Source organism: Zingiber officinale, chromosome 7A, assembly GCF_018446385.1.
Source record: "Zingiber officinale cultivar Zhangliang chromosome 7A, Zo_v1.1, whole genome shotgun sequence".
Lineage (NCBI taxonomy): Eukaryota > Viridiplantae > Streptophyta > Magnoliopsida > Zingiberales > Zingiberaceae > Zingiber > Zingiber officinale.
The window spans coordinates 85860230-85932318 of NC_055998.1; the positions used below are offsets into that span (position 1 = coordinate 85860230).

The 72089-nt window shown below is 39.3% G+C and overlaps 4 protein-coding genes and 1 non-coding gene across 7 annotated transcripts; 3 read left to right on the forward strand and 2 right to left on the reverse strand.

Annotated features, from left to right (window-relative positions):
- The first annotated feature begins 2825 nt into the window (after positions 1 to 2825).
- Positions 2826 to 5858, forward strand: LOC122001679 (phospho-2-dehydro-3-deoxyheptonate aldolase 1, chloroplastic-like). The gene is made up of 5 exons (XM_042556562.1): positions 2826 to 3325; positions 3609 to 3886; positions 4093 to 4369; positions 5045 to 5290; positions 5382 to 5858. Exons 1-5 carry the CDS (start codon positions 2891 to 2893, stop codon positions 5664 to 5666), a joined length of 1521 nt encoding a protein of 506 aa, XP_042412496.1. The 5' UTR covers positions 2826 to 2890; the 3' UTR covers positions 5667 to 5858.
- A 2819-nt stretch (positions 5859 to 8677) lies between these two features.
- Positions 8678 to 14195, forward strand: LOC122001680. Of its 2 annotated transcripts, XM_042556563.1 has the most exons (5): positions 8678 to 9169; positions 9855 to 10274; positions 11955 to 12047; positions 13063 to 13202; positions 13521 to 14195. In XM_042556563.1, exons 1-5 carry the CDS (start codon positions 8783 to 8785, stop codon positions 13942 to 13944), a joined length of 1464 nt encoding a protein of 487 aa, XP_042412497.1. In that variant the 5' UTR covers positions 8678 to 8782; the 3' UTR covers positions 13945 to 14195. The 2 variants fall into 2 exon arrangements, with proteins under 2 accessions (XP_042412497.1, XP_042412498.1); XM_042556564.1 differs by lacking the exon at positions 11955 to 12047.
- Positions 14196 to 14839: 644 nt separating this feature from the next.
- On the forward strand, positions 14840 to 34213 carry LOC122000230 (COP9 signalosome complex subunit 7-like). 2 transcript variants are annotated; one of them, XM_042554702.1, is made up of 9 exons: positions 14840 to 15034; positions 15118 to 15193; positions 15925 to 16013; positions 32312 to 32401; positions 32612 to 32656; positions 32770 to 32840; positions 33196 to 33328; positions 33509 to 33573; positions 33949 to 34213. In XM_042554702.1, exons 1-9 carry the CDS (start codon positions 14873 to 14875, stop codon positions 33971 to 33973), a joined length of 756 nt encoding a protein of 251 aa, XP_042410636.1. In that variant the 5' UTR covers positions 14840 to 14872; the 3' UTR covers positions 33974 to 34213. The 2 variants fall into 2 exon arrangements, with proteins under 2 accessions (XP_042410636.1, XP_042410637.1); XM_042554703.1 differs by having other exon boundaries at positions 32776 to 32840.
- A 5672-nt stretch (positions 34214 to 39885) lies between these two features.
- Positions 39886 to 39959, reverse strand: TRNAN-GUU. The gene has a single exon. It is a non-coding gene; the product is annotated as a tRNA-Asn (tRNA).
- Positions 39960 to 52136: 12177 nt separating this feature from the next.
- LOC122001682 (probable disease resistance protein At1g58602) lies at positions 52137 to 56322 on the reverse strand. The gene is made up of 5 exons (XM_042556565.1): positions 56182 to 56322; positions 53204 to 56089; positions 52941 to 53083; positions 52492 to 52849; positions 52137 to 52418 (listed from the first exon to the last, which is right to left on the reverse strand). Exons 2-3 carry the CDS (start codon positions 56080 to 56082, stop codon positions 53005 to 53007), a joined length of 2958 nt encoding a protein of 985 aa, XP_042412499.1. The 5' UTR covers positions 56083 to 56089; positions 56182 to 56322; the 3' UTR covers positions 52137 to 52418; positions 52492 to 52849; positions 52941 to 53004.
- Positions 56323 to 72089: the final 15767 nt, after the last annotated feature.

Genomic DNA, 72089 nt, shown 5'->3' on the forward strand with positions numbered 1-72089 from the left:
AGCGGACGGTCTAGGCCGCTCTCTAGACATCCGGGGATTGTCTTCACGCCTCGGAGTATGATGTCGCTCGGGAGTCTGTCTTTGCCGCCTGTCGGGTATCGTCCGATCGGCTTCACGAGGTTTCTGTCGCCTGTCGGATGATGGCGATTGACGACCGCCACTCCGGGGAACAGGGTGGGCGATTAGAGGGAGACTCCGGCAATCTCTGGTGTTATGCGTGTCCGTCTGGTGGAATGAGCAGAACATTGGGGGTCCATTTCTTCTTTGGCTTGGGCCGCTCGGCAGCTACCTCTTGCACATGGGACCTAGCATGGGGGGACCGGACTGCTTCGACCCTCGGTCCTCTGTGCGGGTGATGAGCAGTGTGAGGCTTCCGCTCGGCAGGGGGAGCCCGCTCGGTTGGAGTTTCCTTTCTTCGGGCCGCTTGGGTTTCCTCCACATTGATGTATTCATTGGCCCGGTGTAGCATATGATCGTAGTCTCGGGGCGACTTCCGAACGAGCGAGAAGAAGAAGTCCCCGTCCACGAGGCCTTGCGTAAATGCGTTCATCATTGTCTCGGAGGTGGACGTGGGAATGTCCATGGCCACCCGGTTGAATCGCTGGATATAAGCTCTGAGAGGCTCTCTGGGCTCTTACTTGATGGCGAATAAGCTCACGCTAGTCTTCTGGTAGCGCCGACTGCTTGCAAAATGGTGGAGGAAGGCCGTGCGGAAGTCTTTGAAACTTGAGATAGATCCGTCCGGCAGTCTCCGAAACCACCGTTGAGCCGATTCCGAGAGGGTGGTTAGAAAAACCCGACACTTCACCCCATCTGTGTATTGATGAAGGGTAGCCGTGTTGTCGACCTACCCAAATGATCATCCGGGTCGGTGGTTCCATTGTATTCACCGATCGCCGGGGGCACATAGTGCTTTGGCAGAGGGTCTCGTAGAATGGCCTCCGAGAATTGCAGATTGATCCGCTCGGGGGGGCCTTGCCTTTTCTGTTGTCCCGTATTGGTATTTCATCTGACGAAGATCCTCGATCACGATTCACTGCTGCGGCTTCAGGAGGCGTGCGGAATAAGGCCCGATGAAATGGAACCTTGGCATGAGGTGCTTCCGCTCGGCCCCCTATTACTGAGGTTGCTTGCTGTTCAATCCGCTCGGCTTGCGACTTTTGTCTCTGTTCCACAAGCTTAGCGGCTCTTGTCTCGATCAAAGCGTCGAGCTCCTCTGTGGAGAGCATCACCGAGTGCGGTCGTCCAGCCTCGTCCATTGCTTCCGGTTGGATGCAGGAGCGTTCCCACAGACGGCGCCAAATTGATCCTGTCCGAACGTTGAATCAACGGACGCTGGGCACGTGGCGCTCTCCGAGTTGCTGACGTAGATCCCCGACTGGCCGTACGGACCTCGGGCGAACCTGCAAGGAAGTCGGGCCGGGAAGGGGTTCCCGGCGACAACCCTTCGACGCTCAAGTCAAGTAAGCAGACAATAAAGAAGTGACTCTCAATATCGTAGAATGCATATCTCCGGCGAAGTGTGAGGCTCCTTATATAGAGCTGGGAAGGGGCTCACGCACACACACCGAGGCTAATACGTGTCCTCAGCCCATACCTCAGTATGGGCTTGTCCGAAAATCTTACCTGACCCCATACTGCTACAGTCCGAGCACGTCTCTGATGGGACAACGGAACCCTCTATCATAAGATCCTGCGTATGGCCTGCTCGTCGAACATACCCGCTGTCAGAAGATGTTCCCCTGTCCCCTTCTCCTTACTCCATGCCTAGTGTCCGGCCGGTCGGCAATCCCCTTTCGTCCGGCCGGTCATATGTACTGGTCCACTTGGGAGATTCCCGGTAGTGTGCTCGGTGGAGACTGTTCGCAGTATTGCTACTTTATGCCTTCGGCCGAGTGGGCTACCCGCTCGGCCGTACAATCCTGTTCAACGAGCGTCGGAACCCTGACTCCTCGCCGGGTGCCTTTGACTCCGATGAGACCCCGTTCGGCCGACCGATCTCCTCTTCTCCGGTCGGTCGTCTAACCCTTTGACCTCCACGTGGCGTTGACTTCTTGGAACGGGGGTCCCCTGTTCTTACCGCCGGATCATATATATATATATATATATATATATATATATAATTTTTTAAACACAAATTAATCTAACTAAATGTATTAACTGTGACAAATATATATATATATATAAAATTTTTTAAACACAAATTAATCTAACTAAATGTATTAACTGTGACAAATGCCATATTAATTTATTGTCAAATTCTTGATCAATTTTTTTCCCGAATCACTCTGATGTGATGTTGGTCATCTATTAGATTCATTTCTACTTTTTTTTTAGATTTATTTTAGTCTGATAAAAAAAATTTATAGGGTCGGTTTGAAAAAAAGTTAAATATCTGAATTAATATAAAAAACAATATATCTTGATTTGAAGCAAAATATAATAATATTCATTCCAAATAATTTAGTATCATCAATTCCCTAGCTAAATAAAGATAGCTAAATTATTGGGGATATTTTTACCCTAATAACGGGATGTTTATGGAAGGTAAATTATACACAACAATGCTGATTAACGTAGTTGATAATCTAATTTTAAATGCCATTTAAAATAATTCCAAATATATTAAGTGAAATGAAATCTTGATCAGATATGCTCTCCCGCTGAGAATGTGATTGCTCGCATTATATATTTATTATGTGGGGACGGTTAACGAACTTACCATCATTCCCGCCCGCTTCGTTCTCCCGTTGCATCTCGTTCTCCTCCTACTTCGGTCACCGTCTCACGGTCGGTGACCACATCTCACTCCACGTAATTATCAACCAATCGCCGCCTGACCATTGCCGCCTCTGTCGAATTCGTAGCCCTAACTCGCCTCGCTCCAGCGATGACCGCGCTCGCCCACGCGTCCTCCTTCCTCCCCACAGCGGTCGACGCCGCATCCGCCAAGAAACGCCGATCCTCATCCTCCTGGATCGTCGGCTTCTCCCGGAGTCCGATAGTCTATGCTTCCTCGAGTTGGGCGCCGGATAGTTGGAGATCCAGGCGGGCGCTTCAGATTCCAACGTACCCGAACCAGGAGGAGCTGGAGTCGGTGCTCCGGAGCCTGGCGACGTACCCTCCGTTGGTGTTCGCCGGAGAGGCGAGGAAACTAGAGGACAAACTCGCGGACGCTGCCGTCGGGAAGGCGTTTTTGCTTCAGGGAGGTGACTGTGCCGAGAGCTTCAAGGAGTTCAACGCCATCAACATAAGGGATACCTTCCGCGTTCTGCTGCAGATGGCGGTGGTTTTGGCGTTCGGCGGCCAGATGCCTATCATCAAGGTCAGATTTTCGCTTCTAATTTCAGAATATATTCCGTTCGACTCCAAACTTTTAGGTTTTCAATCCCTATTCAATTTCTTCCGTTTTTCTTTTTGTTATTTGATTTGGTGATACATCTTATGTTCATTTGTATTTGAAGTGGACTTACTACTCTTTTTTATTCTTTTTTTTTTTTGAGCACAATCAAAGCTTTGAATCAATAAGTGAATTAGAGGTCTGATTCCAGTTCATACACTTGATTATCTCTTGTGTTTGATGGATGATTTATTTCCATCTGCAACAGGTTGGCCGTTTGGCTGGTCAATTTTCGAAGCCCAGATCTGAACCATTTGAAACGAAAGATGGCGTAAAACTTCAGAGTTATCAGGGTGACAACATAAACAGTGATAGTTTTAATGAGAAAGCTCGAGCACCTGATCCCCAAAGGTTGCTCCAAGCTTATAGCCAATCAGCAGGGACACTAAATCTTATAAGAGCATTTGCTCATGGTGGTTATGCTTCAATCCAGAGAGTTACTCAGTGGAATCTTGACTTTGTTCAACACAGTGAACAAGGAGACAGGTTGTCGACCTTCTCTATCTGCTGTTAGTTGATTCAATTGTTTTCAAGCATAATAATCTATTCGGTTATACAAATGCATGAATATGATACTACCTGTTTTGATTGGAAGGTTTAGTAAGAATAAAAGTCTTTGATTATGTAATGTTTTAATAGCATTTCGATTTATTGTGAAATTAAATTCCTTCCTGATGGTTTTATTTGAGCAGATACATGGAGCTTGCTCAGAGAGTTGACGATGCCATTGGATTTATGGTTGCTGCCGGACTGACTGCCGACCATCCAATCATGACCACGACTGAGTTCTGGACATCCCATGAGTGCCTTCACTTACCATATGAGCAAGCATTAACAAGGGAAGACTCAACATCCGGTCATTACTACGATTGTTCAGCTCACATGCTTTGGGTTGGAGAAAGGACTCGCCAGTTAGATGGGGCACATGTCGAATTCCTCCGTGGGCTGGCCAATCCTCTGGGCATAAAGGTATAACCATTTTCTTATCGTCAAAAATTTGGTTTCTGAATGCATAGAGTATCTATGACTCATTTTTCAAGCTAACGATGATTCTTTCAAATGGTAATCTTATAGGGAGCAACTAATGTGCTGGTGTTCTTGAATGTATCTATTGCTTCATTTTTCAAATGGTAATCTTATACGGGAACAACTAATGTGATGGTGTTCTTGAATGTGCAAGTAGATCTGTTAACTAAATGGAAGTAGGCTGCCCAATTCTAGATAGGTGTACTTCATAAATCATAAAGAAACTAATTGCCTTCTTTCAACTGTATCAATTACCATCCTGACCCAAGTCTTTTGTGGTGTTAAGTCTCAAACATCATTATTATCTTTATTACAAAGAAATTGAACTAGGAAAAACCAACTGCATAGTAAACTAAATTGTTTGGTTGCATCTTTCTATATCGTCTTAATTCTTTCGTTTTCTAATTTCAAATTAAGCAGATAATCTTATTAGTGTCTCAGATCTGAATAGTTTGGATCAGGAAAATCTGCTCTTCTATGTTTGTTCTTTGTCTAGGAGTATCTATGACATTCTTTTCTTTTCTACAAATCAGATGAAATCATATTTGCTGCTTTGATAAGATGCCAACTATGATGAAATTCTTTTTCCCCCGACATCTTACGAATTTGTTTATGTAGGTAAGTGATAAAATGGATCCATCTGAGCTTGTAAAACTTTGTGAGATTTTGAACCCTCACAACAAGGCCGGAAGGCTAACCATCATCACAAGAATGGGAGCCGAGAACATGCGCGTCAAGTTTCCCCATCTAATCAGAGCCGTAAGGCAAGCTGGCCTAATAGTTACCTGGGTGAGCGATCCGATGCACGGTAACACAATGAAAGCTCCATGTGGTTTGAAGACCCGTTCATTCGACGCAATCAGAGTAAGTTTTTACGTGTATATTATACACACGAACAAACATTGCTTTTCAATTTTGCACAATATATCAGAGCATACGATCCTTTTGCTGGCAGTCTGAGCTTAGGGCTTTCTTCGATGTTCACGAGCAAGAAGGGAGCCACCCAGGCGGAGTGCATTTGGAGATGACAGGGCAGAATGTCACAGAGTGCATCGGTGGATCAAAGGCGGTTACTTTCGATGACTTGAATTCTCGGTACCACACTCACTGTGATCCCAGGCTCAATGCATCGCAGTCCCTAGAGTTGGCCTTTGCTATCGCTGAAAGGCTGAGGAAGAGAAGGACTCGCTCGTGGAACAAGCGCGTCGTCGACCAGCCATCCCAAGCAGTGGCTGCCTAAACTGCCCGTAGAACTACTGAGCTCGATCATTTTTGCTAGTCACTTCCAAGGAGGTGGATCCATTCTACTACCCTTGTTCATTCTAAGTATCGAAGTCCTTTTGTGAAGGGCGACCTTTTGCTGAATAAGTTGCTTCAATTATAAATGTATGATTTTGTGAAACAATGGACTGTTAAATTTTCGTTCATCCTATTTTTTTTTTTAAATAGTTAAAATTATTTAAAACACTTTCATAATTCGTTTACAATTTCGCTCACTGATTTTTTTTAAAAAATAATGCGTTAATTAAATAAGTGATTTTTGTATCAGTGTGTCTTGTTCAAGTGAATTTTCAAAGTTTAGTGAGAAAAGATCGACTTAAAGTTCAAGTATCTCACAATATTGGTGGTATTTCAACAAGAACAAAATATTAGGGAGTATTTTGGAAAAAATAAATTGGGCAATCGTCAAAATGGATTGATTTCTTTTTATCAATCGTCAAAATATTAGGGAGTATTGGGTTTATGATAGAGTTTCAAGAGAAATTTTAGAAAAGAGAAGTGTTAGCGTAATATATATTGAACTAATTAAGAATATGTATGAGGATGTAACGATCGGAGTAAAGATTTCAGGTGGAGTAACTGAAGCATTTTCAATAAAGAAATGGTTACATCAAGGATCAGTCATAAGTCCATATCTTTTTACACTAATTATGGATGAACTCACTGCACACATTCAAGACACAGTACCGTGGTGCATATTGTTTGCAGATGATATTATTTTGGTAGATGAGACACGTGAAGGAGTAAATGCTAAACTAGAATCTTGGAGGGAAACACTAGAAGGAAAAGATTTTAAGCTTAGTAGATTAAAGACATAATATGGAATTTAAGTTTAGCAATATTAGAAGTAATGAAACAATTGTTATGATAGGAAAGGACGAGTTACCCGGAATCGAGAAATTTAAATATTTAGAGTCATTTTTACAAATGATGGAGGGATTGAGAAAGATGTCTTACATAGAATACAAGCAGGATAAGTGAAATGGAGAAGAGCGTCGAGTGTTTTATGTGATCGTAAAGTACCACTTAAACTTAAAGATAAGTTCTATAAAACTGCAATTAGACCTGCTATGTTATATGAAGCTGAATGTTGGGCTATGACTCGAGCACATGAGTATAAGATGAGAGTTGCAGAGATGAGGATGTTAAAGTGGATGTGTGGACATACGAAAATGGACAAAATAAAGAATGAGAGCCTTAGAGAGAAAGTCGGAGTTGCATCTATTGAGGACAAACTCCGAGAGACACGTTTAAAATGGTACGGACATGTACTTAGACGACTAATAAATGCTCCAGTTAGGCAATGTGAAACTATGATAAACATGCATATCAAACGAGGAAGAGGAAAATCAAAAAAGACTTGGTTAACAACAATAAAATAAGATAAAATTTATTTAAATATAGATGATGATATAATAGGAGATAGAGTTCAATGACGTAAAAGGATTCATACAGCCGACCCCACCTAATGGGAAAAGGCTTGGTTGTTGTTGTTGTTGTACTATCTCCGGTAATTGTTCTTCTTGTTAATATCATGTCTCGTGTCTATATCTCGTCTAGATGGAATGTAGTGTAGTAGTTAATTATAGTTGTAATATAACTGTAGCAACTATAAAATTATAGTTGCTCCAACATATAATTTTTTTAAAGATTAAAATTGTCTGACACATCTTAAAATATTTTAATTAATATTTTTTAATCTTGAAATTGGGTCATTATGGGTTTGATCGAATAATTAGTTGTAGATCTTTGAACGAGTTTTGATTTGATATATTATGTGTTATATCATTCAACCCGAGTCAGACGTTATGATCTTCTCAAGTTTAGAATTTAACATTCACATTATAAATGCATGACAATTTAATTGTAGTTGTTAGTTGCTACATGTATGTTAAATCTTAAATCTTGAGATGTCGTAACTTTTAATTCTGATTAAATTACGGGACATACAATATATCAAATCGAATCTCGAAGTAACATGATAACTCAATTGTAGTTGTTATGAAATCGTAGTTACTACTAAATGTTAAATTCTAAAATTTGAGATGTAATAATTTTTAACTTGGGTTGAGCTACGAGACACATAGTATACCAAATAAAACTCATTTAAAAATATACAACGGATTACAAGATGAAACGCGTAATGACTAGATTTTAAATTAAAAATATCATTTAAATCTTTTATGGAGGTTTAGAATAATTTTAAGTTTTTTTAAAATTTATAAGAGCTACGGAATTATAACTATTATAATTATATAATAATTACAATATAGATGAGAGAGGATAATAATGAGAATAATATTAAAAAATATTTATATTATTTTATAGGAGAGTGGAATATCCTTTAATAAAAAATTGAATCGCGCAACGTAGGACGTTTGTAAAACTAGGAGTGTAAATGAACTAAGTCGCTCGTGAGACATTCGAATCTCGATTCGATAAAAACTCATTTGAGCTCTTTTAATGAAGCTCATTAAGATAAACAAACCAAGCTTAAATTTTGTAATATTTGGCTCGTTAGTTTGTGGACACGTTCATTAAGCTCATGAATTAACTTTTAAATAAAAAATAATAGTTTTGACATTGAATTTATAGATTTTACATTCTACTTATTAAAAAATATAAATAAATATATTAAATTTATTTATTAGAATAAAAGTTAAATTTTAATAAGAATATTATAATTTTTTTTAAATATATAATTTAATTTTTAATAAATATTTAAATTTATAATTTATATTTATTAAGCTTATTTAGGTTCGATAAAAACTCGAATAAGCTTGTAAACCGTAAATATATTCGTTAAATAAAATTCAATCTCGACTCGATTATAAATCAGTCAAGTTTCAATATTCAAGAGTTAGACTAAGTGCCCTCTTAAAACAATTACATCCTCTTAAAACAAAGTGCCCTTTCATTTTTACCCAAAAAGATTTAAGTTAAGCTGCATTTTGTAAATTATCAGTTTCCCAACAATGCATTTTGGAAATTATCATTTCCCCATTCTCTCTCCCCGGCAAAATCCCTCCCCTATCCGCCTCCCGCTTCCACCTCTGCCTTCGTTCTCTTCGAGCCATGCACTCGCTCTTCCTCGATGCCTGCGGCAACCTCTCCCTCCAGCGGTTGCTTTTCCCGAGGCCTCGCCTCAGCCGCCGGTTCTGGAACCCCCTCCGGCTGTGCCCCCCTGATGACGCCAGGGAGCTCTCCATCTCCCTCGATGTCTCCTGCGATTCCCGGAGATCGAGGAGCGGAAGGGGGGAGCTGTTCGGGGGCAGGAAGAAGGAAAACGTGTGGAGCATCGACAATGATCTCGCCGCCGCCAGGGCTTCCCAGGAGAAGACGCGTAAGTATCGGAAACGACGGGGGAGGCAGGTGAGATCATCTGGGAGGAGGAAGTCCAGCGATAAGGTTATGGTGTCCGGCTCTATGCTCATGGAGGTCGAGACGGTTCTTCAGACCCAGGTAAGGGGAAATAAATCATGTCTCTTTCGTTTCAGAATTTTATTAAAAATGTAGTTTTGATAAGTTTTTGTTCCTTTTGCTAACAAACTTTAAAATTTCTCTCATGTTTCTGCAATGGAGAATGTTAGAGAGATACTGACATGAACTAGGGTTCTTATCTTGGGAAATTAAAGGACATATGTTTTTTTTTCTGGTTCTCTGCTTGATTTCTTGAAATTTTGAATTGTAAAAAGCAACAAAGCAGTCGGCCGCCATTTAGAACACTGAGTGTAAGAGGAGTAGGAGTATAGAAATGGAGGGTGAATGGGAGGTGACGAGATGTGTGTCAAATTATGCATCAAAGCTTAATCTTTATGTACAAAATTTAAAATTTTCAGTTAAAATTTGTGGGATAATTTTTTTGCTCATTTACTTGGTAAGGATACAGCTCAAAACCTGGATGGCATTTGATAATTTTTTCTTATGCTAGGTTCTATTTTTTTAATAATTTCCTTTTGAAATATTACTTTGGTGATATTACTGATCTCTTTCTTCTGGCCTTATGCTTAAAAATGTAATTAGAATCATCTTCTCTTTCTTCTGGCCTTATGCTTAAAAATGTAATTAGAATAATCTATCTTCATATTAGGGCTATTGTATGTCTTCATGAAGGATTACAATCTAATCAATGTATGATTATGACTAGGAACCTGTTATCAAACCAGCATGGGATACTTTTGCTAGTAGTGTTAGTGGTATATGGAAGGGTGTTGGAGCAGTATTTTCTCCAATTACAGCCGAAATGGAGCCAATTGGAATTGGAAAGAAAAATGATAGTCTTTATGATTGTTACACACGTTCAATAATTGAGAAGGTGCCTGAAGGTGGTCTTCCGTCTCAAATTAGGAGAAGAACAAATTGGGCAGTTTTAAATCCTTTTGGAGAGACAAGAAAGCATAGAGCTGGGGATCAAATTGATGCTAAAGATGACTCCTATGAGAAAGGAACTTTCGATGTCGCTGATAAAATGTTTGATTTGCCTAGTTATGACTCCTTTAACTTGTCAAATGGTGAAGTTTTGGAGGAAGATGTAATGGGTATGGAGCCTGGTCTTGTTTTCTTTGAGGTTAGTTTCTCTGATTTTTAACTCTAAAACATATGAAATAGATAGAGACATTATCTGAAGGCCGTCTACTTGATTGAGGTTACACCTTTTTTTCTGTAATTGTGGTCCATAACCTTGAAATATTCCTCTGATGTTAATGTGCCAAGTTCTTAAGAAATCAATAATGCTGAATTTACTATTTTACATGTATGTTATCTCCTGGGTTTTACTGTGGGAGCGAGTAACTTGAAATTTGTGCTAAGTGAGTTTCTCCATTTATTTCTGGTTTTATGATCTAAATTAGTAAATTTTGACATGTGATATGTTAGGGTGAGCAATTTCAGAGATTTGAATGTTTGCTATCGAAGTGAATTTACTTGCTTACATCCCAGTGAGAATTGAGCTGCTGAATTTCGGTATCTCTTTTCTCATCCAGGTAAGTTTTGCTGTTGAGTATAATATGCTAAACATTATTGAGGATTAGCAAATGGCAGCTAGCAAAGAACATTTATTATTCATGAAATGTGACTTGACTTATAGGCTACAGTTTAAGCAAACCAGTAATTTCATTATGGATTATTACAGGACTTGGTAGATTTCTTTACCCTCCTAAACTACCAGAAATAGAAGTGGCAGCATCAATATCTAGAATACAAACATGTTCTGAGTGTCAGTCTAAATTTTGTGTGCATTCTGCAACACAAAGAACAAATACTCTATTTGGCTTGGTCTGAGTCTGAACATGGGGTAATTGAGGTTTTAGTTTTTGTATAAATTAACTGAATAAGCAGACTAGTAAGTTGATTAGGATATTGGCGATTGATCAAAATAGTAGAATGTTCAAATATTAGTGTCATACTGATCCAATAATGGGTTGGATTCCTTGGGTTTCTCATATGGTTGCTCCAGTAACCTGTATCACTCAGTGTCAGTGAAAGATTAGTGTCAATAAAACATTACTGATAGGCATTTGGTTATATATTCTAGATTCAGGCCTCTTTGGCACCCAGTTGCTAATATCTTTTCAACCCAAAATTCTCTCTTCTTTTTTTGAAAAAAAATCATAATATATTAGTCAATTTATTGTTCTACTCTTTATTGTTTTTTTTTTGTTCTCTGTTGCTACACATTGTTTAATTGTTCAAATTGAAAAAATTAATTGTTGAGTTTCACATGAAATCAATTATACATGTTTCAATGATATTATAAATACAATGCAATGCATAGGGTTTGAAGGACCCATGCCCCTGCTTTATGTAGTTTTCGAAATGCCTTCCTTTTTCAACAATAAATGTAAACCCAAAATTGTTGCAAGTAAAGCCCCCTCTTAAAAACGTATGAAAGTAAACCCAAAATATAACTAATTTCCTCGCGTCTGACCATCCTTTACCTATTACAAAATGACAACTCTTGTATAAAAAGAAAACAAGTATAACAACTGTACAAATAAAATGGAAAAGATCTTTAAATTCAGTCAGCATCGAGGTATAGTATTTCAGTATATCAACTTCTTCCATATTCAACCAACCTCATATCAAAAATAAAAAGCAAATCAGATATCCAGTTCAGCACATAAGCACCTGTCCCATAGTTGATATCAAAACTTGATGATCTAAAATGCCTTCTTGTTTCATTCTACTGTTGATGGCATTGAAAATTCATATTTCAAATCTACTGACTCGTTCAGTTAGCACTTGGCAGGATGGTTCGTATTCTAAAGGCCCAATTGATATACCAGTTGGTGATTATGATGAATCCAAATACTTTCTTTCTCCAACTTTTAAGTTTGAACAAGTAAGACGGCATATCCTTGAGCCTTTATTCCTGAACTTCATTACATTTATATTTTGTGCTTTGCGTCTTTTTTTTCTATCTTATGCTATATGCATCAAACACTAGAAAAAATATAGAATTATAGAATATAGATTATGCTTCTTCCGATTAGCTTAAGCTTTTAGGCTAGTGTCATTCAATCAAGCTGAACAATAAATGAGTTCAAGTTTGTTAATACACAGTTATTGCTCTTTATCGACACCCTTACAGTTAATTTACCCTGGCAATGCCTATCAAATTGACTGATGTATCATCAGATACATAGGTATAAATGCTGGAACAAATAACATTTTTGTCTTTAATCTCAATTACTTTGGACCATTCTGCCTTATAGCACTATACTAACCACACCCAGACTATTGACTTGATGGGATACAACTGCAACTCATATTGTTGAAATTCCTTGCACTAAACTCATTTACAGTCGCTACCTTATAACTCTCCCTGTGTTCTGCATATGTTTCTCTTTTGTTGAGTATAGAAGCCACAGGTGCTGAATTTGTACTCTACAAACTTTGATTTGTTCTAATTCTAGTATGTAAATAAATTGCAAATATAATCCAAGTAATAAATGCCCAAGTTTCCTTAGGATCCCAACTTATATATATTTATATTGGTATATTGGTCTCCTTCCTAACAACTCGAGTTTATACGATATATGGTAAACCAATCAAGTTCAGTGTCATCCTTATTAAAAAGCCTACCATGCAAATAATCTGTAAGAGGAAATTGCAAAATACATTCCATACAATGGAAAAGAATAAATAACTATCACCTCATACATAGCGAATTCCAATTCAACCTCTTTGTGGTTACTTTAGTTTGCAACATAAATCACTTACCCGTGCTGATTTTAGTGCACCCTTACTAAGTTTTTGCATTAATACTCTGTTGCTTACTCTTATATCTAGCAATTCAATTGTCTAATTTTTTTCAATGATCTAGTTAAGGCATCTCTGCAAACTTTGTTGTTCAGTGTCTAGTAAAAGGATGCCACAAGAGACTGCGCATTGTGCACACCATTGAGTTTAACGAGGGCGGATCCAACATACAAATAATGAGGATTTCTGTGTATGAGGAAGAGTGGGTCAGCCCGGCAAATCTCAACGTTGAAAAGTAAGTCTCGACTTCAGGTTATGAATTGATACTTTGTCTGAAACTGGAGAGGATGTTTCTTTTTTATGTTGTCTTAAAGTTTGTTGGCTATGTTATAGTATAGAATAGTTGAAACATGTCGTCCATAAGGTTCCCCGACTTCTAAATCATGTTGCTATACTCGATGTGCTTCAAAATTACTAATTAGAAACAATGTTCTGAAACCTCCAATAGCTGCATTGAAGAAATTGTCGTCTCAGATGTGACAACATTCAATTGTTTTCTCTTTGATCATTGATAAAGGGCTTCTTAGTAACTCCCATCTACTACCTGCTTCAGCGACTTGCAGTTCAACTCCGAACCATTCTCCCAGCGAAAAAGAACACAACCTTCAGACCTGACTGGTTCCTGGAAGGTATTTGAGGTGAGTGCCATACCAATTTTCACCGAAGAACCAGGATCCGACCCAGAAGCTGGGCTGCCCTTTGTCAACCTCTGCACTGAGACATTGAAGAGGCGGCGGCTGCCAGAGAGCTCCGTCTCCTTTGGCGAAGAAGAGGTACTGGACATGCAAGATGCGACCGTTCTGTGGCTCCCTGGTGGTGTCACCGCCTACGTCGATGTAAACAAAGATGGCACCCTCACTATTGGTGGCGGTTGGTACTCACAAGAAGGCATCAACCTTGTTATGGAGAGAGATTATGGAACTGATGGGATGCTGAAAGAGGTGAGATGCAAGTCTGAGGTCAAGAGAAGATGGTAAGAAGTTTACAAACAGTTCTAATCAATGTACTGTGATGAGCATTTATAAATCACAATTGCTAAAGTAAACTGAATCAAGTCGACTGGAACAAAAAACTGGTTGGTTTGTCAAGTTGGTGAAGTACTTCAATGCTCGACTCTGATGAAGTCGAACAAGTAGAAAGAATAGTGTAATTCTAAAGGGTGAATTATAAGACTGTAAATGTGCAAGCTAAACTTTTAATTCAATTATGAACATTTTTGTTCTTGTAATTTGCGTTAAATGTTATCTACTTGTAAAATTTATAGTGATAATTATGAATACTTAAGTTAAAAGGAACGCAAACAAAAAAAAATGGAAAAAATATGCTAAATAACTTTATTTATAAATTATTGACGAATGAAATATTCGTTTTACAATTGCATCAACATAAATAAATTTTATTAAATTAAATATCAATCCAATTCATTTATCTTCCAGAATTACAATGGATTGTATAAAAGTCGCAATTTTCTTAGTAATCGTTTTTTTTTTTTGATAGGAAGTAAGAAGAAAATAAAATTTCATTTTTTTTTCAAAATTTTCTAGCTTAAATTTAAATTTAACCTTTAAAAATTTATTTATGTTTTTTATATTTTCAACAATAAAAATTTAACTATATCTCTCTCTCCTTTCATTTACAAAAGCGATTGAATGAAAAATACAATTTTCATATTATTCTTTTTACAAATTTTTTCTAATTGATTTCTTTCTTGGGAGAAAATTAAATCAGAACTTTAATTTGTGAGGGTCATCTTGTATTTGTCATAATATTTGGAGTCTCGTCGGTTATGCTGTGCTAATATGTTTCAAAAAATTGCGCCTATATTTTGAAGAAAATTGTCTGATAAAATCCCTAATAAACCCACCACTCGTCTTCGCCCTCGCGCGCTCGCTGGGGAAAGCGACTATGGACATCGAACGGAGGCAGTCGGCGTTCATCGATCGCTTCGTGAGGCAAGCGGCGGAGCTCAGCGCAGCTGAATCCGTCGCCAATCTTGTCCTCGAGGCTACCTCCCATCCCTCTCTTTTCGCCTTCGCCGAGATCCTCGCCATCCCCAACCTCTCGAAGGTTCCCTTGCCGGCCGCCGCCTCCTCTGTTCCTTTCATGTTCGCTAATCATAACCTTCATACTGCTTCTATTCCCTACTTCAGCTTCTGGCATCGCAGTATTCGTCGTATTTGGATGTGCTTCTTTTGTTTGCCTGCGGCACATGGAAAATTTACCAACGTAAGCGTTCCTTTTTTCCCAAGTTTGTTGTAGCTTCTGATTTCTGAGATTCTTCTCAGCGACTTAGTTATTTTCTGTGTATGAGTGCGCATTTGATGGACATAGTTGATTTGCTCCAAAATGTTTAAGATTCATAAATCTGATTTCTTTTTTCTTCTTCTTCTTCTTCTTCTTCTTCTTATTTTGGGAGAAAGACAGTGGAAAAGTTAAATCATTCTATTTGTGTATATCTGATAGCATGCTGTTGAATGAAAGGTGAAGTTGCCTTGGACATATTAGTTCTGTGCTTATCTTTTCAATGATAGCATTGTTAAAAATGTATACAATCTTGGCAAACATGTATGGCTTTGATTATTTGCACATTAATTTCTTTTCTCACTATAACTGACAACATAATAAAGTTCTCTTTTATCATATTAATAAAAATTAGAATCTTTTTTCAGCTGTCAACCAACTTATACCAACCATGCTTCTTCTCACATTCTTATCCAAGTGAGATCCATAATTGGTGCTTGTTTTTAGCTTATTGGTTCTTTAGCAATGTTATGTAACACTTGATATCTTTTACAGTAAACAATGCTTCCTTTCTGAAGTTTGATAGGTTCTTGAATAATTCTGCTAGTTTTCATTCGTCCTAAGCAATAAGAAATGCTGATGGTGATCATACAAATTATTTTTGCATAATTCGTTTCAATTCCTTTCTAAGTTAGCAATATCTACTCCCATTTTAGGTCATGCTCATAGCCTTCCAGTTCTGTTGCCTGATCAAGTTCGTAAGCTGAAGCAGATTAGTGTATTAGCACTCATTGAAAATGAAAAGGTATATATGAGTATGTGATTTACCGTTTAGTAGTCTGTACTTTCACTACAATTGTATGAACTTATTATACTTGTTTTAAAACCTTAAAAGCTGGTTTAGGGATCAAAAATTTCACATTGTGATGGTTGTATTGTTATTTATGTATTGTTTCTTCACTATACTGTCAATATCACTCTCTTCTGCAATTACTCTAGGTATATATTGATTGATAAACCCTAGTTGATTATTCGCTCCTGTCTATACATATATGTGTTGAATTTTACATGTTATATGTAGTATATACACACATGCCAAAGGAGTATAGAGTATTTCATTTGGTGAACTAAGGGGCAATATAATGTAAAAGGATAAATTAAATATGCTTATTGTACTTTTCTTTAATTTTTTTGTTCCAAATGATTCAGAAATTGCCTTTTTTGTTTTTCTGGATGACCTGGGCTATGCATTCAGATTGTGTAAATGTGTTAGCTTTTGATAGAGAATCATTATTCCACATATCACTGTTCTATTGGGACACACTTTACCTAGCAATTTTACAGAGGTGTTTTCTTGCATGCATACTTCTTTGCTTGTTGGATGGTCAGTATTTGTTATACTTGGCAAAGTGGGACTAGACATATCATCACTTGTTGGCAGACAAAGTTTATATTTAGGAAGGCAACTTCATTACACGTGTGTTAGGATGGACTATGGACCTAAAGTTATAGGTGGCCAAGGTTTTAACAGATATATGCAACTGAATATGGCTACTTGTAGGGTGACCACATCATGCATATAAGTTCTGTGCCCACATGTGAGGATGTACATGTGATCATTTTCAATACTAATGCATTTTAGTTAGAAAATAAGTTGATTAGTGATAAGGAGATCAATCAAATTGAAATAGTTTATGTTTGGCACAAATAATAATTGAAAGAACGTGCCTAATATTCAAGTTAACAAAACTTAGCAATCTAAAATACAATGCTTATTACTTCTTGATCTAGATCATCTGACAATTATTCCTTTACACCTATTGCATCTATTTTAATCAAAAGATTGTTTCCTTTTGATTTGATTAATTTTTTGTCATGATTAAATTTAATTGATCATATTAAGTAGATTCAAGCAGTAAACTCTCCTTGATGTCAGTAGTCATTAATGACTGAAGTTGTAAGTGACCGCATGTAGACATATTCGGCGTAAGTAAATGTAATCTTCTTCTCCTTTTGCTTGCTCTGATAAGGAACTACTACTAGAACTCTACCTTAGTTATAAATACTATTTTGAGTGAGCAATGATGAATAACTGATTGTTTGAGTGAATGTCAAAGTCTGCCTTATTATATAAATAAGTGTATGTTTTAGCTAATTACTGTGTTCCCTTAGCTGATTTTCCTCTCCTTATGAAATTTGCGAACAAGACATAACATATTCTGATGCAGATTTAGATCTGTTTCATTCAATTGATAAGTCGATGCGTGAATTATGAGCAAGGGATGAGTTGATGAATGAATACCTTTCCATTGTTTCCTTGAACGAATAAAGAGAAAGATGGATATTTGAAGGGATGAATTTGTGCGGTTATCAACTCAAAACTAGATAGAACATTAATTAAAAGTTGAGTATAAAAATTGTTCATCCTCTCCATATAAATTCCTCCAAGAAAAAACTCAGAACAATTTCTTTCTTGATACGAACCCCACCAATAAATGTGATGGAACCCGAAACAAAGGTGGATAGAACCCCAAGAACTAAACGACAAGAGTGTGAGCCTTGACCCGTAACCAAGAATTGGCACGAACCAAGCCTACGAAGGAAAGAAACGCCACACCTAGGGGTGATAAGTTTCGATGGGTTGAACGCCACGAGAGTAGACTCGATAAGTTCAGCAAGTTCTTTCAAGAACTAAGAGAGCACACAATCTCACCAAAAACTAAGTTGCTTCATACTAAGATGTCCCTCCCTTATATAATGGGAGTGAACAAGGAAAATACAAGATAAGTACATGCACAATTAGAGTCCCAATGTTGCATGCCTCATGCAAACTATCTAGAAACCCAAAACAAAATAAATGCATGCACAATTAGAGTCCCAAGTTGCATGCTTCATTAAACAATCTAAAATACTTAAGTCTTCATGCATGAACGAATTCCCATGCTTTGCATGCTTATTAGCGTTCTTCCGTTAAGCGCGGCCAGTCATGGATGGTTGTGCCCGATTACGTGGATTAGGCCACGACTAGCAGTTGCGATTATCTTGGTTTCTCCTTGCTCATAGTCCTCCCAATGTTTTTTGATTAGCCCATTTAGTGCTTCCTTGAAACGCTTTGCCCGTAGTCTTGTAATTGGGCCTTCCGAAAGTGATAACTGATCTCTCCTATCTTCAGCCCTTGAGCATACATCATTCTCCCCTTCTTGAAAAGGATTTGTCCTCAAATCATCACCTGCATCAAGCGGGGATAAGTCAGCAACATTAAAAGTAGAATGTACGCCATACTCACCTGGTAGTTCAAGTTTGTAGGCATTATCATTGATGCGCTCTAATACTTGAAATGGGCCATCCCCTCGAGGTAGAAGTTTAGAACGACGTTTGTCCGGAAATCGCTCCTTTCGGAGGTGTAACCAAACCCATTCTCCTGGTTCAAACACAATTTTCTTGCGCCCCTTGTTAGCTTGTTGCATGTATTGCTGAGTTCTTTTCTCAATATTCAGTCGCGCTTGTTCATGAATCTTCTTTACGAATTCGGCCTTCTGCTTACCATCTAAGTTTATATGCTCACTTACAGCTAAAGGAATCAAATCTAATGGTGACAAGGGATTGAAACCATAAATAATTTCAAATGGAGAAAATTTAGTCGCAGAATGTATGCTCCTATTGTAAGCAAATTCAACATGAGGTAGACAATCTTCCCATATTCTCAAATTCTTGTTAATGACCGCACGAAGTAAAAAGGACAAGGTTCGATTGACCACTTCAATTTGCCCATCATTTGGGGTGACAAGTAGTAGAGAACAACAATTTAGTTCCTAATTTCCCACAAAGTCTTCCAAAAATAACTCAAAAATTTTGCATCTCTATCAGAGACAATGGTCCTAGGCATGCCATGCAACCTAATAACCTCTTTAAAGAACAATTCAGCTATATGCGATGCATCATCGGTTTTATGACATGGAATGAAATGCGCCATTTTAGAGAATCTGTCTACCACAACAAAAATTGAATCTCTCCCTCTCTTGGTCCGGGGTAATCCCAAAACAAAGTCCATTGAAATATCAGTCCAAGGTTCACTAGGTATAGGCAAAGGAGTATACAAGCCATGGGGTTTCAATTTAGATTTAGCTTGTTTGCAAGTGATACACTTCTCACAAATTCTTTCCACGTCGCGTTTCATATGAGGCCAAAAGAAATGATCCTGTAAAACCCCTAAAGTCTTAGTAACGCCAAAATGACCCATCAATCCACCACTATGGGCTTCCCTAGTGAATAATTCACGTAACGAACACATAGTCACACACAATCTATTTTCACGAAATAAAAACCCATCATGCCTGTAAAACTTACCAAATGCAACCTTATCGCATGCTTTGAACACCTCAAAAAAATCAGTATCGTTAGTATATAAATCCTTGATATATTCAAATCCAAGTAACTTCGTATCTAAAGTGGACAGTAAAGCATACCTTCGAGATAGTGCATCAGCAACTACGTTCTCCTTTCCTTGCTTGTATTTGATCACATAAGGAAATGTCTCAATGAATTCTACCCATTTAGCATGGCGTCAGTTCAACTTATGTTGACTCTTCAAATGCTTTAGAGATTGATGATTTGTGTGAATCACGAATTCTTTTGGCCATAGGTAATGTTGTCATGTCTCCAATGCTCTCACCAATGCATACATTTCCTTGTCATATGTGGGATAGTTGAGAGTGGCTCCACTCAACTTCTCACTGAAATAAGCAATGGGTCTCATTTCCTGCATAAGCACAACACCTATACCAACACCAGAAGCATCACATTCGATTTCAAATGTTTTAGAAAAATCTGGTAGGATTAGTAAAGGAGCAGAACTTAGCTTTTCTTTCAAAGTGTTGAAGGCCCTCTCTTGCTCCTCTCCCCACTTGAATGACTCATTTTTCTTGATGACTTTAGTAAGAGGAGCTGCAATATTGCTAAAATCACGAACAAACCGTCGATAGAAGCTGGCCAAACCATGGAAACTCCTCACTTGGCTAATTGTTGTCGGTGTTGGCCACTCTTGGATTGCTTTCACCTTTTCCTCATCCATCTCAACGCCTTTAGTACTAACAACAAAACCAAGAAACACAACTTTCTCCGTACAAAAGGTGCATTTATCGAGGTTAGCAAAAAGCTTTTCTTCTTTTAGCACACTCAAAACTCACCTTAAATGTGTAACATGCTCTTCTAAGCTTCTGCTAAAAATCAAAATATCATCAAAATACACAACTACAAATTTCCCTAAGAAAGCACGTAAAACATGGTTCATCAAACGCATAAAAGTGCTAGGAGCATTAGTTAAGCCAAAAGGCATTACTAACCATTCATATAAGCCATGCTTAGTTTTAAAACCAGTTTTCCATTCATCACCTTCCTTCATCCTAATCTAATGATATCCACTCCTAAGATCAATTTTTGTGAACACACAAGAACCATGCAATTCATCAAGTATATCATCAATCCTAGGAATTGGATGGCGATACTTTACCGTGATGTTGTTGATGGCTCGACAATCCACACACATCCTCTATGTTCCGTCCTTCTTGGGAACTAGTAACACAGGCACGGCGCAAGGACTCATGCTTTCTCGAACATACCCCTTTTCTAATAATTCATTAACTTGCCTCTGAAGTTCCTTTGCTTCCTCCGAATTGCTTCTATAGGCAAGTCGATTCGGAATGGAGGCACCAGGTATGAAGTCAATTTGGTGCTCAATTCCTCTAATGGGAGGTAAATCATGCGGAACCTCTTCAAGAAAGACCTCCTTGAATTCTTGTAAGAGAGAAACAATAACACTAGGCAAAGAATTGTTAAGGTCGTTAGTGCTCAAGAGTGCCTCCTTATACAAAAGGATAAGGGGCAGCTGATTTGAAAACAAAGCTCGCTTAATCTCACTTTTTTTGCATAAAAAATATTTTTCTTTCTCTCTCCTTTTTTTTTCCTTGGCCACTCCTTTTGTCTCTTTCCTCTCATTTTTCTTTCCCTCTTCTTCTTTTTTCTCAATTTTTTTTCTCTCAATTTCTTTTTCTTTCTTCTTTTCATTTGCTTTTTGTAGTCTCAACTGGTCCTCCATAACTTGTCTTGGAGTCAACGGTACAAGAATAATAGGTTGCCCTTTCAAAGTAAAACTATACTTATTTGTGAGGCCATCACGTGTTACCTTTCGATCGAATTGCCAAGGTCTTCCCAACAATAGATGGCATGCATGCATGGGAACCACGTCACACAACAGCTCATCTTCATATTTACCAATGAAGATTGCTACCAGCCTACCAAGACTTGTTTTGTTACCTTGATTTCTCCACAATCGTTTAGCCACTGCAGTCGATAAGGTCGTGAATGTTTTTGAGTTGGTAGTGATAATTTCTCCACCAAATCAGTACTTGCCACATTGGTGCAACTCCCCCCATCAATAATAACACTGCAAACCTTGTTATTGACAAAGCAACGGGTATGAAACAAATTCTCCCTTTGATTACCTTCTTCCTCCTTAGCTTGTAGATTTAGAACTCGTCGGGCCACCAATAAGTCTCCGATAACAGCATGTTGTTCATCATCATTGTCCTCTTTTTGTGGCACTTCTTCAACTATTTCATCCTCATCTTTCGACTCAAGTTCACCTTGAGCGTTTATTACCATCACCCTTTTGTTCACACATTGACTAGCTATATGACCATGCCCTTGACATTTAAAACACTTGATATCACGAGTTTTGGAGGAAATGGGCTTGCGATTACCTTGAGTAGTAGATGGTGTAGGTTTGGGCTTCTTAAAGGGTTCAAACTTTGGCTTATTTTTGTTAGGACCGAAAAGTAGCTAGAGGGGTAGCTTCGCGTGTGCTCGTCGTGCTTCGTTGCTTGTTTCTTCAAAGTGATGCGCAGCGGAATACAAAGAAACAAACTACAACAATGCTAACAATAGGATTTTACTTGGTATCCACCTCACAAGAGGTGACTAGTCCAAGGATCCACGCACACACACACACACCTCCACTAATAAACACTCCTTTTCGGTAACTACCGAAGGCGGAGAAGCCCTACAAGACTCTCAATACAAGTAGAAGAAAGGGTAGTAAAGAATAAGCAAAAGCTTACAAGAGATGTAGTAAAACCCCTAGCTTCTTCTTCTTCTCGTTGCAACTCGCCTCTTGACTTGGATGAACCTCCAAGAACCTTCAAGAACTGGCGGTGAGGAGCTTAGAGAGTGCTGGGGAGGAGCTGTGATGATTCTGGAATGAATCGGTGAAGTTCTACTGAAGGAATCGCACGCCAACAGCTATAAACGACGCCAACGGTCGAATCCCAATCGATTGGATTGCTCCCAATCGATTGGGGAGGCTTTGGATCGATCCACGGATCGATCCAGAGCGCCGTGCTCGAAATGCCGGATCGATCCACGGATCGATCCAGCGCTATCGCGCGAAGCAGCAGCGTCCCAATCGATTGGGACCTCTGATCGATCCACGGATCGATCCAGAGGCCGCGGTGACTCACCGGATCGATCGGCGGATCGATCCAGATCTTCGGATCGATCCACGGATCAATCGAACTCGCCGGATCAATCCACGATCGGATCAATCCGGATCAATCCGGATCAATCCACGGATCAATCCAAACCTTGATTTTTGTCCAAAACCAAGTCTAAAGCCCCTAAACCAACATCTAGTCAACCACGACTTGTTGGTACATAAGACCTAGCATCCGGTCACCCTGACCAGCTAGGACTCTCTCACCAAGTGTCCGGTCAACCTTTGACCCACGGACTTTTCTCTTCTTGCTAGTATCCGGTCCTCCGACCTACTTGACTTTTCTTTCTCGTGCAAGTATCCGTCAATCCTTTCGACCTACTTGACTCTCACCAAATGTCCGTCAACCTCGACCCATTTGGATTCCTCTCGGCTTCACTCACGGGACTTTCCCAATCGCCAGCTTCACCACTAGGACTTCCCAATCGCCTAGCTTCACTCACTAGGTCTTTCACTGGCTTCACTCACCAGATTTTCCTCCCGCCTAGCTTCACTCACTAGGACTTCCTACCAAGTATCCGGTCATCCTCGACCTACTTGACTCTTCTTCAATCAACCTTGCATTGTCAAACATCGAAACCCAAACCAAGACTCAAGCTTGGTCAACCAGGTCAACCTTGACCTAAGGGATGTTGCACCAACAATCTCCCCCTTTTTGATGTTTGACAATACCAACACTATCACTTACAATACCACATGTAAGTTAGGCTAATCCCATAGCCTAAACCTTCTTCATGCCACTAGGTAATGAATACATAAGTTAAGCCCTTCATTCTCCCCCTAAGAGGGCAAACTCCCTCTAGGTAATGAAAGCCTAACTTACTCCCTTTCATTCTCCCCCTATTGGCACACATCAAACCATGCCCCATTTTGGGCACATATCAACAAATTCACTTGTTGAAAACTCTCCCCCTGAAGAGTTGCTCATCGTTGTTCACAACTTCACTCGTTGTGATCAACACGATAATGAAGGTCCCATACCCTTCATTAACCTTAACCCTACATTCTCCCCCAATGTAGGCAAATGCCCATCCTTGAGCATTATCCACTTGAAGCCACTTGAACAATGAGGATATCCACTCCCCATTAAAGTTCAAACGCTCAACCTTGAGCATATTCTTAACGGAAGGTTGACCACCTTCCAAGGTTCATGAAAAATAATTTTCATGTCTTTAAAGAGTCCCTCCCCCTAAAGACATGGTGGTAACTTCTGTCATTGCACCAACAATGACTTGGAATCCCCAAAACTTTAGGAAACCCAATTTTAGAAGTTTTGAGGTTCAAATATTCAAAATTTGAAACAAACCTCAACCGAAACTTCAACTTAGCCTTCCTTAACCAATCCTTCCTTGTTTTCCACACGAAAACACCCTTTTTATGTATACAAATGTATTTTCAGGGGTTTGGAATGGTTACCTAGACTAAAATAGGTTCAAAATGCTGAAAATAAGCTTTCCCAGCCAAAATCAGCATCTTCGATCGATTGGAGTTGGGTTCCAATCGATTGAACCCTGCTGAATCGATCCACCGATCGATTCAGTATTCTTGGATCGATCGGCTGATCGATCCAGCGAGCTTCTGCTCGCTAGAATTGCCTTCTGAATCGATCCACTGATCGATTCAGACACTCCAATCGATCCATGGATCAATCGGAGCTCTGATAGTTGCTGAATTTAAAATTCAGCCAACTTCAGAAACCCCTAGAAAATTCTACAAAAATCCAAAAATCATGAAATTTCGTGTAGACATTATTTAGGGTATAATTTATCATGGAAAAATAGTTTTCTATGAAAATACATCATATTTTTCAAAGATTGACACAAACTTGAGAACTTGCAAAAACTTTAGTGTTTTCTTCAAGTTTGTGTCTAACTATTCAATGGTGATTACTATCAAAAGATAGCCTTCACCAAGGTTTTCCAAAATCATTTTAAAAACATTTTCAAAACCAATATCCCACCACGTTCCTTGGGCTTAATGCATATGACTTGTACATTAGCTTTCCCAGTGATGGGAAAACACATAACTATGTGTTTTGATGAACCTAAAACTCAGAAGAATGCACTAAATCAACATCTTGAGTTTTGTTCATCTTCCTAACATCTCACTTGTATCTAATGTGCACTTAAACACATACAAGTCACCTTATAGTCCTTGTGAGATGTGAGATTTTGGTTTTACCCTATTCTAGGGATCATGCATATCTATCTAGGCATTTTAAAGATATTAAACATCCACCTAGGATGTCACTTGTTAATAAGTGATGTTAAATGCCATTTGTCCTTAATTTCAAGGAATTTAAACTTAATGCATGATTATGTTATGGCATACATCAAGATGAAATAATTTTCAAAAGAAAATATCCTATAACTACTTGATGTATGAATGTCATGACATGGTATTTTTGGATTTTTAATAATAAAACATAAATGTAAAAATAGACATGATGTCATGACATATGATGGGCAAATAATCATGGCAAGGTTTAGCATAAATAAAATATACTTAGATTACCTATCTAAGTATCCTTAACCACTTAGCTAACCCAAAATATATAACTTGTTTTAACTTAAAGTGTTAAACCTAGATTGCCCTAAATGCTTCAAAGAAATGCCAAAACCTAAATTGACATTTCTATTTCTCTTGATTTGTTTATGCCACTTAAAAATTAAGCATATCCTCAAATGTTGGCATATTCCATTTTTCCTCAAGAATAATCACATAAATCAAGGCCCGGATTGCCTTAAATTTCTAAGAGAATCCAAAATCCCAACTTGGTATTTCTCTAGGTTTTCCCAATTTATGCCATTTTAAGATAAAATCAATTTTTCACCATTAGGCACATTTTACTCTTTCAAGGAGTAAATAATAATTCAATTTCATTTTCAAAGGTTAACAAAACCTTGAATGCTCCTCGAGTGTCAATTTCTTCATTGGGTTAACTACCCTTCTACTTAGAGTTGACACTCTCTAACCCATTTATGGGGTAGAGAAAATGCTCCTAGGAACCCAACACCTATTGGTGCTCCTTGGATGCTCTAGATATTCAATAGGGATAACTTCCCTAGATACCTTCCTAGTGACCTTGTTGGGCTTCTTAAGCCTTGGTCACATTTTCTAGGTCAACTCTAGGATAGCCTCCCTTGTGACCTTGTTAGTGACTTTCTTAGACTTCTTAAGTCTTAGTCCTTGGTTACAAAGATACTTCTAGGGATATCTTCCCTTGTATCCTCGACTTGACCTCTAGACTTAGGGTTGGTTCCATAACTATATGGAACCCTATGGTAAGAGATTACATCCTTCTTAGCCTTTGGTTTGTATCCCAAACCCCTATGGCCATTAGATGACCTTTGTGCTCCTAGACCTAGGCTATGCTCATTTTGCCCTTTTAGGATATTTTCCATCCTTTTTAGGGTCTTTTCCATTTTATCAAGCCTTGACCTCAAGACTTGATTTTCTATCACTAAGTCCTTAGTTTTTGGTTTTCCATTAAATTTATGAGCATTTTTATTTCTAGGCTTGTAGCTAAGGTCCTTAGTGTGATTGCCTAGATTTTTATCTACCTTCCTAATCCTAGGTGTGGTAGTTTTAGCATGGTAAGCTACATTATTTTCCTTAATTTTACCATGCTCTCTATTCTTATGGTAAATAGCATTAAAATGATAAAAATTTGAACTATCATGCTTTTCACCATAACGTAAAGGGGTAGGCTCAATAAATGTTACCTTCTTCTTTACCTTGGAGGCTCCCCCTTGACTAGTGCCTCCTTGAGTCTTGACCATCTTCTTCCCCTTGGGGCATTGACTTCGGTAATGCCCTTTTTGTTGACACAAGAAGCACACAATGTGCTCCTTGCTCTTCTTTGTCCCGGGGGTGGTCTCCTTGGGCTTCTCCTTGCCCATTTGTGTCACTTGACCCTTCTTCTTGGCCAAGTTGGGACACTTGCTCTTGTAATGCCCACTTCCCTACACTCAAAACATATTATATGATTTTTATTTTAATTGAAACATTTATACCTTCTTGTGTAGGGATGGCACTTGCTCCTCCATTTGATATTTCTTGAATTTTGGAGGTGGCACCATCTTCTTCTTCACTTGACCCGGATGTGGAGGCCCTCTTCTTGCTCCGGTCAAGAAGATCTCTCCCCTCAATCCTAGAGGTGGAGGCTTCCTCATCTTCATTTTTCACGGAACAAGGAGTACGCTCTCCTTGTTCTCTTCATTGCTTTCCTCAAGACGAGGCTTCTTGGACTTCATCTTCGGAGGTCGAGCATCTCTCAACCTCGGAGTCCTCTTGATCTTGCTCCAATGAGTCGCCCTCTTGGATTTTTCTTAATCTGTATAGTGAAGGGGATCTCATGGAGCTTTGTCAATTTGTTCCACAATTCCTTCAGATCTTAAATTCTCCAATTTCAGAAAATGGTGCTTGGCAATAAATTGACCAAAAGCTTGGTCACTTTGTCATCTGGCCTCGCACCTTTGGATTTGCTCTTGGCTCCACTTGCTTCTCTTGAGAACATTGCCCTTTGAGTTTGACTTCGAAGCCTTCCATAAGAGCAAACCATCGCTCTATCTCCATCATAAGAAAATTTTCGATTCTTGATTTCCAAGAATCAAGCTCTGGAAGTGTATGGTGGAGCCACCTTGTCGAATCCGAGCCCATCTCGAATTCCATGAAGTTGAGCTTTTGAATTTCTTTGACTGACAACTTTGCTTCAACTCTTCACCCTCTAGCTCTTCTTGTTATGCTTGACCCTTCCGGCGATGATTCCGTGAAGAGCGGCTCCGATACCACTTGTTAGGACCGAAAAGTAGCTAGAGGGGGTGAATAGCTCATGTGCTCGTGTTTCGCCGCTTGTTTCTTCAAAGATGCGCAGCGGAATACAAAGAAACAAACTACAACAATGCTAACAATAGGATTTTACTGCATCCACCTCACAAGAGGTGACTAGTCCAAGGATCCACGCACACACACACACCTCCACTAATAAACACTCCTTTTCGGTAACCACAGGCGGAGAAGCCCTACAAGACTCTCAATACAAGTAGAAGAAAGGGTAGTAAAGAATAAGCAAAGCTTACAAGAGATGTAGTAAAACCCTAGCTTCTTCTTCTTCTCGTTGCAACTCGCCTCTTGACTTGGATGAACCTCCAAGAACCTTCAAGAACCGGCGGTGAGGAGCTTAGAGAGGTCCGGGAGGAGCCGTGATGAATCTGAAATCAATCGGTGAAGTTCATCAAGGAATCGACGCCAGCCTATAAACGACGCTAACGGTCGATCCCAATCGATGGGTTCCCCGATCGATCGGGAGGCTTGGATCGATCCACGGATCGATCCGGAGCGCCTCTGCTCGGAAAATCCGATCGATCCACGGATCGATCCAGCTTATCGCGCAGCGTCCCAATCGATCCACCGATCGATTGGGACCTCCGATCGATCCACGGATCGATCCAGAGGGTCTCTGAGACTCCCGATCGATCGGCGGATCGATCCGGATCTTCGATCGATCCACGGATCGATCCAGATCTGCTGGATCGATCCACCGATCAATCCAAACCTGCTGGATCAATCCACGGATCAATCCAAACCTGGATCATCCCAACCTTGGTTTTGTCCAAAACCAAGTCTAAAGCCCCTAAACCAACATCTAGTCAACCACGACTTGTTGGTGCATAAGACCTAGCATCCGGTCACCCTGACCAGCTAGACTCTCTCACCAAGTGTCCGTCAATCCTTCACCCACTGACTTTTCTCTTCTAAGTATCCGTCGGTCCTCCGACCTACTGACTTTTCTTTCTCGTGCCAAGTATCCCATCAACCTTTGACCTACTTGGACTCTCACCAAATGTCTTGTCAACCTCGACCCATTTGATTCCTCTCACTCGCTTCACTCACGTGACTTTCCCAATCGCCTAGCTTCACTCACTAGGACTTCCCAATCGCCTAGCTTCACTCACTAGGTCTTTCACCGGCTTCACTCACCGTGATTTTCCTCCCGCCTAGCTTCACTCACTAGACTTCCACCACCTAACGTCATCTTTGACCTACTTGACTCTTCTTCAATCAACCTTGCATTGTCAAACATCGAAACCCAAACCAAGACTCAAGCTTGGTCAACCAGGTCAACCTTGACCTAAGGGATGTTGCACCAACAATTGGTACCAATTGTAGGATCGAAAAGAATTTAGATATCTCCACAATGACATGATATTGTCCACTTTGGGCCTAAGCCCTCATGGTTTTGCTCTTGGGCTCTACCCAAAAGGCCTCATGCCAATGGAGATATCTTTCTCTTATAAACCCATGATCTTTTCCATGTGTTTTCAATGTGGGACTATGTTTACAACCTTGCAACCCCAACAATCCCCCCCTCAAACAAAGGACCATGAGCTTCCCACGTCCGATCCTCGACCCACCAGGTCTTCCTGCCCCTCGGTCTACCCGACCTATTAGGACTTCCTGCCCCTCGGTCTACCCGACCTACTAGGACTTTCTTGCCTAGCCGCAACTAGGACTTCCTGCCCCTCGGTCCACCCGACCTACTAGGACTTCCTTGCCTAGCCGCAACTAGAACTTCCTGCCTGGTGTCTGGTCCTCTTGATCCGAACATAGGAGCCCCCACTTTCTTTGTTCGAGGTCAATATCAGACTACATGGTTCAACTGCACTATAGCTCTTGCCACGGTTAAACCTTCCGCAATCCGGCCTCGATACCAATCAGTAGGATCGAAAAGAATTTAGATATCTCCACAATGACATGATATTGTCCACTTTGGGCCTAAGCCCTCATGGTTTTGCTCTTGGGCTCTACCCAAAAGGCCTCATGCCAATGGAGATATCTTTCTCTTATAAACCCATGATCTTTTCCATGTGTTTTCAATGTGGGACTATGTTTGCAACCTTGCAACCCCAACAATTTTGAGGTTGTTCCTCCTTTCTTGGAGCTGTCCGCCATGTGCTATGAGTAGTCATTGGTTGCCCCCTCCTAGCCAATCCTCTCCTCTTGAGTTGTTCTTCCACTTTTTGTGCTTGGTGGACCATGTTTGACAGCTCAACATAATGCTGTAATTCAACAATATCAACAATTTCTGGGTTTAAACCATGTAAAAACCTGGCCATGGTAGCTTCCCGATATTCATCGATATTAGCTCGGATCATGGACAACTCCATCTCCTTGAAATATTCATCTACACTTTTGGAGCCTTGAGATAACCATTGAAGCCGCTGATATAAGCTTCTATAATAATGGCTGGGTACAAACCTCCTTCTCATGAGCACTTTCATTTCCTCCCAAGTAGACACAGGTTGCTCTCTATTCCTTCTCCGAGTCATCACCACTTGATCCCACCAAACAATAGCATAATCAGTGAATTCAATGACAGCTAACTTCACCTTTTTAAACTCTGAGAATTCATGACAGTCAAACACCATTTCCATCTTAGTTTCCCATTCCAAGTAAGCTTCTGGGTCATTTCTTCCTTGGAAGGTTGGAATTTTCATCTTAATCCCTCCTAAATCATTATTTCTTCTAGTTCCGTTTCTATCTCCTCGATGTCCAATCCTGCCCCGATTGTAGTTTTGTTCATCAAAGTCTTCCACAATAACCTCTTCATCTTCTTCGACATCAATCCCTTGGGCATGTCTTCGTTGTGGTCTAGTAATTCGGTCTTGTTGATGTCTTCTTGGTGTCCCATCCTCCACCCGATCCAACCTCTCATGGATAGATTCTAATTTCTCCCTCATCATCTGCTGCATCTCCTCCATCAATGCTTGTAATTGCAAGTTCGGAAGTGGCCTAGCCCCCTCATTTGCTCCATCCTCCTGGTTGTTGGACATGGCTGCAAAATGAAAGAAAACCTCACAAGCACTCAACTCACGTTTGGGTGGTAGCTCTCAATTGATGATATCTCTCAGTTCTTGATCAAACTCTAGAACAAATCAGAATATCACGTAGCAATTCAAAAGATACCACCGAAACTTATGATGGCAGAATTTTAAGAGAAAATGAAAGAGTAGAAGTTTGAGAATAAGGAAAACAAGAAAAGAATTGTTGAAGACAATTTACTTCGATTCACACAAGCAGTTTTTTTTTTTTTTTTGCTTTCTTCTTCTTCTTCTTTTTTTTGTCTTTTCGTTGCGCTCTTTTTTTTCTTTTTTTTCCACGATTTTTTTTGTTTGCTTTTGGCTGAACAACAAGTAAAGATAGATTTGCACTTGCCTTTGAACCGAAGCTCTGATACCAGATGATACGAACCCCACCAATAAAAGTGATGGAACCCGAAACAAAGGTGGATAGAACCCCAAGAACTAAACGACAAGAGTGTGAGCCTTGACCCGTAACCAAGAATTGGCACGAACCAAGCCTACAAAGGAAAGAAACGCCACACCTAGGCGTGATAAGTTTCGATGGGTTGAACGCCACGAGAGTAGACTCGATAAGTTCAGCAAGTTCTTTCAAGAACTAAGAGAGCACACAATCTCACCAAAAACTAAGTTGCTTCATACTAAGATGTCCCTCCCTTATATAATGGGAGTGAACAAGGAAAATACAAGATAAGTACATGCACAATTAGAGTCCCAATGTTGCATGCCTCATGCAAGCTATCTAGAAACCCAAAACAAAATAAATGCATGCACAATTAGAATCCCAAGTTGCATGCTTCTTTAAACAATCTAAAATATTTATCATGCATGAACGAATTCCCATGCTTTGCATGCTTATTAGCATTCTTCCGTTAAGCGTGGCCAGTCATGGATGGTTGTGCCCGATTACGTGGATTAGGCCACGACTAGCAGTTGCGATTATCTTGGTTTCTCCTTGCTCATGGTCCTCCCAATGTTTTTTGATTAGCCCATTTAGTGCTTCCTTGAAATGCTTTGCCCGTAGTCTTGTAATTGGACCTTCCGGAAGTGATAACTGATCTCTCCTATCTTCAGCCCTTGAGCATACATCATTTCTCATCCCTATCTTTTGACATGCCTATATGTTTGTTATTTTTTTCTTTCCAAATTTGCCATCCCTCTAGGAAACAAGGCAAGGCCTTAACCCAGGGATGACTCTTCATGACTAGGATTTATACTTAGCTTTACCTGTTCTAAATAAAGAAATATAATTTGTATTTTGTCTCTTCTCGTTAATATTTTTGGACTTACTGGATGTTTTGACCAAAGTTTGTTCTATAAGAATTGCTATTTTATAATATTCTGTCACAAATTGTCTGGTGTTAGTTGCACATTTGTATGGTAGCGGAAGGTACTCTTAATAATTTCTTTGTTATATCCTACTTTATGAAAAATTTCCCAGACGACTTGTTAGTTTGATTGAATAATTATAAGCTCTGATGAATTGACTTGTTATTTGGTGATTCTTCTTTTTGGGCTACTTGATGTCATCTTATCCTTTGAGGGGGGTTATGCTTCGCCTGCTCCCCACGTGGGTTCGCTGTTCGCCTAAGAGGGGGCGCCGGCACGCAGGGGGCAGGCGGAGCATAACATCCTTAATCTCTTTGGTGTGCTGTTATCTTAGGTTGGTATCAATTAACCTTGGTTGATTATCAGGAACTTCCTTATGATCAACTCATGGAGGAACTGGATGTTTCAAATGTTCAGGAACTTGAGGACTTCCTCATCCAGGAGTGCATACATACAGTAAATTTTTTACAAAATATTTTTTAGTAACGTAGATTTAGAATTATTGAAGCAAGCCAAAAGTTTATTGTTTATATTCACTCCTGCTTAATGCGACTCTGAAACTTCACATATTCATACACTGTATTTTTCAGATTTACCATGATTGCTTAGTGACATCAGATGTTAACATTGAGCCACACGCTTATACTAGTTTTGTTGTTCTTGAAGGGTATTGTTAGAGGAAAACTTGATCAATTGCGCAGGTGTTTCAAGGTTGTAAGATGGACATTCTTATCTATCTATCTATACTTCCATGTTTCAGATAATATCATGTTAAATGCCTTCCTTGCTCTTTCTTCATTTTTTTATTATTATTTTTGGTATAGGTGCAGTTTGCATCTGGTAGGGACCTTACAGCTGAACATCTAGAGAACACAATTGAAACATCAAATAGCTGGTATTGTTCTCCTTTCTTAAAAGTCATGAAAGCATTATCAATTAACCAGTATCGATATTTTGATGTGTAAATATTAGAAGTGTTATACATGCTTAGTTAACCAGCATTATCAAAATAACTGGTATAGTTTACTTGAATGTTTCTGCGTAACAGAAAATGTAAACCTTAGCTAGGTTAATGCTTTCTTACTGGAGATTGTTGATTGTTTTAGATGTTCTTCAACATCCCTGTTGTAGGTGTCCTTAAGTTGGTTTTTTCCTCTTCTAAAGCCTGCTTTGAGACAGATATAGTTCAAACTTTGACCAAGCTTTTTCATTCCTGCTTCGTTCACTTGCGTCAATTAGGCATTCTGCAGGTTTCGCACATCCAGTAGTTTGCTACATCTGATCGAAGAGGGAATCAAATGGGTTGAGTGTATGAATGATATTAACAATCAGCATAAGAAGGAAATCAATGATGAGATTGAAGAAGTGGAGAAAGCTTTCAAGGTGAGTATGATAGTTTAGAAACACTGAAAGATAGTAGATAGTAAAAGGGTTTCGGAAATGCACAAAGCAATAGTGCTTTCAGAAAAGTGATTTCAGATGAGCATATTACATACCGAGCTTTGTATTTTGTTGGTTGTTTTTCTGGTGGAGCACTTTAAGTTTGTCAAGTTTGATTTACAGGACCATGATGGATGGTCTGAAATTTGGGATGGAATGGATGAGGACTGCATTGGACGAAAGTCAAGGTACTTATTTTTACTAGCTGTTGATACAAACACTGACGCTTGAAATGAAACATGGTACAGAAATAGCTATCTTTTATTATTTCATATGGAGTATGTAATCTGTTAATATTAAAGCCCTCTTCTATTTGAGCTACTTTCTTGGCTTATGTCTTAGCCATTTCCATTCTTGAATCGTTCAATTTAACCTGTCCACCATCTGTATTTTTTCCTGCTATTTTCTTCTTGGTTTTTCCAGCACTTATACCGCTGTGGTTGTGAGCTATAATGCATTCATGGATTGTTTCGTAACTCCTAATTCAAAGTTTTGCTTATCTGCTGAAAATTTCATATATCTGTAGCTTCAAATTGGCTGAATTTTTCCTAATTCCATTACAGGAGACGGCGGCGGCTGGAACTTTAAAGCAAAAAGGTTGCTCACCTGGTCTAAATTCCAATTTAGTCAGCTAACTATTTTGTTGATCACATCTTAAAATTGCCAGCATTTCAAAGCAGAATAACCTCTCAACATTAGTGTACTACAAAAGATCATGTCCATATTACACCTATCATTTTACCGAATTGTAAACACAGACAACCATAACAGAGTTTTCTCTGTTTGAACTCGGAATGATAGTAGATCAATTAGTTTTGGATGACAAAACTAGCTGTCCTTTTTGTACCCACAAATCTTGAATTCATGTATAGTTGTTACTTCTTGCCTCACATGAATTGCTACTCTGCATGACCCATTGTGGCTCATGTAACTAGTTAAAAGGACAGATAAGGGAATAAGTGAGATAGTTCGACATTGATAAGTGAGATTTATTAAGTGTGCTTCGATATGAAGAGGTATGCATTGGTACTTTAGATATGATTGGGCTCTTTCTTAGCTAATATGTATTGCGTGAGAATTAATTCCTCATTGCATACTACCCCACTGCTTATCATAGCACCGAGCCCCTAGGGCACTAATAAAAAAAAAAAAAGACAACCTGATATACAAAGCTCTTCTCATGTGAGATCCCGGGGAAGGATTTATAGTCTTATCTTGTTTTTTATAAGAGGTTGTTTCTAGGATTTAAATTCATGATCTTTTGCTCATAAAGTAATAATTTTTTCATTATGTCAAGGCTCCTCTTCTCTCGAGAGCACTAATATTTTTTTTTAATTGACATTAAGTATTTAATTTTTTGAATCGATTAATCCTAAGATGATTAATTTATCTAGATGACCGACTATCAAGAAGACCGACTAATATTTAGATGACCGACTTGCTCAGGTCTGTTATCCAACGGAGAGAAAATCTATTACAATCTCGACTCTTGGGATCCACACTTAGAGGTGTCTGTTCTTATTTTTTTTATCTGTCAATTTTGCATCTAAAAGAGTTTTGTGCTATATTTGTGCTTCGGTGGCCCATTGATTTAGAGATGATTTTTTGTTTAGTAATTCAGGTATATTTAACTCTCTGAATTGAGTAATTCTAAAGGTGACCACTAAGATAAATCTGGAGAGTTATCATGTCCAACACATGGTGCCAAGTCGAAATTGCATGTAGGCATAATGTTCTTTTTAGCAGAGATTCGAATCGTGATTTTTTAATTAATGCGACCTTACACTTTCCACTATGTCGTGTCCTAGGGCACAAAAACAACGTCTTTAGTTTGTCCAAGGGCATCCACAATTCACATTCATTGTAGCACTCATTATCTTATCAAAAAACATGGATTCCGTTACTACATATTTATTGTAACAACGTATTTTTTTTCATTCATATTTATTTTAACATTAACACTTATTATTTATAAATCACATAAAATTATATCATATTAAATAAATATATTTTAAAATATTAAAATTAATAATAATAATAATTTTACTTTTTAAAAAATAATTGTACTATTTTTAAAAAATAATATTATTTTTTTTAAAAAATATATTTATTAAATAAAATAGATGTATGTGAGAAATACCACAATAGAAGAAATATTTAAATAAGGTATGGGCACGCCTTGTCTAAATATTTCTTCTGTTGTATTTTCCTTGAAAAGAACTTGAAACAGTTAAACCAGAAGAAGATTTGACATAAGACGCGAGCACACCTTATGACAAATAAGCGGCTAAAATTACAAAGTTGGGAAAACGAAATTTATTTAAAAGTACTATGTAATTATGAAATTGAAATGCGACAATAACTTAGAATAAACCACACTATGATAAAATTAAAAATAACATACGAAATATTAATTCTGGGTTGTTGTGGTATTACCCCCCAAATATGTTCAACTAAGTCGCCACGAAGTTGGTGATGAACTTGAGTGTCATGTAGTTCAGAATTTGTCTGAAGATATTGAAATCCTCGGTTTGAGCCATGAATAGGTTGTGCAGGTTCGTCACCTTTATCGTTGTATCAATTTGTCACGTGACCTCCCTCATCCTCAACAATCATGTTATGCAAAATAATGCATGCTAACATGATTTGTTTTAACTTGTTCCTATACCAATAACGAGCTGGACCTTTGACAATCGTCTATTGAGATTGGAGCACCTCAAATGCCTGTTCGATATCTTTTCTTACATACTCCTGTCTTTCCTTAAACAACTTCCTCTTGGGATCCTTCGGGCAAGCAAAAGTCTTAATGAAAATAGTCCACTCGGGATATATTTCATCTATTAGATAATAACCCTTCGTATATACAGTGTCGTTCACCGTGAAATTAATCTTCAGCGTAATTCCTTGCAAGACGTTGTTGAATATGGGAGATTTATATAACATATTAATATCATTACGTGAACCAGCAACCCCAAAAAATACATGTCATATCCACAAGTCATGAGACGCGATCGCTTCAAGTACGATTGTTGGTGACTCATGCCCCCTAGTTAATTGACCTTTCCAAGTAACTGGACAATTTTTCCATTTCCAGTGCATATAATCAAGGCCGCGTAATATGCCAGGGAAATCGTATCTCTCATCATGCATTTGAAGAAGACGTTGAACATCATCAGTATTTGGTCTTCTCAAGTACATACCACCAAATATTTCAACCATGTATTTGCAGAACTTGAAAAGACACCTGATGGTAGTTGATTCACCCATACGTAGGTACACGTCAAGATGGTCGGCAGGGACTCCGTAAGTCAGTTGATGAATCACGGTGTTGCATTTTTGTAGTGGTGACAACCCTTTTCTTGGCATAGCATCGTCCCTATGTTGAAAAAAATGCTGAATGATTCTCTAATGCATTCACTATGCGGAGAAATAACTCTTCTTCGCATTCGAAATAGTCTTCGAAATATTTCATCGTAATACACCGGGTTTATAGAGAAATAATCATTAACGAGCCTCTCATGTCCGACTTCACAATTTCTTTGGACGAACCTTCTTCTTCTGCGTGTGTCCCTCCTCTGATATGCTTCCATAAGTTGTTGGTGTTGTTGAAGAATCAATAACATCTTCGCTTGTCAAGCTGGAACTTGATCTAGAGCTGCCTGTAGAATGAGACATTTTTGGAGGAAACACATTTTAATATATGTGTTTGAGAAATGATATGATAGTCGAATTTAAATCTCGTAACACAATGTGTCTATATATATTATTTTTCTCATGCAACGACTAGCTTGCAACAGCTAGTTTGCAATGGCTAGTTTGCAATGACTAATTTTGCAACGGTTAGTTTGCAACGACTAATTTGTAACGCCTAGTTTGCAACGCCTAATTTGTAAAGGCTAGTTTCTAATGGTTAGTTTACACTGACTATTTTGTAAAATTATAATAATTAAAAATCACATTAATCGAAATGAAAAATATAATAATTAAAAAATACAATCACTCGAAAATACAATAATACTAGAAAATGAACGTTGAGTAAATAATTTAGATATACCATCTTAACGTAATATCCTGGCATAAACATTTATGTATGATAAGTTGTTCCTTTATCTTAATCTTTTCTACTTCGAGTTGTTTTTATTTCAAATCGACTTCGGACTTCTTCACGCTTGTGTATTCAATGAACTTTGTAAAAATATTGTTGTAGTTTACTGTCAAATCCTCCATGGTCAATTTTACTTTATCTTTTTGCTGCCTTCTATCCCATTGGACGAGCATCTTCATTATCCAGGTCTATACTTACATCTAGGTTGGAGGAGGTGTTGCTTGCTCCTGACTCTGAGGTCCTCATCTTCTTTGTGGCCATAAAGTGATCGGCGGACTGTGGAGTAAACATTGAGCGGTCTTTGACAATTCTCTACACATGGTTGAGAATGAATGCAATGCCATTGTTTTCGGATCGATATTTTTCATACGCAAACCTTAATATATCTTCGTCACTGTGACCACTTCGATATGAATTGTAAACACTATTGTAATTTGCGTTGAATCGATATATCTTCTTTTGGATTATATTGTGCCAATGTGACCATATAACATTTGTACTCCTGGTGTTTGAACCTGGGGGACTATTCTCATTATAGTAGCTTGCAACACGTCCCCAAAAAATATCCGCCTTTTGATAATTGCTGATTATTGGATTATCGCTAATAGTGACAAAACTTCTTGCTAAGAACTTGTCTTCAACCTTTGTCCAACTTGAATGCTTTCTTGTACCTGTAGCATTTGAAGTTGTTTTTTTAAAAAAAAAAAATTGACCACCTTGATTAGGGATTCATGGTTGGAAAGTTGAGTCTCCGGAACAAAAGTCGGAGTTGCAGGTTCATTCAACATTGAAGGAGTAAAATACATACCAGTTGTGTGATGGGTACTATATCCATGAACAATCAGCGGCGTGAAATATGGATAACTCATGTTTTGCCATTATTCAGCTAGAAGCGGTTGATATGAACCTCGAGGGGCATCATTTGGATGATTCATATAATTTCCAAAATCTTAGAAATTTTGAAGATTTTGTGGAGAAAACGACATATTTGGAAATGGATGTCGGTATTGAAAATTTGGTAGAATTTGTGGATTTTGGGAAGATAAATATTCTTGTGGATTGCTTGTAGAATTCAAGAAATTTGTAAAAAAAAAGTCCTATTATTTTTATCCATTTAGGATAGAAAATAAGATGGTAGGAACTTAAAAAAATAGATTGGGAGAATATTTAGAGAGTAGAATTGGAGAGAGCACTGAATTGTAATGAAAATATGTGTATTCATTGGTAGGTATTTATAGATGAAATTTCGAATTAGCCGTTAACTAGTTGTTAAAAATTATCCGTTTTATTCATTTTTTAATTTTAAAATTTATAATATTTTAATAAATAAATTAAAAATATATACAAATACAAATGTGGGGTGAGCCAACCCTTTGATTGAACGCGTTCAAATTGAAGGGGTATTATAACACCCTAATAACGCATCCATTGTGGATGCTCTAACTATGAAATACATTTTCTCTTGATTATAAGTGAGGGTTTTGATTCTGGTATTTTTGAACTCGTTCAAAGATTTGAACGCGTTAATGCCTACAGATTTCAAAAAATAAAAAATAAAAAATAAACATTAACGTGTTCACACATTAAAGGCATTACGGATGCTCTAAGAGTTAATAACCACCCATAATTTATTTCTTTCGTATTGACTTTGGGATGAATTGGTGTGACACTAGGACGATCATAATCTCTTTTTACCAACTCGAGCACCACAAGCATTCAAAAATACCAGAATCAAAACCCTCACTTATAATCAGGAGAAAATGTACTTCATAGTTAGAGCATACACAATGGATGCGTTATTGGGGTGTTCAAAGATTTGAACGCGTTAATACTACAATATAATAAAAAGATGTTCACGTCGGTATTAACATTCCAAGTTTAACACAAATACAGATGCTTTTAGAACAATGATTGACGTATAAGAAAAATATTTACCTCAGTTATATCAAAATTCAAATCCCAGACTTAATTAGATCATTCCGAGGGAATAATTCTTCTAGGGGTTGAACTATCAATGATGATGGGCATCGAGCATGAACATTTGTGCTTTTCAAAGTAAAAAAACTTCGGTAAAATCGAATCGTCTATGTTTTAGGATTAAATTAAGCCGTCATGGGTGTATATATATATATATATATATATATATATATATATATATATATAGATAAAAGTGTTATTCATCTGAGTTTAACTGTTTTGAGTTAATTTTAAAATGATTCAGAATATTGTATTAATTAAAAATTAATTTCTAACAAAGTATTATTTTATTATCATGTCCTACAATAAAGTTAAATCGCTTATTCTTTAATCTGAAATAATGTTTACGTACTCTTTTCTTAAATAATCACTCTGTATGTATTTAGTGTATTTTTTATTAAAATTAAAATTTTAATTTCGCTAGAAGAAGGGCTTGAACCTTCGACCTTGTGGTTAACAGCCACACGCTCTAACCAACTGAGCTATTCCAGCTTCTGTTAGCATAATTTATTATACTTATATAAAGTGTTTTTAAATATAATCAACTAGATTTTTTTATTTATAAATATTCCTAATTCCCGATATTTACAATATTGAAAAAGTAAGGGCAAAAGTTAAAAGTATTTTTGGAATTGTCATAAAACAAACATTTTTTTTCATTTATTATGAAAAATAATACTCCATTCCGTTGAATCTATTTTTATTTTTAAAAATAGTTTTTTTTTTTATGTTATTCCAGCTATAATATGTACCGTTGAATCTATTTTTATTTTTAAAAATAGTTTTTTAATGTTATTCCAGCTATAATAGGTAATTACTAGTGTTACTAAAAATATATTATTTATGTTTAAAATATAATATTTACTATAATATAATATTGATCCATATGGATCAGAATTGAATATCCATATTGTAACGCTTATAAATTATAGCTTCTATAATAAAATATTATCACATATGAGTTATAGCGAAATATTAATCTGTATTGATAAAGATAACATATTTATACACTGACAAATATAAATTTAATATGATATTATTAGTGTTAATCAGAATTTGAAGGTAGTAGTTGTTTAGCGGATCCAGAAATTCTTGCACGAGGGATGATTTTTATATGGAACAAGGGGCGATATCTCCTATTTTCACTGATGAAACTTCATATTACTAAGGATTCTATTACCGATAAAGGGGAGGGGGGGTGACCGTCGATGTCACCCCCTCTGGATCCACCCCAATATAAATTTTATGATTTTCAAAAGCAGACATTTTTAATTTTTTCCAACCTTACATGATATTATTTATATTGTCATGAACGTTTTATATGTGATAAAAGAAAATCGTACTTGTCCCATAATTTTTAAAAGAAAATAAATTACGAGGGATTTAATCTAACAATAATAGTGCACATAGAAAGTAGTGAAACAACCGACATGGCATTATTTGTTGAATATCAATCTTGAATTTATATATGATAATATTTCTGTGTGAATCATTGTTAATCGAGTCATAAATATTTTATCATGAGTAAAAAATTGATGAAAAAAAACATTAAATTTGAGTTAGACTTATAATTTTTTTTATTAATTATCAGAATAAATTGGGAAGTCTAATGATTATAATGTATAGATTTTTTTTTTTTTAACATATGTATCGTAACTAAAAGTTAAACTATAAATATTTATATGATAACTTGGCATACATCCGCTGCCTCGTACGCCGGGCAAATGTTTTATCAGTAGAATTCAATAAGTATGATATGTATTTTGCCAGTTACGTGTGAAAAAATAATTTAAAAATAGTTCTCTTATAATTTAGTATTTTTTTTAAAAACAAACATTAACTGACTCTTACTTTTATTTCTCAATTTTTTTTTGAAAATTAAATTTATCAAGTCTTTCTATTACTTTTCTCTAGAGGGAAGGAATTCAAGTGGAAAAAAATTCTCGTAAAAAGAATATATATACAACAATGATACTTTACACAATTTATCATGCGACATCTAACGTGAATAATTTAACATGATATTTATTATTTTTTTTATTTCCCTCTGTATATATGTTTTTTTTTTTTATGTATAAGCATCTCTCTTGTATAAAAGATGGTGTTAGTTTATATAAATCAACACCATCTAAGTATTGATTTTTACAAATCAATACCATCGTTGTTGTTCGTCTTTAAAATCTAGCACCACGTTGGTGTTTGTTTTTAACATGGTGTTAATTTTTAAAGACTAACAACAACGTTGATTTGAAACCAACATCAACAAACATCACGTTGGTGCTGACCTTTAAAGACCAGTGTTAATATTGGTTTAAAACTAGCATCAACAAACACGACATTGATACTGATCTTTAAAGACTAATACTGATACTGGTTTGAAACCAGCACCATGTTACTAGTCTTTAAAGACCAACATCAATTAGTGTTGATTTAGTGCTAGTCTTTAAAGACCAACACTAATGCGAGTGTAGGTCTTGAAAGACTAGCTCCAATGTTGGCGTTCGTCTTGCACCAGCATTGGTATTGGTCTTTCAAGACCAGCACCAAAGACTAGTATCAATGTAGTACTAGCTGGTATTGATTTCAAAATAACGTGATGTTGGTCATTAAAGATTAACATCAACATAATGTTGGCTAATATGGATTTTAAACTAGCGTTGGTGCTAGTTTTTAAAGACCAACACCAACAGTGGTGTTGATTTGTAAAAACCTATATTAAGATGTTGCATATAAATCAGCACCACCTTACATGCTGTTGAGATAATTGCATGTATGAAAGAGAAAAAAATGTTGTATACAGATAAAAGAGAGAATTAAAAAAATAATAAAAGGCATGTTAGATTTGTTAGTATTAGCTCTAAGAGTCAATTATGAGATGATTAGGCTTATTGAGTTATTAGGTTAATAGTTAATCCAATATAATAATCTAACCTATTAAGAGAAAAATAAAGAGACGTCTAATCCAAATTAGACTCAATTGGATCCAATTATTGGATTGAGTCTATTTTGAATAGATTCATGGAGTCAATTTGAATTAATGATCATGGAGTCAATTAGGATTGATAAGGTTCAATGAGTTAAACTCATTGAGTGAACTTGATTCACCAAGGAAGGGGAAAGATCTTTTACATGATTTGATCATATAAAAGAAGAAGATTAAAGGATTTTCATGGAAGATGAAAAGCCTCTTCATGAAAGATGGTAATTCATGGAGGAAGATGAAAGATCAATGAACTTTTGGTATTCCATGAGAGTACAAAAGCTAATTTTCAGCCATTAAAAAGATGATGTTCATTTGGTCTTCCTCTCCTCCCCTCCTCTTCTTCCTCTTGGCCGATCCTTCCTCATGGCCGAACCATTTTTCTTACTAGCACAAGAAGATGGTTTTTCTCTGAAGTTGTGCTCATGCGACGAACGGAATGTGTTCGTGTGGATACCGTAGAACTGGCCACTTGATTGCGCTGAGATCTGCACCCAAAGAAAGGTTACTATCGGGAGTGCGAAGGGCACGTAACAAAGGTATAAATCTAGTATATGTGTTTTACTCCTTCGCATGGATCTTCTGGGTGAACTAGATGTTTTCCGCTACCCTTTTCAGAGTGTTTAGCGGCCTAGTTATATATATATATTGAAATATTATGGCCACGAGTAGGGATGATAATGGGGTGAGTTTAAATCATGTCTCGTATTAAACTCATCCTGTTTGGGACGAGTTTAAACCCGGTCAAATGGGATATGGGGCAGGTTTAAACTCGTTGATCGGGTTTAGAAATGGGTTCGGGACGGGTTACAAGTTTTAATCAACCCACTCCGTATAAAGCATGTTGGCGGGTCCAACCCGCCCCGAACTCATAGAGTTTTGAGCGGGTTCGGGGTGGGGCGGGGCAGGTTAAAAAAGTAGGCAGGGCGGGTTTGGATTAGGATTCATTTTTTTTAACGGGGCACATTCTAAGATTGGCCAAACCCGACCCAAATTTGTCCTATTGTCATCCCTAGCTGCGAGTAAGGACAAAGCCATGTATATGTTTACTTAGGCCATAGTGGGGGCGCAATAAAGTTATTTTAATTTTAATTATTCGCCACATTTTGAATTCTCAAATTAATAGAAAAGAGGTAGAGGTGATTTTTAACCTAGCCAAATTATAATTCCTACGACAATTTACCAAAAGAAGTATCTAAGTTTTTAAATTTATTAAAATGCGCATGTTACTTTGTTATTTATCAAAGGATGTATTTTTTTTACAGTATTTTTCCAATTCTATCTTCCTGATTACTTTTCTTTTGATTTTCTCTATCATTTCTCTCTCTTCTCTTTCCTCCTATGTATGTAACGTTTCTTCTCTTTGCTCTCCTCTTTTTCCTCTTTTGCACGTAGATTCTTCCAAAAACATTTTAACACCTCTGAGAAGTCGAAATAAACAATAGATAACATATTTGAACTCCTTGCAACCCCAGAAATTCATAAAAACTAAAATGGGTGCAATCGCGCTCTCTAGGTCCACAAGTGAGTTTTGGTCGAAATCCACTGATAGACCTATAGAGCTCTGATTATATCCATTTCAGTTCCTATGGATTTCTATGATTGTAAGGAGTTCAAATATGTTATTCATTGTTTATTTCGACTTCTCAGAGGTGTTAAAAAGTAATAAAAAGAATCACCAAAATTCTCCACATTGGGTCTAATATGAAATGATATAAGGCCCACATTGGGCCTAATATGATTCAATATCAAGCCCAACGTGGAGAATTTTGGTAATTTTTCCTTATTATATTTTAACACATCTAAGAAGTCAAAATAAACAATGGATAGCATATTTGAACTTCATACAAGCTTAGAATTCCACAGGACTGAAATAAATGTAATCAGAGCTCTTTAAGTCCATCAATGGATTTTGACCAAAACCCACTGATAGACCTAGTGAGCTCCGATTGTACCCATTTAAGTTCCTGTGGATTTTTGGGGATGCAAGGAGTTTAAATATACTATCCATTATTTATTTCTACTTCTCAAAGGCGTTAAAATGTAATAATAAATAATTACTAAAATTCTCCATATTGAGCCTGATATAGAATCATATCAGGCCTAATGTGCGCCTGATATAATTCTATATCAGGCCCAATATGGAGAATTTTAGCGATTATTTCTTATTACATTTTAACACCCCTGAGTAGTCGAAATAAATAATGGATAACATATTTAAACTCCTTACAACCCCAGAAATCCACAGGTGTTACGTCCCAGAGGAGTCCCTGGTAGAAAAAAATCCTGCAGCATTTATCCTATACCGGTGACAATCTGAATCCATAAATACACAACCCTCAGGGCCTCTCAATCCTCGGCCAACACGGCCGGAACATAAGCAATAATTTAAATAAACATTCCACACTATATATATATATATATATATATATATATATATCAAATCTACTCCACTATAATGAGGAAAACACAACCCATAACGGAAAATCATCGCAGCGGGAAACATGGGCAGCATACCAAAATCTCGATATAAGATCCACGAGTGCTAGAAAAATACATCACAAGTATGTATATCACATAACAAGAAACAAAAGACCAAAAATAGAAAACTACCACGACACGGAGTTGGGACTAGTAACTGGAACATTCTGACGGCTTCAACCTGAAATAGGAATAAATCAATGGAGTGAGTTCAAGAATTCAGCGGGCATCGAGTAGACATGCATAGTAAGATATAACTATCAGTAATAATCATATAGTACAGTCTCCTGAACAATAACAGGTAATGCAAAACTGAACAACAGAAGAAACTATACTCATCAGGACCTCCTATCTGGATACAAGGGTCGTCAGACCAAACACCTTATGTCTTCTGTATGCATGTTAATCATATGCAACCATCAAAATGCAGCATCCAAAATGCAGCAATCACAAGAAATAAATACAATTCATGCATATGATGCAAATGACATGGTCACCCCTGATGCCAGTCGGCCACCTCACACATGATAGTGAGGTCGAGTGGATAGAGCTATGACAACTGTACACTCTGTTAATGCTACTTCTGAGTGACCGAGTGGACAGGATGTTGTCGGAGTACACCTATTCTCCTACCCCAAACATAGTGGGAGAGCCTAAGCTCTCATCTCCCTATGTCTTAGTAAAGATGAGGGATCCCTGCCCACTACCACACTGCAGTCACACTATCCATGAGTGGACCAGTGGAGCCTTGACAGAGCAAACTGTAAATACTCTGTCTGATGTACCACTAACCCATGAGTAGTTGTGTGTGCAAATTAGGTAACTGGTGATGTGTTCAACTATAAAGGAGATGACAATCGCTCAACATGCAATCATGTAAAATGGTGCATGACACTAAAGTATGTAACTCCTGAAAATATCAACCTTCATATAATATGTACCAAAAGAAAAACTGAGTCCATAACAAGGATCTATATATACATGTCAGGTAATAAATCTAGGTACACATGCCAAATAATAAAACTAGGTACACATGCCAAGTATATCTAGTAGCTAGGCTTGTGCACAGTAATGCATTATATGTCACTACTTCTATGAACATAAGTACACATGGCAAGAATCAAGAGGCATAAACATAAATGCATAATCGATAACAATATGAGCATACTACAGGTATCAAGTAGTGACATACCAAGCAGATATAAAATTAACTATTACTACTAGCTAATACCTATTACACATATCATAATGACAATATCAAAAGAGATAAGTCAAAGGTACCCGCCTCAAATATAGCGCGTGCCAAAAATAATCCCACGTCAAGCGGCTTGTTAAATCAGGGTTTTATAACAACATGTATAATTTAGCTACTCCCACGTGTATTAAATAGCTAAACCAAATTCCTATTTAACAGGAACCCTAATTCATTCATTAACCTTAGTTAATTAACAAATTGGATCTAGTCCAAACCTCAGTTCAAATCTAACAGTTAATTTCAATTGTTTCGAAACTACATGGATTAATTATCCCTAACTGTACCAATACAAACTCAGATTAAGCTAAAACAAAAATCAAATTCTCAACAACTTACCCTACTACAAGACCTTCCCTGTTCACTCATGACCAGGGAGAGCGACTGTTGGGAATGCTAGCCGGAGGTACTTGCTGTTGGAGAAATGGTGGCCTGGATTGTGGATCCCTCTCGAACAGTGATGCCCGGATCTACAGTGGAGTTGCTGATCTCCAACACAAACGCCCAAATCAACAGTAAGTATAAACAACACCCTCACATCGAGCTAGGATTAGTCGTTTACCTCTCGTGTAACAACAAGAAGGCCCCATGTAAGGCACTTCTCGATCGACGATCCACTGGAGGAAGGTTGGCGTCGGCTGTTGGCGCGAGGAGGCGTAACGATGTCAGCACAGTCAAAGATCTAGGGTAGGGACGCTAGAGAAAGGCTCGACATTGGTTGGCTAGCTCTTGTAATACCCGGAGGTGAGAGGGGATCGGGTTGTCGGCGCTAGGGCAGAGAGAAGGCGGTTGACACTATTTGGAGAGGAGGAAGGAGACGACGAAAGGGAGAGGACTCAAGGCTTTCCGTGGTCGATGGGTTTTGTACGCGTGGGAGAAGAGGAACCGAAGTGAGGCGTTGCGTCGGGTTGGGGGAGGCGAAGAGATCGGGGAAGAGGTAATCGCGGAGGAAGAAAGGCTGCGACTTCTAGCCGGCGGTGGATCGAGCTTCGACAAGCGGAGGATTGGGTGGAGAGGGGCGCGAGGAAGAGAAGAGAAGGTCAGCGGAGAGGAGGGTCGGCGGTGAGGAGGAAAAGTAGAGCGATTCAGGAGAAGAATGATTATGTTTTTTTTAATATATAAATATATAACTTAGGTTTAATTAATTAAAACCTAAGTCAATTCCTCAATCAACTCCCACTTAATGGATATTCCGAACAGACCTTTCTCAAGTCTATAAATTCATTTCCTTAAACTCGTCATGCGAGCTCTGAAAAATTTTTAGAAAATTTCTGAAATTTTCTAAAAATTCCATTAAGGTTATTCGTTTATTAAACCTTATTATTTAATTATTATTTTTTTACAGTATTTTACAACAGGAATTGAAATGAGTGCAATCAGAGTTCTCTAGGTCCATCAATGGGATTCGATCAAAATCCATTGATGGACCTAGAGAGTTCCGATTGTATTCATTTTAGTTCCTGTGGATTTTTGAGGTTGTAAAGAGTTCAAATATATTATTCATTATCTATTTTGATTTTTTATAGGTGTTAAAATATTTTTAGAAAAAATGATGTGTAAAAAACAGAAAAAAAATAGAGGAAAAATAAAAATATTGCATGCATATAAGAAAAAAAATAGAGAAAGATGACAAAGAAAATAAAAAAATTAATAATCAGGGATAGACTGAGGAAAATATATAAGCAGATACATCTTTAATAGATGCATCTTTAACAAATAATAAGTCATCGATTCTGCGGGTCATCTGAGTTGGTATGTGACGAGTGTTGCCATAATAAGATCGTAGGGTCGATCATCGGGGCAGCTGGGAAATAAATCTCCTATCCCCATATTATATCTTGTTCGTCACATGCTTACTTGGATGCTGCAATTTATCTTCCTCGTGATAACCTTGGATCGGATACGTCGGGGTACTGAGGACGAGCGTTTCATCTTTTGTCACAATCTTTAACAAATAATAATTAAGATACGCTTTTGATAAATTTAAAAATCTGATTACATCTTTTAATAAATTACCGTAATTCCTGATACCGTTATTATCTGCCAGCGAAGATGCTGGTGACTTCACGGCCATGAGCGATATGCCTATATAGTTCAAATAAATAAATAAATAAATAATTAACAAAAAAATTTATAGTTAAAAATAACTGTATATATATAAAAAGATAAGAAATAAAGTAATTATCACAACCGTGATAATTTGTAAGACAATTAGAATAATAATTAAGTCTAAATTTATAGATAATTCGAAATATTATATACCAAATATAGTAGATGATATTATTAAATCGTGTATTTAAATTTAGTCATTTGTTAAATTATGGATATTTGGTAATATTTAATTCCTTATTTGATTGAAAGATAAAAATTAAAATGGCAATAATTTCCATATTTGATAAGGTATTTTGATGGTCTTAGAATTTTTAAGGCTGTGTACTGAAAATAAATAAACTTAAGAGGGTGACGTCGAAAGTTTTGGAGCCTATTTAAGTGTCTGCCACGATGAAGGCAACGTTCGTTTCCTACTTCAACTGAAATTCGGAGTTTATCTGTGCCGAAGCTTCTTCCGTCTTCTCTTTGTCGTCTCATCGCCGGTGCCCTCGCTCGCCGACAATGTTCTTCAAGATTTGCTGTCCATGCCGCGAAGACTCGCAGATCTCCTCATCCATCATCTCCTCCTCCTCCGCGAAGCTCAAGGAGGTACGTCTTGCTCGAAGTCTTTATTTCTTTGGTCATGTTAGGTCGCATCTGTTGTTGTCTGCTAGGGTTTACGTGTACCTAATTTGGCGGTCATTCCGGTGTGATTAGTTCGATATGGATGTTGGCATCAATATCATGGTAGTTCTAAAAAAGAAGAAATTTGGCGATGGGGGAAAATAATTCTTCTTCTTCTTTTTTTATCCCTTTTCTCACTGCTGCCGAAGTGTGATTTCTCTCGGAAGGATTAATTGGATTACCGGTCGAATTTATTTATTTTTTTAGATGTGGAAAATCAAGAATAGGTTTTGGACTTCGCATTCGTAATATTAGAGATAACAATATTGAGCTAGCTTTAATGTAACAGCGTAAGGAAAGATTTTGATAGCCCTAGTACATTAGGGATTCTTCTACTTACCACCGACGGTTTTTTTTTCTTCAATCTCAAACCCTGTAGAGATTCTACATTAACTTAGGTATGCGGTATCGTTTGTCATGGAGATGGCTCTATCCCACTTAACCGGAATTTTGTTCACTTTGTCTCTGTTTGAAATCCCCTTTCCATTACAAGTCCTTGTACAAAGGAGAGGAGAAGAGATCATTCCTTTGCTTCTTTTCTATTTCGTTTTATGAAGTCGTTTCTTATTCCTCACCATGGCTAGTGGCTTTAAAGAAAAACAATTGTCAATGGTTATTGCATGCCTAGATGACAAATATTAAGGATTTCATGAGATGCGGATAGCGATCATTAAAAATATCTAAATCACTTACCTAAACTTTGGGGTTTCTAATAAATATGATCAAAATCATGAACTATAATAATGGAAGCACCTCTTATCATGGAAATATCCATATGCATTCCAAGTAACTCTAATGTTGTGTTTAATTGGAAGGGTGAAAATAGATGAGAAATGTAAAGTTATGTAAAGAGAAAAGGAAATAGAATAAGTTGTACTTTATATCCACTATATTTCATTTATCTTGCTTAGTTAGACAGAATTAGAAGGTGAGAAATATTTCTTATTTGCGTTTCTGGAATGTGTAAATTTTATTTCCATCCAATTTTGCTCAATTTGGGTGGAAATCAAATAGAGGAAATAGGTGGAATTGGATTCCTTTCCCTTCTCTATTTGCATTTCTTTTCTTTTCTCTCTTGTTTCTTTCCAAGTAAACAAAACATAAAGTTTTGGTCATTTTTGAAATTTAAGTCCTTATGTTTCTCAGTCGATCAGAAATTAAATCATTTACAACTATATGTAAACTATAAACCTGATTCATGCCTAGAAATAAATCTTTGGACTTGTAAGAGATGGGGTTTTCTGGATGTGATGCATAAGATCGAAAGCTTGAGTGGGATTAGAGCCAGGAAGGAAAAAGGATGCCAATTGCTTTAACTTTGATTTTTTGCCATCTATCGGTTGTTTCTATGACCACTTGCTGGTCGCTGGATCAATTGTTGCATCACAGATCATATTACTATCTTCTAAATCTCCGAGTGGTTGATAACTTGAATCATATACTTTCAATTTGTGGCATCATTACAATTACATTACACTATCTTTTAGATATTTTTTGCTGCTCAACTATTTCCAAGTACAAACATGTCTATATATATTAACCATGCCCAAAAATACCAATATGACTAACCCATGGGTGGCTTCCCTCTATTTCAGACTCGGGAAATGCTTCAGGAGAGGGAACATGTTCTGCAACAGAACATATCACTTGAGCGTGATAGAGCAAAACAATTTATCAGGGAAAAGAATAGACAAGGTTGGTTATCAATTTTCTTGATTGTGTTAGAGAATAAAGTATTTCTTTTGCAATTTCATTCTGATACAAAAGCAGTAGTGTAATCTTAGCACATCATCATTTCGAAGTGACTTTGCAAATCTCTTGAGATCTCAATGTCTAAGTCTATGTTGCAAATACTACACGATCATGATAATTTTGGATAGACTACAATCCCTCATTCTGTTTTTTTTTTCATGAAAATAAAACATATCTGTGAAATTGCATGTGCATCTGGTTAGTTATCAATTTTCTTGATTGTGTTAGAGAATAAAGTATTTCTTTTGCAATTTCATTCTGATACAAAAGCAGTATTGTAATCTTAGCACATCATCATTTCGAAGTGACTTTGCAAATCTCTTGAGATCTCAATGTCTAAGTCTATGTTGCAAATACTACACGATCATGATAATTTTGGATAGACTACAATCCCTCATTCTGTTTTATTTTTCATGAAAATAAAACATATCTGTGAAATTGCATGTCTGCAATGTGACATTAATTCGACATCTGGTTAGTTTTTGCTGCTCAGATCTGCTTCAGGATCACTTGTAAATTCCTATTTTAGTATGTAAAAGGATAATATTTAGGGAAGGAATTATTATTACAGAAGTTGCTCTTATTATTTCTTCAGAATCATCAAACATTCAGCTGTTGTGAAGCATGATGCTTAACTCTGAGTTTCCTTATTTTTAGTTCCTATTAAATGATTGCATTAGTCGCATTTTGCAATGGGAAAAAAAAGTGAATGAATGATGTAATCTTCTTTTTTCCCCAAACAGCTGCAAAGAACTGCTTGAAGAGGAGAAGGTTTATCGAAAGTCAAACGAAGCAGCTTAAGGTTTTCCAATCGGTCATTCGCAATCAGGTAGAGGAATGCATTAGTCTTCTGATTTCAAGTTGTTGCTGTGAAAATTTCAAGATTTTTAATCGCAATTTTTGTTCTATCTTGTTCTTGTAGGAGCAAAAGATAGCAAGATTGGCTGAGGTAGCAAAGCTCAAGAGACAACAAACACTCATCTGAAGAGCAGCTGTTCATGGAAACGGAGATTGACTTATTGATTCTACTTGTACATAGATATCATAGCTACAACGATTGGTTGATATTTGATCAAATGCTCTCTACCTTCCACGTGTTGGCTTTGCCAACTTGTTCTAAACTAAACACCCTGTAAAGTGTGTTAATGTGTGTGTATAACTTGTAGAATTACATAATTCTTAATCAAGTTGATATAGCTATGTTTGTTGTCGTTGCTGCTGCGAGAATTGGCAAAGCAGGTTTATATGGGCTAAAACAGATCACAGGAGTTAAAATAGATTATCTTTAGTAAATATAGTAAAGTAACTATATTTACTTTACTATAATGTTTGATAAGTTTTTTTGGGGTACTTTTTTTTTTTTAAAAAAGCAAACTTTAATTAATTTTAAAAAGAAAATGTTCTTAAAATAGCAAATAATTCATTGAAATTATATCAAAATTTCAAATTAATCAAACTGAAATTATCTCTGAAACTGATTCAAACACACCGCACAACAGAGCTTAATCATCAGTTAAATCACAGTTAGAAGCCAAAGTGAGAAAGGAAGAAGAGGGAGGTCCGTCCGCCTCGCCGGAGACTATATACATTGATTCTCAGCGATCCATATCCCGATCGTCGTCGGCGGCGGCCTTCCGCTGCAGCACCTCCCACATCACTTGAACGTCTCTGTACTCGCACTCACTCACCTCCTTCCGCAGCTTCCCGACCCCTGCAGAAGCAATGCATCATCGACTCAGCTAATCGATGTATCTGTTTATCTATCTATGACGTCGGCTAACTACCTGTGCTCCGGTCGGCGAGCCGAGGTCGCCGGAGGAGGAGCAGCACCACCCTCTCCAACCAGCGGCATTCCATCACCATCAAGCGATCAGCTAGCGCTCTGTTTCAGTCGGTTGCGTTGTTGAGGAGCGAGAGACGGGAGGCGATTCGTCTTATGCTGCTGGCGAGGCGGTAGCTGGGAGTGAAGGGGCGGGTCAAATCAAAAGGACAGGAAGCAGTCGTCCCGACGCGTGGGCGCCGGGCATTTGGCCGTACTCGTCGGTGCGAGGAGGAGGAGTAGGGAAACGCCGCCGCGTAGCAAGGAATCAGACGCGCGCGCGCTTTTGGATGGCGAGTCGGCGTCGTCGCAAGCTGGCACTCCTGTTGCGAGTCCACGCGAGGAAACATCGCAGAGGTTTCCAAAAACTATCACCATGAATTGAAAATTTCATGAAAAAAAAAATAATAATACCTTTTATAAAAAAATCTGAAGGTGGATAGGTAATCTTCTCCCTAGCTGTCCCTCGTCACATCTTCTATCTACCCTCGATCACCGTATCCGTTTCATCCAACACCCCAGGCGAATCCTCAGACGCTAATAATTCCAACTGCAACCTGAATTAGAAAGAAAACAAACAAGATCTTCATGCAGATTCAATTTCATTGTCATTTGATATCATAGGTAGAACAATTAATGACGAGAAAAATATATGATGATCTGATTAATGGTCTCACTTTTCTGGGACGTTGCTGCTTCTGCCTCCCATGATGAATTCTTTAGCAGCCTTCCGAGAGAATATGAAGGCCTTGAGCTGTTGGCTAGGGAAGGAATCACTGAGCCAGATCTTCATGAATCCTTCTCGGATACTGACACAGGGAACGTGGCTAATGAACTGCCAGTCCTCGCCCTCGCTCGCCTTGATTCTCCCGTAGAAATCCCGCGACATGTCGTTGAATGCTAGTTCCTGCAGGGTGGCGATATGCTGCAGCCCTTCCGGCACCTTTCTCACCTTCACCATGCTGATCACCGTCAAGCTCGTGAGGCTGCGCATGGCCGAAGCCTCGATCCTCCATTCCTCCACTTTGAGGCCGTACATTTGCAGATGCTGCAAGCGAGGGAAGCCTCCGGCGGAGCATGTCATCACTTTGTAGTCCGGCGCCACGAGACGGTGCCCTACTTCTGGGGCTAAGATCTGAAGGTCCACGAGGTGGCGCAGCTTCTCGAGCTCCTCCATTGGATCTTGCAGGAACTCAAACCTGTTGAGCACGAGCTTGGTTAAGTTTGGGGGAAACGCCCCCCAAGCGCGGCGCGCGATCGCTAGGAAGTATCGGCCGTGCAGCTTGAGCGAGCGGAGCTCGTGATGGTCGGAAAGTGATCTCAAAACGTGAGTTAAGATTTCTCCGTCGTGATCGGAGAAACAGAGGTTTAGAGAGGCGAGATGGCGTAATTTTCTCAGAAATCTTGTCAGTGCCTTGCGATGGGCCTGCTGAATGCCTGTAATTCCCAGCTTGCGGAAGCTGGAGATTTCGTTCTCGGTTCTCTCGATCCATCCTCCGGCGATGTCGACCCATTCTACGACTCGCAAGCTCTGAGAATTCCCCAACTTTGAGATTTTAACTGGCTGTTCCACGGAGCCGACGTACACCTTCTTCAGCGTCGCGATCCTCCATAATCTACTCGGCAGCTGGATGATTCTGCTTAGTCGCGCGTCGAGGACTTCCAGATACGGCAGGTCGCCGATGGAAGGCGGGAGCTCCACCAGCCTAGTTTTCAATCCCAAATACCTCAAGTGAACCATGCTCTTGATGTCCTCGGGAAGTTTCATGATTCCTGAGCTTCCCTCGAGGTAAAGCACTCTGAGCGTGCGAAGGCTGGTGAACGAGAGCTGTTTGGAATTCCCCAAGTTCTTGCAGTTGAACGCCAGCAGAGCGCGCAGCTTGGGGGAGGGGACGTACGGTCCTCCGCCGCCGTTCAGGCCATCCGGGAGAGCTGTGCGACGGCACGCCGTCGTCGCATCTAGCGCGGCGGCGTTCTTTTCTTTGCCGCCGACGACGTGGAGAAAGCCTTCCATTCTCGCCTTGGATATGCACCATTCTCGCAGCAGGTCGTGGATTCTTATCGACTTCGCCGGCCCATGGCCGGCGATCCTCTTCACCACCTGCACCATGCACCGCTGCGAGAGCTCATCGATGTAATCCTTCGCCGTTTTCTCCACTGCTTCTTTGGGCCTCGGCCTTATGAACCCTTCTGCATTCCACAGCTCGATCAGCCTAGACACGAAGATCTCCGAGCCTTCCGGGAAGGAAGAAATGTACAGGAAGCATGACCTAAAGCTGTCGTCGGGCAAGTCATCGTAGCTGAGCGCCAAGATATCGAAACACTTGTTCCCATCCTCCATGAATTCCCAATCCAAGCTCTCGAACACTCGGTTCCAGGTTGCAGGGAAAGGACCCTTTTTGAAGAGAAGCGACCCGAGCACCACCAGAGCAAGAGGTAAGCCATGGCAATTCTTCGCTAGCTTTCGGCCTACCTCTTCTAGGTCTCCTGGACACCTCCTTTCATGGCCTCTGCGTGACGGAAAAGCCTTCTTCTGCAACAGCTCCCAGCTCTCGTCGTCATCCAGAAACCGAGGCATGTGGGGGGCGAACGAGGGATCCGCTGACCTCGCCACGTCCAAACTGCGAGTGGTGAGCAAGACTCTGCTTCCATTCTTGTGATCAGGGAAAAGCCGTTTCAGGTCTTCGCATGTGCTGCTCAGCCAGACATCGTCCAACACGATCAAGCATCTCCGTTCTTGGAACCGCTGATCGAGCTTCCTCTCGAGCTCCTCCCGCCTCATCCTCAGCAATTCCTCCCCGGTGAGGCCCATGACTTTTTCGATGATGCAGTTCAGGAACTCGGCTCCTCTGTAGTTTTTGGAGACGCTGACCCAGCACAGCACGTCGAACTGCCTTCGGACTCGAGGATCACGGTAGACCTTCTTGGCGAGGGTAGTCTTGCCGAGGCCGCCCATGCCCACTACAGAAACGAAGCTTCGCCATTGATTCTGCTGATCGATCAAGTGCCGCACCAGTAGCTCCTTGTCTTCCTCAAAGCCAACGAGGTGAACTTCATCCTCGAAATCAGGGGACGCGAGTAGTGGCGTGGGAAGGTTGACATCCACACGATCAGGATCGCGGCTACCACCAAAATTGGAAACGCCAAAGATTTCTCTGCTCCTAGAAATGTCAACGATCTTTTCCTTAATCCGATCGATACCGCAAAGAAGATGGTGCCGGGAATAATAGTCAAAGGGGGCAGTGGCATATCTTGACGCTAACCCAACGAAGGTTCGTTTTCTCCTCCGGTGATTCTTCCTCTTGGACGCAGCTCCGATGATGTCGATGAGGTCTTCGATCTCGTAGGCCACGTCTCGGATCTCGCGCACCCAATTCTTCACTCTTTCGTCTCCCTTGCTTCCCTTGGGCTCCGCGTCTTTGAGGAAGCATTGGATTCGGTGCAGCTCAATGTTCAGCCACTCCACCGCGTCGCGGAAGCCGCCCAAGTAGTTTGCTTCTTGGTACATGAGCTTGCTGAGCTTATCCACCACCCGGACCACGGCCGATGCGTCCATCTTTTCTCTAAGAGAGGAGAGGAAACGATGCGCCGGCGACTCATTCAGAAGTGGAGGAGCAAGAGCGAATACTCAAAATTGGGAAGAAAAGATACGTACAAGAGCTACCAGAATTCATTCACAGCAAAACAACACTAGCAAGCAGCTCCCGAGGAGAAGAAATTGGAATTAGATCCAACAGATTGTCCGCTCTCCGCACAAACGTTGACTCGGTTAGATATAGAGTGGAATGGCATGTGATTGAATCGAAAGAGTGTAAATCAATCAACTTGCTGATGAATTATGAATTATTTAAAATTTGATTTTATAAAAATTTATTTAATAAGATTGTTTGGATAAATAAATTAAAATTTAATTTTATGAACATAATCCTTGAACTCATGAATTAATTGTTAAATAAAAATTAATTATTTTGATATTAAAATTTTAGATTTTTACATTCTACCTATAAATAAATATATTAAATTTATTTATTAAAATAAAATTATAAATTTTAATAAGAATATTATATTTTTTTTAAATATATAATTTAATTTTTAATAAATATTTAAATTTATAATTTATATTTATTAAACTCGTTTAATCTAAAAAAATTTAAATAAACTCGTGAACCATTAATATATTCATTAAATAAAATTAAAGCTTAGCTTATTATAAACAAGTTAAACTCAAATATTCAAGAGTTCGGCTCAACTAGATTATAACCTTATTATGCAGTGAGAAAGGTAATATATTTTATTTTTGGAAATAAAGATATATTAAAAAAAATTAAAAAATATATAGTGTACTATTTTATTAATAAATAGAAAAGAAAACGTTTTTTTTAATGCGCACTTAAATAAATTGAATGTTTTTTTTAAAAAAAAATCAAATCAATGTCCCTCTCGTAATTTTATTTCTAAATTATCTGTTAATTTAGTATTTAATATTGTTTAATTAAAATTTTTAAACTTGGTCAAAATAATCATACAAACTATTTTAATATAATAGTGTTGAAATATTCTAAATCATAAATTCACAGGATAATTTTTATATAGTATAAATTCAAAATTTACTAATTATGGAATAACTTCTACATTATTTTAACAGTTACTCGATAATTTTTATATTTTATAGTAACTGCATGATAACTTAAGTTGAGCCAACGGATAATTTCATAATAAAATTATGATTGGGATGCCCATTAATCTTTTTTTTTTTGAAAAAAAGAATGTAATTTGTATAATCCGAGATGTTCATTTTTACCCTTTTTTTTATAGTAAATAAAAAAGAAACGTTGTTCTCAATTTCTACCGCTGAAAGCTATTAAAGAGAATAAAACATGACAAAAATTAAATTTGAAAAAAGGGACGATTTTATTTTTCCAAATTATCAAGGGCGTCCCAATTTTCTTTTTAATTAAAACCTTTTGGACTATTAACCGTGTATATTCACTCTCCCACCCTTAGTACTGTCGATTATTTTTTCTTCGTCTAAATTCTCAATCGTTTGGATATGTTTAGCTATAAAATTATAGTTATAATAACTATGAAATAATTAATATTTTATAATTGTTACAATATAAATATAAATATAAATATAAATATAAATAATAGATGAGTAAATTAAATTTGTAATCATTATAAAATTATAATTATTACAATATGAATGATAGATAAACAGGATTAACTCCATATTTATAATATCTATAAAATTAGATTTGTGCTCTCATGGTATAAGATAGATAGTGGACGCATAATATCTTTACCGTAATGTCCAGAGGTCGATTTTCAGGAATTGATAATCTAGTGTTTATCTCGCCATGTGCCTATAGTATGTGTACTTATATTTATCTCCCTCTATATCTGTGGGACCGACACTAGGTGGCCGCTAAGGTAGTGAATCTATCTTTTTTAAAATTAAAATTATATTTGTTATAACGTAAATGTTTTTGAACATGTTAAATATGCTACTACAATGATCCGGTGGTAAGGTGGGGTCCGCCAGGGAGAAGGTCATGACCACGTGGAAGGGCAGGATCAAGGCAGTCAACGTTCCTGGATCATCGTCCGATCGGACGCCTTACTCGTCCGGTCGGATCAAGGAATTGCCGGACCAACATCACTACAGCTCGGCCAGGTACCGAGCTTCCGACGCTCAGAGAAGTCCATCGCCGAAGCGCGTGCCGAGCAGCCGTCCCGCTCGGACTCTCACCAGGTCCCGGATCCTACAACGCAGAGACACGACTCACTCGTTCGATAACAGGGGTCAGATCAGTCGAAGTGGCCGAGCGGTCTTCCCGCTCGGCCCTAGAGACGGCAGCGCCAGGACATCGGCAGTTAGCCGAGCGGCTCTCCCACTCGACCCCCATGACGAGTAGCCATCTGATAGACATGGATCGGCTGAGCGGCTCTCCCGCTCGGACTAGTAACGGATAAAGGGAGCAGCTGGGAATATCTTCCTAGGAACCAGTATCGCCGACAGGCGGCATGACTGGCGGCATAGTCAGACAGAGAATCGTACGGTGGAAGCTTCTACTGTCACATTAGGGATATACTCGGGTTGTTGAGGAATAGCGTCAGACATGTTTTTTTGACATGTCCTTTCAAGGTATGCTTTGGGGAGCGTGCCACCTTGGGAAGTGTGCACGCGTCTCCTAAGAGCCCTATATAAGGACCCCCGGGGCTTCGACGGAGGTATACTTATTCTACTGTAGCTACAGTTATGTTGTCACTTTCGTTTCTTTCCTTTGCTTGCTTGTTGCTTTCGCCAAAGAATTAACTTGAGCGTCGGAGGGCCATCGTCGGGAAACCACTCCCTGGCTCGGCGCTGACGCTTTTGTGCTTACAAGCTAATCTCATCGGAGGTCCACGCACGGTCAGCAGGAGCGCCACATCCCTAACGTCCATCATCTCGACTCTCGGACAGGATCAAATTTGGCGCCGTCTGTGGGAACGCACCTGTATCCGAGTCGAGAGAATGGAAGAAGCTAGACGACTTCACACGGTGACGCTCACTCAAGTGGAGCTCGACGCACTTGTACAATTGCAAGCGGCAAAATTAGTCGAGCAGCAGCAAAAAGCGCTAGCCGATCGACTGGCTCAACAAGCAACATCGGCCTCGGGAGGCCGAGCGACCCATGAAGACCGACCAAAGCAATTGTCCATCTAGGGGCAGAATAAGGGGTCGACCGGCACTCAAGGGAGGCTCCACCTGCGCCTATTCCGTTCCACCGGGCTTTGTTTCAAACGCCCTCCGAGATTGCTTAAGCCAATCAAGGGAGGGACTCTTCCTCATATGAAGCACTTGTGCGGGATGTAAGGAAAGGCCAGGCACCCTGAGCTGATTCGTCACCCGAGCGGATCAACCGCCAATTCTCTGAAGCAATCCTGCAAGATCCGCTGCCAAGGCACTATGCTCCTTTGGCGATCGTAGAATATAACGGGTCGACCGACCCGAACGACCATCTTGGTAAGTTCGATAACGCTGCTACTCTCCATCAGTACACAGAGGGAGCCAAGTGTCGAGTCTTCATAACCACGCTCTCGGCTCGGCACAATGATGATTCAGAAGGTTGCCGGACGGGTCCATCTAAAGCTTCAAGGACTTCCGAACGACCTTCTTGCACCACTTCGCAAGCAGCAGACGCTACCAAAAGACGAGCGTCAGCCTATTCTCCATGAAGCAAGATCCCAGAGAGTCCCTCCGAGCATACATCCAACGCTTCAATCAAGTGACCATGGACATCCCATCAGTCTCGTCAGAGACCATGATGAACGCGTTCACCCAAGGGCTCGTGGACAGAGATTTCTTTCGGCCTCTCATCCAAAAGCCACCTAGGGACTATGACCACATGCTGAAGAAGGCCAACGAATACATAAACGTGGAAGAGACCTAGGCAGTAAGGAGGAAAGAAATACCATCTGAATCATCAGCACCGACTGAACGGAGGCCCCCCCTCAGCCATTAGCCACCACGAGGACCCCGAGCCTAAGAGGCGCGGTTACACCAGGAAGCAAGACCTCATGCAGTTCAGCACGTGGCCGCCGAGCGTCCAAAACCAAAAGGAAAGGTATGGACCTCTCTGTTATGTTCCTTCCACCACTCAACAACTTACAACACGCGCGACTGTCGCGGATTCAATTCGGTCGCCCAACTGGCGCCTAGAAGTTATCGTCGCTAGTCTCCCTCTCCTGATCGGCGACACGGGCACCACATCGCCGAACGACAAGATGAAGTATGGAGATCATCGTAGCAGCCCCATCGAAGAAGCATCGAGCCCGACTGAGCCGCACATGAGCGAAGCAGACCGTCCGCTCGGGACGAGGAAAACAAGAGCAACGTAGCGTGAGGCGAGATCAACATTATAGCCGGCGGATCGACCGGCGGAGACTCCAACCGAGCCCGAAAATCATACACTCGGCGGCTGGAGATCCACGTCGTTGGGTGCAGCAGGGAGAATGCGAGCGGACCCGAGATCAGCTTCAACCCCAGAGATCTCGAAGGAGTTGAAGTGTCACACGATGACTTCCTCATTATCCGGTAATCGCAAACTATATCATTCACTGTGTATTCGTTGACACAAGCAGCTCGGTCAATATCATTTTCAAGAAGACGTTTGATCAACTCCAAATCAATTGGGGTGGGCTACTGCCAATGACAACCCCGCTGTACAGGTTCACCGGCAATGAGGTCCAGCCGATCGGCCAAATCAAGCTGGCCATATCACTTGGGGAGAAGTCGCTCTGAAGGACGAGGACCACGAACTTCATCATGGTAGACGTCGCTTCAGCCTTTAATGTCATTTTGGGCTGACCGACCCTCAATGAATTCAGAGCGGTCGTCTCAACCTTCTGCCAGAAAATCAAATTCCCAGTAGAAGATCGGATAGGAGAGGTAAAGGGTGATCAGTTGGTCGCTCGGCGATGCTACGTCAAGATGGCCAAGACAGAGGCCAAGTCCGCCGGGAAGACTCCTCGGCTAGAGGTTAGCACCATAACTGAGAAGTCTCCTACTTTGATTTACGAGGAGAAGGAAGAGGTGCATATCCACCCAAGCCGAGCGGAAGCTACTACCTTCATAGCCACCGATCTGATGGCCGAACAGAAAGCCGAACTGATCAAATGTCTTCGGCGGAACCACGACGTCTTCGCATGGTCGACACATGAGCTCCCTGGGATCTCTCCTAAAGTGGCGCAGCACGAACTCCACATCCAACCAGATGCTCGGCCGATGAAACAAAGGAATAGGGACTTCAGTGCTGAACAGAATTTAATCATCTGAGCAGAGATAGAAAAGCTCCTGGAGGCTGACCACATCCAGGAGATTCAATTCCCGAGCTGGCTGGCGAATGTGGTGCTGGTCTCCAAACCTGGGAACAAGGGGAGAGTCTGCATTAACTTCAGAGACTTCAATAAGGCGTGCCCAAAGGACTTTTATCCTCTGTCCCGGATCGATCAAATGGTGGATTCAAATGTCGGGGTATGAGTTGATATGCATGTTGGATGCTTACCAAGGGTAGCATCAAGTGTCGCTCACCCGGGAAGACTAGGAGAAAGTTAGCTTCATCACGGCTGATGGAACTTACTGCTACAACGTCATGTCGTTCGGACTGAAGAACGCCGGCGCCACCTATCAGAGATTGATGAACAAAGTCTTCCGACGGCAGATCGACCACAACATGGAGGTATACGTCGATAACATTCTGATCAAATCCCTCTGAGCAGCTGATCTTTGTGCCGATATCAAGGAAACGTGCTAGACGCTGAGGACATATGGAATCAAGTTAAATTCGAACAAGTGTCTGTTCGGCACAAGAAGCGGATGTTTCCTGGGCTACTTAGTTATCGAGCGGGGCATTGAAGCGAACCCGAGCAAAGTGAAGGCACTGCAAGACATGCCGCCGCCTAGAAATCTGAAGGAAGCTCAGCGTTTCACCGGGCGGATAACTGCCCTATTGTGGTTCATCTCCAAGTCGTTCGACCAAAGTCTTCCATTTTTCAAGATACTGCGCCGAGCCACAAAGTTTCAGTGGGACGAGGTATGCGATCGGGCATTCAGAGATCTTAAAGAGTACCTCAACTTGCAACCCGTACTCGCTAAGCCTGTTGCCGGCGAGCCGCTTCGTATTTATTTGTCCTCAACCGACCATACGGTCGGTTCGACATTAGTTAGGCAGAGTGGAGATGAGCAGCCCGTGTACTTTCTGAGCCATATATTAAAGGACACTAAGTCTCGCTACACTGGTCTTGAGAAATTGGCCTATGCGCTGGTGCTCGCCGTTCGGAGGCTCCGTCCATACTTCCTCGTGTTGGGATTTTCGGGCCGCAAAAACCACTTTTTCGCGTTGCAGAAACGCCGAATCTCCCATGCCACCGGATTCGTGCGAAGTTTATAAAACAAAATTTCATGTACGAGTTTACTAAAGCCTAGATCTACACTAGGAGAAGGATTTACCCTCGATGCGATGCCCTTCGCAATCCCGCTCGTCCAATGGTTCGCCGGATCTCGAGATCGTCAAGTGTACGATCCTCTATGCTTATCCACACGAACAAACTAGGTGGAGAAGACCAAAACAAAGGAGTGTCAGCACCTTAGATGGTTCGACCAAGGAGGAGGAGAGGGAGAGGAGAATGAGAGCAAGGAAGAAGATGGAATGAATGCCTTGAATTGCATTCACTTGGCAATTCAAATGTGGTCGGCCACATTTGGAGTTGTAACCTCCATTCTCATTTAATGTGGCCATTAAAGAGGAGATTTGTAACCTCCATGAGGTGGCACACATGTGCTAGCCTTGATGATGTGGCACATCATCATTGGTCCTCCTAATGCCAACTCACAAATGAGGTGGCATATAGTCAAGTCAAACTTGACTTTTCCTCTTCCTCTCAAGTCAAGTCAAACTTGACCAAATCTCTCTCATGGTTGATCTAATCTAACCATTTAATTCAAACCAACTTAATATAATGAATCTAATTCATTTAATTAAATTGATTCAATGAGTCATAATCTAAATTAGACTCATTGAACACATGAATCAACTTGAGTCCAACTCAATTAGTCCAATTAGGATTACTCTTAATCCAATTTGATTCATCATATGAATCTAATCCTCTTGGTTTATCATATAAACCTAATCTCCATCTAATTGTCCTTTGTGTGTGACCCTATAGGTTCTTATAACGTTGGCAATGCTTCTAAACCCATTTAGAAGCATAAGTAATGAGCGGTATCTAGCAACACATCATTACTACCCAAGTTATAAGAATGTTGAGGTCCAACATCACCTTGTGACTACTAATTGTGACTCTTCACAATATATGACATTGTCCTTCTATCCTAGACATCTAGATTGATCAATATGAGGCATAGACCATGTCATACTCTAATCAATCTAAATCTTGAACTCTAAGTAGACTCACTCAATCAAATGAGCTCAATATCTCATATTGACTCATTTGGGCATGGCCATGCACTTCGTGGTCTCACTCTATCAAGAATATCGATGTCACTCCCGTCATATAGGAGGGATAGATCCCATCTACATCACTCACATCCCTTTGCATAATTCGTTACATACCCAGTAATCGCCTTTATAGTCCACCCAGTTACGAGTGACGTTTGACGAAGCCAAAGTACGTAACTCCTTATGTAGGGATCCATGGTGACTTCAGGTCCAAGGACTAGTAGTCATACTAATAGCCACATGAGAAAGTATATGACACTCATATAACGATCTATGATACTTTCTCATGGCGGGTCATTCAGTATACATTCTCCAATGCATACCCATGTGTCAACTTGATATCTCTATATCCATGACTTGTGAGATCAAGTCATCGAGTTGACCTACATGCTAGTCTCGTCGCATTAACATTGTCCCTGAATGTTAATACTCGACTAGGAATGATTAAGAGTAGTGTTCCCTATATCATCTCACTATCGGTTCAACTAACCGATTGATATAGATAAGAACCCTCTACTCAAGGACGCTATTATACTTAGTTTATTTGGCACCAATACAAGTAAGCATAATAACCAAAAAACCAAATGCCTTTATATATAAGAATATGATACAATGAGTCCATACAACAATCATCAAATAATTGGCTCTAGGGCTCTAACTAACAATCTCCCACTAGCACTAGTGCCAATCAGTGTAGGCTCTAAGCCCCAATAACCTAGTGTGACCATCATGCTTCCTCTGTGCCAAAGCCTTGGTCAATGGATCTACGATGTTAGCCTCTGTGGGTACTCTGCAAATCTTCGCATCTCCTCTCTCGATAATCTCTCGAATGAGATGGAAGCGCCGTAGTATGTGTTTGGTCCGCTGGTGTGAGCGAGGTTCCTTAGCCTATGCTATAGCTCCATTGTTGTCACAATAGAGCTCAATAGGGTCAACGATACTAGGAACCATCCCAAGTTCAGTGATGAACTTGCGGATCCAAACTGCCTCCTTTGCTGCCTCTGATGCAGCAATGTACTCGGCCTCTGTCGTAGAATCAGCTACTGTGTCCTGCTTCGAACTCTTCTAGCTCACAGCACCACCATTTATGCAAAACATGAACTCTGATTGCGATCGATAATCATCCTGGTCGGTCTGGAAGCTTGCATCACTGTAACCCTTTACAGCTAGCTCGTCATCGCCTCCATATATCAAGAAATATTCTTTAGTCCTTCTCAAGTACCTAAGAATATTCTTGACCGCTGTTCAGTGACTCTCACCTGGATCTGACTGGTATCTGCTCGTCATGCTCAAAGCATACGAGACATCAGGACGAGCACATAGCTTGGCGTACATGATAGATCCTATGGCTGAGGCATAAGGGATCTGATCCATGCGGTCTCTCTCCTCTCTAGAAGAGGGACCTTGAGTCTTCGAAAAACTCACGCCATGTGACATCGGCAGAAATCCCTTCTTGGAGTTCTGCATGGCAAACCGTAGGAGTACTTTGTCAATATATGTACTCTGACTTAGGCCAAGCAATCTCCTAGATCTATCTCTATAGATCTGTATGTCTAGAATGCGAGATGCTTCACCTAAGTCCTTCATTGAGAAACAACTCCCTAGCCAAGTCTTGACAGACTGCAACAAATGGATGTCACACTCAATGAGTAGTATGTCATCCACATACAATATAAGGAAGACAACTGTGTTCCCTACAACCTTCTTGTAGACACAAGGCTCATCTTCATTCTTGATAAAACCAAATTGTTTGATTGCATCATCGAATCGAAGATTCCAGCTTCAAGAAGCTTGCTTTAGTTCATAAATGGACCTATGCAGCTTACATACTCTGCCAGTATGCTGTGGATATACAAAACCCTCAGGTTGTGTCATGTACACATCCTCGAGCAGGTTTCCATTCAGAAACGCGGTTTCGACATCCATCTGCCAGATCTCATAATCGTGGTATGCTGCAATAGCAAGCATGATCCGAATGGACTTAAACATCGCTACTGGAGAAAAAGTTTCATCATAATCAATACCATGAATTTGCTTGAAACCTTTAGCTACCAAGCGACCCTTATAGATAAGTCCATCCATGTCAGTCTTTCTCTTAAAGACCCACTTACACCCAATGGGTTTTACCCCTTCAGGTGGATCAACCAAAGTCCATACTTAGTTGGTGTACATGGATTCCATCTCGGATCTCATGGCCTCTAGCCATTTCTCGGAATCTGGTCTCATCACAGCTTCTTGATAGGTGGTAGGCTCATCCTTTATGAGCACAACGTCATCATGGTCAGACAAGAGAAATGAGTATCTTTCAGGCTGACGACGTACCCTATCAGACCTACGAAGAGGTATGTCTACTTGAACTGGTTGTTGTTCCTCAACTCCTTGTGGAACAACATCATCCACAACACTTTGTGGTTCCAGTTCAACTTCCATCGAGGCTTCAGTGCTATGGTCTGCATCTTGAACTTCTTCAAGATCAAACGTACTCCCACTAGTCTTTCTAGAAACAAAATCTCTTTCTAGAAATACCCCAGTCTTAGCCACAACTACCTTGTGTTGACTGGGAATGTAGAAGTAATATCTCTTCGTTTCCTTGGGATATCCAATGAAATAACACTTGTCGGATTTGGGTCCTAATTTGTCTGAGACTTGACGTCTAACGTAAGCCTCACAACCCCAAATCCTCATAAAAGACACATGGGCATCTCTCCCAGTCCATATCCTATATGGTGTCTTTATCACGGCCTTGGATGGAACTCGGTTGAGTATAAAAGCTGCCGTATCTAGAGCATAGCCCCAAAGGAATGTTGGAAGATCTGTATGACTCATCATAGATCGTACCATATCTAATAGGGTACGATTCCTCCTTTCGGATACACCATTCTGTTGGTTGCTACTCGGAAAACCTAATGGTTCCACTGTACAAAAATTTTGTACAAAGGTCTAAACCTTTTCCTAGCTACCATGTGTTCTTTTAAATTAAACTTGGATCGCCTGCGGAACTTAACACGTTTGATCCAAAGTTTAATCTATTTGTTCTTTTAGGTTTAGACTCGGATCTCCTGCGGAACTTAACACGTTCGATCCAAATGACCTAGGTTATTAATTTCATTAAATATTAATTTCCAAAATTGGCTTCCAGTACTGACGTGGCGAGGCACATGACCTTCTTGGATATGGGAACAACCACCACCGACTAGACAAAGCCTTTTAAGGAAAGTTAATATTTAATTTCCTTAAATAACTTTAGGTCAATCGAAAAGAACAATCAAATCACAAGGAAAAAAAAACAAAATAACACAACCTCGAAAACAAATTCGAAATACTAGAATCGCATGCCTCTTGTATTTGGTATTATTTCCAAAACTAACTAGTATGATGCGGAAAGGAAAAATACTAGTTATACCTTTTAAAAAGACCTCTTGATCTTCTACCGTATTCCTCTTCTAACCTCGGACGTTGTGTGAGCAACGATCTTCCGAGATGAGAACCACCAAGCACCTTCTTCTTCCTTGTAAGTTTCAGCCATCAAAACTTCTCCTAGGATGAAGAGGTTCAGCCACCACCACCATGCTCCAAGGGATGCTAGAAACAAAGCTTTCTTTCTCTCCTTCTTCTTCTTCTTCTCTAAACTTGATCCGGCCACCATATGAATCTCCACAAGAAGAATGAGGTTCGGCCATCAAACAGAAGAGAGGAGAAGAGGATGGCCGACCACACCAAGGAAGAAAAGAGGGAGAAAATAGAATAGAGTTATTCACCATGAAACCTTCTCTACCCCCTCTTTTATAATCCTTGGTCTTGGCAAATAAGGAAAATTTAATAAAAACTTCCTTAATTCTTTTGCCATTGAAAAGGAAAATTTATTTAATTAAAAAACAATTTTTCTTTTCAATTTACAATGGCCGGCCACACCATAAAATTTCCAAGCAAATAAAATTTTAAACACAAATTAAAACTTCCTTATTTGCTTCCGAAAATTTATAAAAAATTTCTCCAATAATTTTTCCCTTCATGATTGGATAATAAAAAGGAAATTTTATAAATTAAAATCTTTCTTTTAACATGTGGATAAAAAGAAAGTTATCTCTAAAAATTAAAATCTCTTTTAATCTACAAATAAGGAAAGATATTAAATCTTTTCTTAATCTTTTGTAGAAACTAATAAAAGAGAATTTTTAATTTTTAAATTTTCTTTTAAATAATAAACATGATTAATAGGAAAGTTTTTACCAAAATTAAAATCAATCTTTTAATCTACAAATAAGGAAAGAGATTTAGCTCTTCTCTTAATCTTTTGTAGAATCTTATAAAAGGAAAGATTTAAATTTTTAAACTCTCTTTTAAATCATGTTATCCACATAAGAAAATTTTTTAAAATTAAAATTCCTTTTTATTTTAATAGGGCCGGCCACCTAAGCTTGAGTTCAAGCTAGGGTCGGCCACATGAATTCACCCATGAACCAAACCATGGCCGGCCCTAGCTTGGTCTCCAAGCTAGCTTGGCCGGCCCCTATAGGATGGGTAAGAAGGTGGGTATAAATCTCTAAGAGGCTACGATAAGGACCGAGAGGAGGAATTGATTTTGGTCTCTCGATGAAATTAAGCATCCCGTGTTCGCCCCGAACACACAACTTAACTTCATCAATAATAATTCATTCCACTAAAGAATTATTATTGAACTACCGCACCAATCCCAAATTACATTTTTGGGCTCATTCTTATTATGAGTGTGTTAGTCTCCCTGTGTTTAAGATGTCGAATGTCCACTAATTAAGTGAGTTACTGACAACTCATTTAATTAATATCTTAGTCCAAGAGTAGTACCACTCAACCTCATCGTCATGTCGGACTAAGTCCACCTGCAGGGTTTAACATGACAATCCTTATGAGCTCCTCTTGGGGACATTCTCAACCTAGATTACTAGGACACAGTTTCCTTCTATAATCAACAACACACACTATAAGTGATATCATTTCCCAACTTATCGGGCTTATTGATTTATCGAACTAAATCTCACCCATTGATAAATTAAAGAAATAAATATCAAATATATGTGCTTGTTATTATATTAGGATTAAGAGCACACACTTCCATAATAACTGAGGTTTTTGTTCCTTCATAAAGTCAGTATAAAAGGAACGACCTCAAATGGACCTACTCAATACACTCTAAGTGTACTAGTGTAATTATATAGTTAAGATAAACTAATACCTAATTACACTACGACCTTCCAATGGTTTGTTCCTTTCCATCTTGGTCGTGAGCTACTGTTTATAATTTATAAGGAACCTATAACATGATCTTCTGTGTGTGACACCACACACCATGTTATCTACAATATAAATTAATTGAGCAACTACATTTATCGTAAATGTAGACATTTGACCAATGTGATTCTTATTTCTAGATAAATGTTTATACCAAAAGCTAGGCTTTTAGTATACTTCCTAACAATCTCCCACTTATACTAAAAGACTAAGCTGCCATATCTGCTACCATACATCTACTTCCCAACCCTTCAACATGCCCATCAAAAGCTCTTGCCTTAAGGACCTTAGTGAAAGGATCTATAGGTCATTACCTGATGCAATCTAGGCGACAACAACTTCTCCTCGTTTATACGATTTCTCGTATTGGGTGGTACTTGCGCTCTATTGTGTTACTTGCCTTATAGACTTATGGTTTCTTCGAGTTTACTACTGCACCAATATCATTACAATAAATTGTAATAATCTTTGGACAAACCAGAAATCATATCTAAGTCTATCTTGAGGTTATTGAGTCATTCATCTTTTATGACTACCTCAGAGGCTTGCCATATACTAAACTTCTATGGTAGAGTCCAGAAAAACACCTATGCTTATCACTCTTCCATAGTTATGAATTTACTGTTGGTGCAACCTTAGGTCAAGGTTGACCCGACTCGAGTTGACTTGACTCGAGTTGTATTTTGATGTTTGACTTGGGAAGATTGTTGATGCAACTTTAGGTCAAGATTGACCTAGTTGAGTTGCATGTTGATGTTTGACTCTTGTGAGAGAGTTCTATTCTTGTTATGGGACAAGAATAGATGGTTGGGAGATTATTGGTGCAACCCTAGGTCAAGGTTGACCTGGTTGACCTGAAAAGTCCAAGTATGGAGACTTGGCAAACGGAAAAGTCCAAGCAGGGAGCTTGGCACGCGAAAAGTCCAAGTATGGAGACTTGGCACTGGAAAAGTCCAAGTACGGAGACTTGGCACGGGGAAAAGTCCAAGCAGTTAGTACGCGGAAAGTCCAAGTATGGAGACTTGGACGGGAAAGTCCAAACAGGGAGTTTGGCACGGAGAAAGTCCTAGTGAGTGAAGCCATGGAAAGTCCGGTGAGTGAAGCCGGGCAGTTGGAGAAAGTCCAGGGAGGGGAGCGGAAAGACCTAGTGAGTGAAGCTGGGCAGTGGAAACGTAGTGAAGCGGTGAAAATCCTAGTGAGTGAAGCTAGGTGAAAGGGAAAGTCCTGGTGAGTGAAGCGGTGAAAGTCCCGTGAGTGAAGCCGGCAGGGGAAAGTCCTAACTGGATGTTAGGCGGTGTGGAAATCGTGAGTGAAGCGGTGAAAGTCCCGTAAGTGAAGCCGTGCAGGAAAATCCAGATGGATCGTGATGATCGGACATCCGGTGTTGAGAAAGTCCAAGTAGGTCAAAGGGATTGACCGGACACTTGGGGAGTCCTAGCAGGTCAAGGAGTGACCGGATGCTAGGATGAAGTACCAATAGGTCAAGGTTGACCGGATATTGGTTTGAAGTCTTGGGACTTGGTTTGGGCAAAATAGCTCGGATCGGTCACCGACCGATCCAAAGGATACTGTTTTCTCCGATCGGTCGGTGACCGATCGACATCAACAAGCTCTGTTGATTCTTGTTCGATCGGCGGACCGATCGCAGAAAAATGAGGCGAAAAGAGGCTGATCGGTCCACGCGATCGACAAAGATGTCTGATCGGCCCGTGGACCGATCGAGACGAGCATCGCGAGAAGGAAAGGAAGGGATCGGCGTGGACCGATTCACCTCTTCCCGATCGGCGTGGACCGATCGGTCCTAACTGCGACGCAACGGCAGTTTCTTCACCGCTTTCTTCGCGGTATAAAGGATCAAGGGCATCTGCTGTGCGTGTCTCCTTCTTCCTCTTCTTCTCTGCGACTGAGCTGCTGTTCTGGAGCTTGAAGCTTTGCGTGAGCTTCCTTTTGGCTGGTCACCTGCTGTTGTAGGCGTGCTGCTTCTTCCAATCGAAGAGAAGGCAAGCAAGAGTTTTCTTACTGTTGTATTTCTTGTTTTTCTTTATATACTCTCCTTACTTGCTGTTGCAAGAGTGTGTGTTGTGAGGTTTCTCCACCCATAAGGAGTTTGTATTAGCCGGTTCTCCGGGGACTCATCCACCGACGGATTGACTGGAGTCGTCCACCTTACGGACACGCCGAGGAGTAGGAGCCCTAATCTCCGAACCTCGTTACATCGGTTTGTTTGAGGTTTGTAGTCTTCCTTTCGTTTCTAGTTTATTTTTCCGCTGCGCTAACGAATTGTAGGAAGAAACGAGCGATTTGGGGCGGCTATTCACACCCCCCTCTCTAGCCGAGTACGAAGGATCCTAACATTTACCTCCTAAAGTAAACACAAAACCTCGAGGTTGACTTACTATTGTCCCTTTCCGATTGGATTTTAAAATCCATGCAACCCACAGGGAACAAATTATCTGCCTTATAAGCTAGCATATAATCTCTAGTGCCTCTAAGGTACTTCAATATATGCTTTACTGCAGTCCAATGTCATTGTCTAGGGTTACTTTGATATCTGCTAACTATGCCCTTGGCAAAACAGATTTCTGATCTCGTTCATAGCATACATTAGGCTTCCGACAGCCGAAGCATAAAGAACTGCCTTTATTTCCTCTATCTCCTTTGATGTCTACGGAGACATTTCTTTAGATAAAGTTACTCCATGCTAAAAAGGTAAGAAACCTTTCTTGGAGTTTTGCATGCTTAAAATGAGCAATGATTTTTTCGATATATGAAGCTTGGGATGAGCAAAATATTCTTTTCTTGCGATCCTTTATTCCTTTGATCCCAAGAATATATACATTCTCCCAAGTCCTTCATATTGAATTGTTTAGACAACCATACCCTTACTTCTGACAACATTTTGATATTGTTTCCAATTACCAAAAATGTTATCTACGTATAGTACAAGAAATACCACCACGTTTCCATCACACTTTTTGTTTACACAAGACTTATCCGGTTACTAAATAAATCCATAGGTCTAGATTATTTTGATAAACCGGATGTTCCAAGACCTTGAAGCTTTGCCTCAGTCCATAGACTGATTGAGCTTGCACACAAGATGCTCTTTGCCCTTTGCAATGAACTCTTCTGGTTACTTTATATGGATGCTTTCTTCAAGACTTCCATTAAGGAATACTGTCTTGACATCCACTTGCCAAATAGATAAAAGAATTCTGATAGACTTAAGCATGACTACCAGTAAAAAAGTTTCCTTTTTCATCAAGCCTTGCTTTGAAAGTTTCCACCTTCCTGT

Coding starts and splice junctions, on each gene's coding strand:
- LOC122001682 (XM_042556565.1), bottom strand. CDS start 56,082: ATGGACGCATCGGCCGTGGTCCGGGTGGTGGATAAGCTCAGCAAGCTC. Junction 53,084..53,203: donor AGCAGCAACGTCCCAGAAAA/GTGAGACCATTA, acceptor TTTCTAATTCAG/GTTGCAGTTGGAATTATTAG.
- LOC122001680 (XM_042556563.1), top strand. CDS start 8,783: ATGCACTCGCTCTTCCTCGATGCCTGCGGCAACCTCTCCCTCCAGCGG. Junction 10,275..11,954: donor CTGGTCTTGTTTTCTTTGAG/GTTAGTTTCTCT, acceptor AGCACTTGGCAG/GATGGTTCGTATTCTAAAGG. Junction 13,203..13,520: donor GCAAATCTCAACGTTGAAAA/GTAAGTCTCGAC, acceptor TACCTGCTTCAG/CGACTTGCAGTTCAACTCCG.
- LOC122000230 (XM_042554702.1), top strand. CDS start 14,873: ATGGACATCGAACGGAGGCAGTCGGCGTTCATCGATCGCTTCGTGAGG. Junction 32,841..33,195: donor ATTGAAACATCAAATAGCTG/GTATTGTTCTCC, acceptor GGCATTCTGCAG/GTTTCGCACATCCAGTAGTT. Junction 33,329..33,508: donor AAGTGGAGAAAGCTTTCAAG/GTGAGTATGATA, acceptor TTTGATTTACAG/GACCATGATGGATGGTCTGA.
- LOC122001679 (XM_042556562.1), top strand. CDS start 2,891: ATGACCGCGCTCGCCCACGCGTCCTCCTTCCTCCCCACAGCGGTCGAC. Junction 3,326..3,608: donor GCCAGATGCCTATCATCAAG/GTCAGATTTTCG, acceptor CATCTGCAACAG/GTTGGCCGTTTGGCTGGTCA. Junction 3,887..4,092: donor CACAGTGAACAAGGAGACAG/GTTGTCGACCTT, acceptor TTATTTGAGCAG/ATACATGGAGCTTGCTCAGA.